Here is a 66,812-nt window from a genome sequence, read left to right as displayed (position 1 = left end):
CTTGTCTTTTACAAAACTTTTCAGTCATCCAGCAAACCAACTTAAAACCTGACTGAGAGGCTACCACATCCTTGGTTCCTAAAGCGAGTTTTTAGGATGACTTAGTGCTGTGTGAGCTATAGTCTGCCTCTTTAGAGTCCAGCCTTTGCTTACAATGAGGTGAATTCTTTCATTATCCAACAGGGAGAGAGAAGAAATTAACCAGTTGGGTGTCAATGGTCTCCATTTAACCAGGGGAGCCTCGGACTCCAGAGCATAGCTGTCCCACTAGAGTGATCTTGTTCCTGGCTAAATTTTTTACCTGCCCCCCTTCCAGCCTGGGCCGACCTACTCTGACTTTACCATCCTTTCTCAATTGCTTAGAGATGAGCAGGCAGCTGCTGCTCTCAAGATTCTCTGCTACAGGCTCTGACCCAGAGGCCTACTTCTGTGGTGACAGTATCCACTCAGAAATCATTTGTCACATGCGGACACAAAACTCACCGGACACTTGCTGCTCTTCAGTGCTTCGACTGTCCTTTTCACCCGATTGAAAAAAACAAAGAATTTTGTTTTCTGTGTGGCATTGGTCACCTGTGACAGTCCCTCCTGGAAGCATGGTGTGGTACAGTCATCCTGGTAAATAACAAGGACTTATGAAAAGAATTTATAAAAACTGCCTAGGACTGCTTTCAGAAAGAATAGCCAAGAAGATTTTAAAGAGCAACGTAATTTAACCAATGTCGCCTAAACTCATGCTATTATTTTTGGATTGTTTCCTTGGCACCCTAGGAAAAGATCTTAAGTCATTTGAGGCAAGGTCAATTTCCCAGTGACGTTCCTGGAGGAGATTCCACACAGGAAATGTAGACCTGATGGGCCAGCAAAGGTGGTACTACATCTGCCTTGCACCTGGTGGCCCTGTCCAGGTCCAATGGCTGTGAGTTTGAAAGTCCAGAGAAAGGAAAAGCATTTTCTCACGCCAGCTGATGCGACAAGCCATTATGTTAGGGCTTATGTTTCCCTGCAAGCTACAATCCTGCATCGAGAAGGGAGGGGACAGACTGGACCTTTCCCTAGCCACATAACCCCCAACAAATGGGGCTTCTGACTTCCACAGGTTTCTAAGCTCAGCTTTTCCATGGTCCAACTTGAAGGGTGAGCCCTGCAGTGGCTACAGGTCCCTCATCATAACCAGGAGTTAGAACAGTACCAGAGCCTCCCTGCCCTCCCCTCAGTGCCAGGGTGAGAGTTGCTCTCTTAGGGATCCCTTAGGCATCAAACTTAGATATTGTCTTCCCAGAGGACAGTTGGAACCATTTGGCAGCCACTAAAGACCAGCAGGGAGATGGAGAAGGGGAGGGGAAAGAGTAGGAAGATGCCAGAGAAAGGAGGTGTGTGTGTGTGAGTATGTGAGTATGTGTGTGTGTGAGTGAGTGTGTATGAGTATATGAGTGAGTGCATGTGTGAGTGAGTGAGTGAGTGTGTGTGTGTGTGTGTGTGTGTGTGTGAGAGAGAGAGAGAGAGAGAGAGAGAGAGAGAGAGAGAGAGAGAGAGACTGTGCCCCTCTAATATTCATTTTGTACATGGCCATTTATCTCAGAAGATAGTAAGTTTTAGACCATGAAAAATACTCAGATTGCTCAAGGGCATGACACTAACTTAAACACATAGATGTGTGTAGAATGTGTGTGTGTATATATATATATATATATATATATATATATATATATATATACACACACACACACACATATATATATATATAAATTTTAAAGGTAGGGTTTATACTATAACAGTCCCATTTAAACAATAATTTAGAATTTAGAATATCAAGTAAATTGTGTTATTTTTCTTCAAAATGTAAACAGTGTCCTGTGACCTTTTTTGACTATACTTACAGATGGGATGGAGAGACACAAGCAGCTGGTCACCTGCAAAAGAGAAATCTCAGCATGAACATTCTAGCTATGAGCACTGAGAGAAGTCTGGAAAGTTCTTAAGGTTATTCACTCACGTTGCCACTGCAGCTACATTGTGACGGTGGGTCATCCTACAGTAGGCAAAGAGATAACCCCCAGTGAGTTGAGTTCCCTTTGTCATCCCCCAACGGATGGCTCTCCCCAGCCCCCAAAATCTACCTTCAGCTTTCCAATAAGATAACTGGTTTCTTGGATGCCCCACTTGGTTCTGCATATCTGGCCCAGCACAGAACTGAAGAGCAAAGCAGAGGCAAGGATGTATGTCACAGACATGTTGATGGGAGTCTGGAGCTCAGTCTACCGGCATCTTCCAGTCTAGCTGTATTTAAAGCTCTTCAAACTGGGAAAAACCCTGACATCAAACTGATACCCAGTGCCCACTTTTTCTCTGTAAGTTGGGGCCAATTTATATTGAAATAAAAATTCAGTCTGAGTCACTTGACAAAGGCTGTCTTATGCCAGGAAATACCATTCCTCAGAAAAGATGCTTTTCAAATAGTCGGGTTCTGAAATACTAAAGGAAAAGTTAAAGATCTAGCCCCAACCTCCTTTACAGGCAGGAATTCTGGTTGTGAGATTCAAAACACTTTCCATGAAAGCTCAGGTCTGTGTTTCCCCCTTCACATTAGCAGAAATGCTGATAGACAGTGAGTTCTAGTGGTGGTAATGAAGGGGTCACACTGGGGATACCAGGGGAAAGCAAGGCTTGCCTTCCACTCATTGGGGTTTTCCTCTGGCTATTGGAGCCTCAGTTTACTTGATTGCTAGATACTCACAGGATGTCAGGCCTAGCAACAGAAGTTCTACCTCATACATACGCCTCTGAGAAGTCACTCTATGTGAGTATGTAAGCACATGGATGCTGGACCGGTTCTCACTAGCATTAGCCTTGAGGAGCCCTGGACTCTTTAGAGACCATGTAGAGTACTAGGCAACTTTAGGTTAAAAGCACAAAACAAAGCTCAGTACTAAAACAGGACACCACCTAGTACCTAGAACACTTAGAGCATGTATCAGCCCATCCCAGGTACTTTATGTAAATAGCCACCAAGGGAGGTGGATACTAAGTTGCCATTCTCATTTTCTACCCCTTAAGTCACCATATACATCGTAGCTACCCGGTCCTCTAGTGTGGCTAAATTCACCAGTATGACTAGAAAGCAGACTTCTGTAATGTACTGATGTAAATGCTATAAGTATCCTCAGGATTTTATACATAGGGAAACTGAGGCACAGAGAAGCAAGTAATTGGCCCCAAGTCATACAACTAGTAATCTGTATGTAGATTCTTAATTGAAAGTTCCAAATGCAGGTTTTGGGGGAGTGCAGAAATAGAACTCAACCAGGCAAGTATGCTGTGCTACCAAGCAACATTTGGCCAGGCAAGTGGTATGTGTATGTGGAGGTCAAGAGACAGTTTCGGGGAGCCACTTTTCTCCCTCTGCCTTGTCTCCGAGGCAGGGTCTCTGTTGTTTTGGCTGTGTTGTATACTCTAGGGTAGCTGGCCTTCAAGTTTCTGGACGATTCTCCTGTGTCTTGTGTTGTAGCAGGAGCTCTGGGGTGGCAGATAAGTAACATAGCATCCTGCTTTTTCACGTGGGATTTGGGAATTGAGCCTGGGTTGCCCAGCTTATGGACTGTTGCTTCTCTCAGCTGTGCCATCTTGACAACCCTCAAGTGTAACTCTTAACTGTTCCCCAGCTTCCCTGAGGGCTGCCCTGCCCTGCCCTGCCCTTCCCTGGCCTGCCTGCCCCCAACCATATTTCAGGGTCTTTATGGTCTGGTCCTATAGCCCAATATCCACACTGAAATACCTGGGCACTCAAACTCTGACTAAATGTTTGTCGACTGACCTTAAACATTAATTTGAAACACTTTTTTTTTTAAATGGAAAGGTGTATTTAAACTGGGTTTCTGTGAAATTTCAAGGCGAGTCACACTCAGAGGTAAATTCAGGTAACAAAGTTTGCCTCCTGTACCATCAGATCAGCAGGTGAGAGGTTCTTTAGCTGGGCACATTGACTCTAGTTGTCAGCAGGAATAAGGTCCTAAGCTTTTTTGTGGTGTGAGAGAGGGTGGCGGTGTTGGTTTGTATTGAATTTCTTTTCTCCGGAGAGAGGGCCACGGTCAGTCAGAATTCGGCTCCACAGTGGGAAGCAGTCTTCTTAAAGGGAAACCTGGAGCTGCTGCTTCCTAAATCTCCCGCATCTCCTCCAAGCTTAGTCCTACAGACTTGCCTTTTGCTGAAGGCCTCCTTATCTGTGGAAAACACTTTTGTTTCTAAGTCCAGTGTGACTTTAATTTTTTTCAAAGCTTTCTTTTTATGATGGTTCTCAAATGCTTCTAGCCCACCACCCACCAGAGATGTGGGGGAAGTGGACCTGTTTAGAAATGGGAGCAAATCCCATCTGTGTCTTCAGGAATTCAGAAATTCAGTTCCCAGGTCAGCAAGAGCAGCTCCATCCACTTGTATCCTCGTGGATACACCAGCGGTCCAGTTTTGTAGAGTCGTAGAGTCGGGATAGCAGCAGTGGTAGCAGGACCTTGCAGAGACAGCCAGACCTCAGCCTCAGCACGATTCCTGTTGGATTTCTGGCCAACAGGAATACCAGAAAAAGATCTCAGCTGTGCCTTTCTCAGGGAAGTAAAATTCACCAAAGATGTGAAACTAAGAAGTGTTTAGCTACGTAAGCAAGCCCAGCCCCATCAGTGTCTGTTACGTTCTTTTTATACTCTCTCCAATCATTACGTGTCCTCCACATGTATTGCCTCAGCCAAATCTGTGGAAGCAGCTAGAAGCTGAGGCACACCCCCAGAAGATTTTTGGTGTGTTTTTCTCTATGGAGTCCCAACAAATGGAGCTCAACAATGCAATGTAAGGCAGACCAATACATGTGTGTCCTCAGCAAAGAACCCTTCATCATGTGTCCTTTCATGCGCTTGCTTCAGCAGAACATCCTTTCATCGGTGTCTGCTTCAGAGAAACATTCCTTCACATGCCTGCCTTAGCAAAACATCCTTTCACTTGTGTCCACTTCAGGAAAACACTCCTTCACATGTTTGCCAGAGAGAAACACCATCTGACACAACTGACTCTCCAAAGAACCCTTATGTTTCCACTTCAGTCCGGATCTACACCTCTCTCTGACAGGACTCTAGAGAGTTCAGTGTGGCAATACAGCTAGCTAAAGTCCTACTTTCTCCTCACAATTTTGCTGCAACGGAATCTCATTTTAATCCCAGTTACTTACATCACCTAGAAAGTTCTACCCTGACCCATTGGGTAGGTAATGTCAGTGAGTCATTTTTGAAGTTGGGCATATTTCCTATTGGTCATTTGCACACTTGCATTCTGATGCTGAGAACTTGGGTCACCACCTGGCTACTACCCAGAGGAAATGGTGCAAAGATGGTGTCCATATCCATGTTTGTTTCTCAGGATGATCACCTAACTTTTCCAGTTCCAAGGAATCAGAGTGGAGGCATCAACCATTCGGGGCTTCCTCCCAGAAAGATAACACTGTTCAATTTGTAATATGTAGTCTATCAGTTAACCACAGTTTGGAAGTTTAATCTGATTTGGTCCAGTCTCCAGGTACTGACCTCCTTCAGGACATGTTACTATCTCTTTCTGCCTCTTTGCCCTTCACCTTGCTAAGCTTTTCCTGGACTGCCCCTCCTCAGCTCTCTCCTACAGGGCCTGCTCTCATTCTCCAGGTTTTCCTGGACCACAGGAAGTATTGCAACTGTATATATCCAGATCTTAAAATCGATACATAATGATTGTATGTATTTGTGAGACACTGTGTGCTGATACTTCAGTGCATGGATACAATGTGTCCTTATCACCCAAGACAACTCTTTCCACTTCCTACCACTTCTGTACAGGTAAAGCCTTTTTATAAACAGATTTATTTTACTTTTATTTTATATCTTTGACTTTTGTCTGAATGTGTGTAAATTTACCACATATATGCAGCACCCATGAAAGCCAAAAAGGGTATCCAATGCCCTGGAATTGGAATTATAGATGGTTGTAAGATGCTGTGTGGGTCTTGGGAATCAAACCCAGATCCTCTGCAAGAGAAGCCAGTGCTCTCAACCTCGGAGTCATCTCTCCATCCCTATATTTGGAACCTCTGAGTTCTTGTGCTTTGGTGAACTACTATCTCCTCCTGATAGGCTATAGTGCACTGGAACTCCCTCCTTCTTCCATCCAACTGTTTCTTGGTACCTTTTATCCAACATCCCTTAATCCCTCTTCTCCATGCCTTTCCCTGCCTTCCAGGATTATTATTCCACTCCTGTCTGCTGTGAGACCAACATTTTTGGTTTCCATGTATGGGAGCTCCTTGCTTTTCTGTGTGGCCTATTTCACCATATTGTCGTCCAGCTGTGTCCATCCTGCCACAGGTGGCAGAACTTCAGTGTTATGGCAGAACAAATTGCTTTGCGCATGCATACATGTGCACACATACACACACGTACACGCACACACACAAGCACAGACTTTTTTTTTTCTCTTTTTCTGTCTGTCATAGACATGGACATTGATCCGACATCTGAGTTGTATTAGCACCACGATCTGCTTGTTGCATGCTTCTAGTCCTTTCCTTTCAATAGAACCAGGAATAGGATTGTAGATTCTTCAGCCAGTCTAATCTTCACCTTTTTAAAATGGTGACACTAAGCTGTCTGTACTGATCTATCTTCCCACCACCAGTGCCCAAGTTCTACCCCTCCTCTCACCAGTCAACATTTACTACTTGTTTTGTATAATGGCAATTTTGAATGGGATGAGATTATGAAGTAAAAGAAATTAGAGGCATATAAATAGGAAGAGAAGGAATCAAATCACCTGTTACAAAACGACATGATATACAGATTAAAAGAATTCAAAACCCTACAAACTCCACCAAAAGACACAGATAAAGGAATTCAGTGAAACTGAAGGATATAAAAATTCTCCATAATCTAACATAAAAGCCAGTCATATTTTATACACCAATAATGAACTTCCTCAGAAGATATGAGAGGAATTCTATTTATTCACAACTGCAGCAAAATCAAAGTTAGAGAAGACAAGATAACTGCCTTGGGATGAGCCAGGTCTGGGAGAGCAAGCCCATAGTCCAAGCTACTTAGGATGCTGAGAGGGCAAGATGGTGCGAACCATTCAGGGCCAGCAACAAACAAACCACCAAAGTCTAGAAATAAATTCAACCCAAGAAGTAACAAGTCCTAAAGTGAAAATTACAAACCACTGAAAACAGAAACTGAAGAAGGTCTGTGTACAGACAAGGGAAACCCGCACCTGCCTGTGCACTTAGAGAATGAATATATGTAAAATGTCTATATTACTCAAAGTAGTTTCTAGTTTTAATACTATTTCCATCCAAATACCAAGGGCATTCTTAGAGAAATAGGCAAAAACAGATTCTAAGTTAATTAAGTGCTTAGCAACCACTGACTAAATGACTGATAAATTTGCTCTTGTGAAAACTCATGTGTATATATTTCTTTTACTTGATATCTCACTCAGAATTGCTATTATAAAAAATAATAATATAAATTATTATAAAATTTAGACATAACTAACACATCATTCCCAGCAGTTGATTAATGTCTTAAGAAGTTGAGCACGGAAACATTTGAGAAGTGAGAAGGTGACTGTGTTCTGAGCCCTTGGTGCAGGGCTTGCTCTCATCGAGGCTGCAAAAGGAAGGGTTGTGGGGTGGGGACACCCATCCTGTCTCCCCACACACTCGCTTATGCAAATGGAGCAGAGTAAGGACCATGAGGAGAGCACTGGAGCTGAACACACCATTGAGACAGCAGACGTTCTCCAAGCCCTATGTAACTTTCGAAGCTTGGCTTCTAGGATTTTTCTCAGCATCAGAATGCAAGTATGCAAATGACCAGCAGGAAATACGCCCAACTTCAAAAATGACTCACCGACATTACAGGGGAGGCTGGGGAGCTGAACGCAGGATCGAGTGCAGATAATATCTTTCGCAATAAATGACAGGAGACAGTAATCAACCATTTATTTTGTTCCAAAGATAAAGCTCAACACACTTATTTTGTGATTAAAAGGCTAGTGTGTCATGGATTATTTCTACAACAAAATGGCTATTTGTTCTAGGAAGTCACAACACAAAATGACATCCCCCCCCCCCAATTTTTCTTAAATAGCTAAATTTCCAAGTGAAAAACCATTCCACATTTTACTCTAAACAGTAGAGAGATAACTACTAGTTATCTAGTTCCAAGAATCTTTCAGCACTAATTTCCTTGTCAAATAGTTATTCTTAGATCAATATTTCTCATCAGCCATCTGGGGGTAAACCCCTCTGGATACACCTTTCTCCAAAGGAGGCTGCTTTTTAACTGGACACCATGAGCTACTCCCTAGACTCTCTCCTAAGCCAATTCTTCTTTGCCTGACACGGGAATGCTGTTCCCCATTGACTAGCCACAAAGCTCTCCCTAGTCTGAGACCCTTTTCTCCTTTCTCAGTCCCACCCCTGCCTAACAACTGCCCAGCCTATCTTTGTACGTGGAGTTCTCACACTCCACTGCCAGCATAGTCTATCACTGCTTGAAACTTGTGTCTCTCAGACACTGCAGGACCTCTTTGCTCTGGTTGATTTATTGATGTCCACATGGTTGATTTATTGATGTCTCAGACAAGCTGATGATTCTTGTGGCCGTGTTGGAGATCTTAGACTCAGTTAAATGTTCACGTTACACATCCCTCTGTATTTGCTCACACTGGGCTCTCTAATCTTTTTTTTGTTTTTTAACTTTTTATATGGAAAAACAGATGTATTCATGTGGAAATAGATGCCAAGGAACAGAAAGGCATGTTTTAGTTACAGAATTCACAGCTTGAATAGAATGTAGCAAATCCCAAAGCTTATGTGCTTGTGGATGATGTCGGGAGGGAGGCTCCTTTTGTATTGCCTACCCCACGCATCCATATCCAAAGATTACTTAATATAATCAGAAAGTCGGTATAACCCAAAGTGTATGGTGTCTTGGGTATGGTGTATAAAGAGGATGGTGGATGGTGGATGGTGGTTGGGGGATGGGGGATGAGGTATGGAGGATGGTATACAAGGGGTGGTGGTAAATACTGTCAATTTGACAGAACCTAGAATCCCTGGAGACATAAGCCTCTGGGCATGTCTTTGAGGAATTATCCATCTTAACTGAGCGAGATAAGAGGACACCTGCCCCCCATTCCATGAGTTGGAGATTCTGGACTGAATAGAGAAAAGAAAATGGGGCTGGAGAAGTGGTATGAATATTAAAGGCATTGGCTGCTCTTCCAGAGGTTCAGGGTTTAGTTCCCAGCACTTACATGGTGTCTCACAACTATCTGTAACTTCAGTCCCAGGGGATCTGAGGTCTTCTTCTGGCCTCTGTGGGCACCCATCATGAGTATAGTACACAGACACACATACAGGCTAAATACCCATACACATAAAATAAGTTTAAAAATGCTTTTAAAACTGAGAAAGGGAACTAGGCATAAGGAGCCATTGCTTGCAGCTTCCTGACTGTGGCTTTAGTGTGACTAGCTGGCTTCTTTTTCCTGCGGCTATACCACCATCAGGATCAACTGTATCCCCCTCTGCTATAAGCAAATTAAACCTTTCTTCTCTAAGTTCCTTTTTTCAGGTGTTTGGTCACAGTAAGGCCAGTAACTAATACATGGAGGTAGATACTAGAGAGATTATTAATTGTGTTACTGTCCCAAACTGCCATCACAACATTGTAGCAACTTGAAGGAAGAAAGATTGATTTCACCCCCCAGTTTGCAGTTAAGGTCCATCATGGTCGGTTACATTGTATCCACAGTCAGAAAGTAGAGAGCAGTGTCTGCTAATGACCAGACCGCTCTCTTTTTATTCAGTCCAGGATCTGAGCCTAGGGAATGGAGTCACCGACATTTAGTGTGGGCATTCCCATGTTAGTTAATGCAACCTAGAAATTCCCTCACAGATATCTCTAGAGGTTTGTCTAGGTGAATCTAAATCTTATCAAGTTGAAAATTAGTATGGATGGTCCTGGATTTCTGGACTATAGTCTGCTCCAGTGAAATGTTTGTTCACACTGTTGTTGCCATAACCTCATTTCTGTAGTTTTCTAAATGTCTTAACAGATGGTAAAGAACACATGGCTACCTTTTTATTTTCAGTGCTAAGGGCCTAGCACAGGTTCTTGTACTTGGTGAGCAAACATATATCTCTAGCACTTACTGTTCATTCTTACAGAGCAATTTAGATAGTTGCAAACATTAACATTTCTAAATTGTCCTTTAAAGTCTATTTGATGTGGGGGGAGAAAGGAACAGGAGATAACAGAGAAAGGTAAATACGTAAAATATCCGATAAAAAAAATAACAGATAATGGGTCTGGCAAAAAAAAAAAAAAAAAAAAAAAAAAAAAAGATCGTTTACTTACTTCAATTTTTCAAAAGTTTCCATGAGATGCTTATTGGCTAAGATCTTATTTTAAGCTCTTCACAAAAGAATTTATGTCTCTGTTTAACATTCTTAGGAGAGATGCAAATCTTAATTTCCTTCAACAATTAATTGACAAAAGAGGAGTAATTTTACAAAAAGTAGAAGAAGCTATCACTAATTGATATATTATATAGATTGATTAATTGTTGGCTGTTTTATAATAGTCCTTTGATAAAAGAGATTATTTAAAAAGAACTATTTTTTTTTTTTTTTTTTTTTTTTGGTTTTTCGAGACAGGGTTTCTCTGTGTAGTCTTGGCTGTCCTAGAACTCACTCTGTAGACCAGGCTGGCCTCGAACTCAGAAATCCGCCTGTCTCTGCCTCCCAAGTGCTGGGATTAAAGGCGTGCGCCACCACCGCCCGGCACTATATTTCTTTAAATAGTGTCTTTATGACTCTCTGAGGGTGGAAGGAGCATGCATTGTTTACTCTTAACTTTCTAAAACTGAAAGCTCACTGCAAATCTGCTGTTGATTGCCTCAGGCATTGCTGAGACCAATAAAAACTATGCCACAACCATGTGGAAGGACCCTCATACCCTTAAATGGAATGGCCAGGATATATGGGGCCGAGGATTGATATGACTGTTTGATACCACAGAATGCACAACTAAATGGCCGCCAAAAAGATAAATAAATTAAATAGATACCTCCACAAACCAAGCCCAATTATAAATAAGATGAATAACAATTGACATCCAGGGAAGAGAAATTTCCCTGAGAATTCCCTTCTTTTTCCTTTCCAGGTAAAAATGAATCACCTACCGTGTCTGCTGTTGGAAGATCTAATCCTGATGCTGCCCTCTGGACTTATACTACTCAGACCTTCGATGGGCCAATGACTAGGACATCAAATAGCTAGAGATTGCCATTACTAATCTGAAGAAATCCCTCGTTTCGTTGTCTGAAGTGATCTCCAAAAATTGTGAAGGACTTTATTGGACTTGATTTACTCTTTTACAATTGAAAAGACTGTGTACAGCTCTAGACTGTGTACAGCCCTTAAAGAAGAATGTTGCTTTTACATAGACAAGACAGGGGGATGGTTAAAGAGAGCATGAAAAAGGCCAGAGAAGGTCTTGAGAGAAGACAGAGAGAGAAAGATGAGAGCTGGTACAAGAATTGGTTTTCAACCTCTCCATGATTGTCAACCCTACTCCCTTCCATCTTGGGGCCATTAATTGGGTTATTTTTGCTTATTTCTTTTGGTCCCTGGGCCTTAAATAGGCTGACTAACTTTGTGAAACAAAAGATAGGTAATCTGATAGCAAAATCTATTCAGATACATTAAGTTAGCTATGGAGGACCATGAGACTCAAGATGAGGATGTTATTCTATCCAGAGTATTCCCAAATCCCATCTCCACCCAACCTAAAAGAGGGGACTTCCACCCCTAGACCAAGCAGAGAGGGGCCACCCAGAACCCCCTCTGTCTGGCGATCTGAATTCTTGCGTAGGCTGTGAGGCTAAGCACTGCAAGGGAATATTAAAAAAAAAAAAAAAAAAAGTTAAAAATATATTTCTGAGTTCCCTGAGGGACAAGCCTGACTGCATAGGGGTTGATGTCAAAAGTATCCCCTCTCCAGGAAAAAGACATTGGGACGGGTATGGCCCTCATGCCTCACTGAACAATGACAGGAGGACTGGAGCCATTACAAGGTCCCCTTTAATTAGTGGAGGTCAGGCCTCTATCCCCGCCTTGGCAAGATTAGAATCGCCATAGCCCTTCTATACTTGGAGAAGGGAGGAGATGTCAGGGGCAGCCCTGCTTATACACTGAAGGCCTAAAATCAGCCATAAGCCTAAAATCAGCAATAGGCCTGACTTACATGCCTGCTAACACAAAGTCTTGGGTCTCTATGGAAAAAAACACTGAAACAGAGGGCTATAAACTATTGTAAACAGGCAGCTTTTGTTGAAATCTACCAGCCTGAGTAGTCATAGACCTGGTAAATAGGCAGCCTTTGGCAGATAGTACCAAATTAGATAAGGACAAGTGAATCATAGGCAGAGTCATAGTGACCTGACCCCTGAACCTTCACCCAGCTAATACCCTGTTCTGAAAGATATCTGTACTCCCCCTGAACACCTATGCTCCTGTATCATTCCCTTCCCCACATCTTGTATTTCTGTGTTTATAACCCCCATGTTAAAAAGTAAAAATTATGATTTGATAAAAACACACACACATACACTCACACACAGTGTTCCCCTGGCTCTGTTGACTTAACTCCTGACAATCTATTTTCTTGTTCTCAGAAATACTTTGAATTATAAAATGTTATTGTGGTTTTTTATAATATTCCGGGTAAAATAATCTTCATTGATCTCATTTTAAACATCAAAGTTTGTAGTGAGTTAAAATGTCCTTTAACATAATCATAGGTCATATTTATTTTCATATTGTAAAATGTTAGTTAATCTGTTGAACATTTTAAAAAACTGGATTCCTTTTTGAGAATTTCATATATGAACACTGTATTTACATAACTTTTCCCTTTTTCTCCTTCCTCCCACTTTTCCCAACACCCCATACTTTTTGAATACATCTTATTGTTTAATTATTGTTTATATATGTATATGTGTATAAGTATATATGTTTATACAAATATTAATAAAGCATTTTGGAAAAAAAATCTATTTGATGATCCCTCCACTAAATACTATATGGAATGTATCTAATTAAAAAGAATTTGAGAAGAAATTATCTCTTTTAGGTATTGGACTTCTTTTCCTAAAGCTTAGTTATAACTATATATTTGAGTGTGTTTTTCTGTCTCCTCAATTAAATTTTTATAGGTTTATTGTTATTTTTAATTCATATTAGTTCCATGCATTTTTACAAAGTTTCTTCCTACGTTCACCCATCTACTCAATAGTATTTATTGAGGACTTATATCCTGAGCATTGTTCTGGCCTCTTAGGATTCAGAAGGAAACAAAAACCAAATTCCTGGTCCACACAGCCTACATTGTAGAAAGCACAGAAAGACAATGAGAAACAAATGGAAATAAATACACTGGTACTATGTCGAGTGATGAGACGTGCCCAGGAAGACAAAAGCCAATAAGAGGCAGGGACTACAGGAGAAGAGCCAAGCTAGGGCCTATTGTGTACCAGTGAAAGGCTCTCTGATGATGGTGATTTGGGCAGAGGCTCAAAAGAAGCAAGTGAGTGAGTCACGCACATAGCTTGAGAAAGAGTGTTTCTGGCAGAGGGTGAAAAGGATGGGTAATACAAAGGCCTCATAGCTCCAGTGTGCCTACCATGCAAGAGGGACAGACAGCAAGGTAGCTTGTGTTTCTGTAGGCTGATGCAAAGGCTTGGCGATACTTATGGTCAGAGGCAAAAGGGCAAACCTTAGCCCTATAGGCAGGGAAGGTGGATTCCAGACTACCCTGAGGAAGGTGGGAACCCCTGGTGGGCAATAGGCCTGGGGAATGACACGATAATGGTCCATGCTTAGGAAGGCTCCTCGGGATGTTACATGGAGAATAGCTGGGGTAAGAGACACAAGGATAGAAGATGAGACCCTTTTACAGGTATCCTTTTTAGGATGTTGTTGCAATTACCCGTGTGAGACACAATGGAATCCTGTCCCAGTGTGGAGAGCACATGACAACCAGCATCAATGGAGTTGGATAAATGAGGTGTGTGTGTGTGTGTGTGTGTGTGTGTGTGTGTGTGTGTGTGTGTGTGAGAGAGAGAGAGAGAGAGAGAGAGAGAGAGAGAGAGAGAGAGAGAGAGAGAGAGCACGCAAATGGACTCCAAAGCCTTTGCCAGGGAAGCTGATGGGGGTGGTTATCAGCTGGTTATTGCAGGATATTGTGTAGGGCTTGTGGAAAAGCATATTTTATTTTGAATGCTTTAGTGTGATGTGCCTTATTGAGCTTTCATGGGTCTTGTGGAATATCTACTTAGGTCTTAACATATAAGCAATGATGAAGTGGTTTCTACTTTAAAACATATAGTGTGTGTGTGTGTGTGTGTGTATGTATGTATGTTTAAACTACTGATGTTTAAATTCAGCAGTTAGCTTTTGTGGTATAACACACAACCACAATACTTCACCAGATTCTAACGATATTCATTAATTTTACACACATCTATGGGACTCAGTTGAGTTTTCCTAGAAGGATCTGTTGGGCTTGTGTGGATCGAATGAAGTGCTTGCTGCTCACATGCCTGGGACTAGTTGGGCATTCTGCCCATGGTAGCCGGGGAGCTATATCAAGCACAAAGCTCAGCTTCACACCAACCTCTATTCTAATCACATCTGCCAAGTCTGCAGAGGCAGAGCGAGTCACACGGCTGATTAATGACTCAAGAGGACCCCTGGGCCACTGCTCAGAACTCTGGAAGATGACACAGCAGAAAGCATGGGTATGGGGAAGAGTGTAGTGAGCCCACCACAACAGAAAAGTGTTAGCATGTTATCTTTACCCACCAGCCCTCCTACCTCTTAATTTTCTAAATGTTCATTTTCCTAGAACATGACTTCCGTAGAGAGTCTTTACTCTCAATCAGGGGCCTTCTACCCTGCCTTTGAGCACTTATTTCCTGGATAAAACACACACATACAACCTTTATATTTATAATAAGCCTTAATTAGCACTAAAGCTGGACAGATACCTTTATGCTATTAGAATCTATTTCCTATGGATAACCCTGAGTTATTACTTACTATGTTTCATCTGGGTTGCTCTTAACTCCAATTGGCCGGCCCTCGAGGCCATGCTTTCTTGACTCCTAACCCATGGTGTCTTCCTCCTTCCTTACCTTCTCTCTTCCCTCCTGATCTCCTCTGACTCCAAATCTGGGAACCACAAGCCCCGCCTTTCTCAATTCTGCCCAGCTGTTGCCTGTAGGCATCTTTATCCACCAATCAGAAATAACTTGGGAGCAAGGTCACATAGTGTTACTTGGGTCTGCATGTGGACTCTCCTGTCTCTGGGACAACCAGACCTCGGGCGCCCAAACTTAGCATTACAATATATAGCAATATACCAAACTTCAACACATGACTTGGGATTTGTTGAAAATAAAAATTAACAAATTATATACTACACCAAATTTTCTCTTTAATAAAACTTTATAAAACATATATTGTACTTTACAGAGATTTAAGAGGTTTTTGTTGTTGTTGTTTTTCAAGACAGCTCAAGGCTGTATAGCTTTGACTGTCCTGGAGCTTGCTCTGTAGATCAGGCTGGCCTTGAACTCACAGAAATCCACCTGCCTCTGCCTCCCAAGTGCTGGGATTAAAGTCATGCTGGGATTAAAGCCACTACTACCCAGTTCCTTTCTTTCTTTTCTTTATTTTTAACCTTCTTAATTTTCACTGTATACCTGCATAAGAGTGATTACTAATAACAACAAGGCAGAGTTAATGTTAGGCCATTTTGAGTTTTCTCCTGCTAAGGAAATTAACCCAATACTTTCAATTTAGCCTCTGTCAAATTTTTAGGACAAGAGCAGAAAGCAGCCACAAGATTCTTTGCCAAAATATCACAAGTATGGTCTCTAGCCCAGTTGCTAATATTCTTTCCCTCTGAAACATCTTGAGCTGCATCTCTCTGGTCCACATTGCTCTCTTCTAACTGCTGTCTTCGAAGATCCTACTAGAATGGCCCGTTAAGACCATCTCATAGCCTACAACTGCTGTCCTAGTCCAAAATCCCAAAGGTTTCTACAATAAAAAACTAAGCATAGTCAGGCCTGTCACAGCAAAAGCCTACTCCCTGGTATCAACTTCTGTCTTAGTTTTCTTAGTTGCTTTTCTATTGATATGATAAAACACCATGACCAAGGCAACTTACAGAAGAAAGAGGTTATTTGGGGAATAAGTGTTTCAGAGGGTCATGACCGTCATAACAGGTAGCATAGCAAGCAGTAAGCAGGCACACAGCCATAGTGCTGGAGCAGAAGCTTAGTGCTCACATCTCCATAAGCATGAGGCAGAGGGGCACTGGGTATGTGAGAGGCTTCTGAAACCTCAAAGCCCACCCCCAGTGACACCTCCTCCTCCAACAAGGCCACACCTCCTAGTCCTTCTTAAACAGTTCCAAGAACTGGGCACCACGTATTCAAGCAAATGAGTCCGTTGAGGATTATTCTTGTTCAAACTACCAGGCTAGTTTGACACTATATATATTTCCCTTATTATCTAACTGATTTAAGTTTATTTTTACCATTTTTTCTAGCTCCGTGGGTTGCACATTTGTTTTATTTTCTACACAAACATTATTTACAATTGATCTTTCAGCAGATACAAGCCACACATTTAAAACATGTTGTTCTGCCCCGAGTCCTCATAGCTTCCTGTGAGGCATCGCAAGGGGCCTTTAAAGCATGGTGGCTATGAGTATAAAGCAGAGCCAGAGAGCCTCTGCTGCTTTTGTACAAATGTGACTTTATGCATAGCAATTCTGCCTTGATTTCCTCATCTGGAGAAGGGGATGATGTTAGAATTTGTATCATTGGGTGCCCATTGAGCCTTATCATAGGGAGAGGATCAATGATTTGTGTATATGAAGTCACCACAACAGTGAGGGACCCACTTACCACCATAGAAATGGTTGATACCATTGTCAAGGTGAGAAAAAATGAGAACTTGAAAAGCCTTGGGGTCTCATGGCTGTTCTAGGGAAGCAGCCACCTTCAGAGTACAGCCTACATCATTTCCTAGATTGCAGTGCAGAGTTCACTCAACCACACTTTTTTTATTTTAGTGTGTGTGTGTGTGTGTGTGCGTGTAGGTAGGTAGGTAGTGTATGACATGTGCCCAGTATTAACAGCTGTAAGCTGCCAGACAAAGATGCTGGTAACCAAACTCCAGTCCCCTGGGAGAGCAGCAGGTACTTTTAATCACTGAGCCAGCTCTGGCCCCTCAGTGTAATGCTTAAAGTCTCTATCTTCAGTTTCATCTCTGCTTTGGGGAAGTTACTGCTGTTTCTTCTCTTCAGGAAACACCTTGAATTCTTCCTATCTACATGACCTCCCTTAGAGAAATTCAGAAGTATGCATGACGTATCTAGTTACGGCTGCCCTTGGCTTGTCATCTGTGTACCCTTTCAGTTTATCAGTATGGCTTTTTAATTTTAGTATTTGGAGGGAAATGTTCTCCCTCTTACCCTCTCTTCCCTTTTCTCCTCCCCCTCCTTTTCTTTCCCTTCACCCTCTCTTTCTCTTGCCATGAGATACTCCAGGCTCATATTGTCTACTCTTCCCCAGTCCTAGAAGCTTCCATTTCTCTAAAGAAAAAATGGCATTGGGCTTGAGGATGGTGCCAGGGGTGCTCCTTAGCATCCCACTGAGACTTGTTTTCAGTGATTTTTTTTTGAACATAGTTTCTGTTCTCTAACTACTTGCTCTCACCTATTGATACAATGTAACAGTAAGAATTATAATTAGCATAGGAAATATAGGCTGCTCTTCAGGAAGAGCCTTTACCAGGTGGTCATTGTGATTAGTGTCCCACTGAGAGGATTTTCTTTCAATGATTTTTTTAAACATGGTTTCTGTTCTCTAACAACCTACTCTCACTGTATTGTTACAATGTAACAGTAAGAATTCTAATTAGCATAGGAAATAGATGGCGGCTGCTCTTCAGAAAGAGCCTTTACTGCAGGTTTGCACTGAGTGATCCATCTAAACTGCTGAGGATTTTATGCATCTGGTAATGGTTTTGTTCCATTAATGCAAATAGGTTTTTGTTCAGAAAGATAATAAAATCCGGTATTAGTAGCTGAGATAATTTCCAGCTGGGATTATGTAAGTCAATATAATTTCTCTTCATTTTTCCAATATAATTTCTCCTCATCCTTAAGAAAAACAGAGAATAATTTACGTGTGTACTTTAAATTTTCCACCATTTATTTGTGAATGGTTGTTCGTGCACTGAAGCATGGAACTCAGAGACAAAACTTTTGAAAGTCACTTCTCTGCTTCCGTCCCATGGGCTCTGGGACTGAGCCAGGTCTTCGAATCTTAGGAGCCCCAGGTGGACCTTAGCAGCTTAGAGACTCAGGAGGGCGTTGTACTGTCTGAGAGCTCCTTGTGTGATTTGTCACTTGCTTCTGTAGAAGTTGGGGGCCGGTTGATTCATCAATTCTCACTACTGCATCCCGTCATTACTGATTTCATGAAATCCTCCTTTTCCCAGAGGACTGGCTCTGCCCTTTGACCCAGCTCATGAGCAAGGTTGATGGTTCTAATCAGCCTCCAGGGCCTTTGGGTACTTGAGGTGGAAGATTCAAAAACACTGAACTTTGTTACTGCTCCTCACTTCCCCACGGCCTGATGGTATTACCTGGAAGCTGGTGAGAAGGTGACAATGGCTCAGGGTTTAACTCTAACCTGACCCTTACACCAGTGAGACCCGGACAAGTCCACTCTTTTACTTATCTATGGCTGTGTAATAAACAACACTAGAAGTTTAAAGCAATATTTGTTTACTGACACATAGTTTCTCCAAGAGCAGGCATGGCTCGGCCTGTGTTTTGAGGCCCCTCACAAGGCTGAATCAGGTGTCAACAAAGAGAGCGTGGTCCCATCCAAAGGTTTGGTTGGAGGCAGAGTCTGCCTCTGCTTGCTAACGTAGGTGGATTTGGTTCCTCATAAGTGGTTAGACAGAGCACACTGAATTCTCTCTGGCTGTTGGCTGCAGAGTCATCTCAGCCCCTATCACAGCTTCTCTTGTGTTTTAGTCAAGCACACCTTGCTGTTGCCAGGTAACTGTGGGCGGAGCCTAGAGGAAATGCCAACATCTCTAATATGGCAACTGGCTTTATCACAATGTCCAAGTTGAGGTGCCTTAGTGAGGATCAGCTAGCAGAAGTCATTGTCACCTATGACCCATGGCAGAGAGTGAGGGCATCTTGTCTCCTGTCACTGAGTCTATCTCAGACTCCTGGAGGGAGGGCTCCACAACATGTGACAAGCAGAAGACAGAACCTGACTCAGTTCTTAGGAGTCTGACCACTTGAGGTGAGATTCCACCCCACGCTCTAGTGGGCTCGTGTTTTCTTCTGGAACAGTCTGGGCTGCAAGGGAAGAACGTGCGCAAACAGGTGGCTTGGTACCCTTGCTTAGTCTCGCACTGTGAGCCCGATTTTGAATACAATGAACTTGAAATTATGGGTTTTTCATAAGTTGGAAATACACAGGGAACTTCAAGTGGAAAATGCCTGGGCTGGCGAGATGGCTTAGTAAAGGCACATGCCTACAAGCCTGACGACCTGAGTTGGATTCCTGGGAGTCACATGGTAGACTCCATGTGACAGGGAACTGACCTTTCTTCCCCAAACCTACCATGGCCTGTGCTCCCAGCTGCCCCTGCTGTGAGTAAATAAAAAAAAAATTTAATTTAATTTAAATTCTTTTTACATTCTAAGCTTTACTTTATCAATTCATTTATCTTTGAGACAAGATCTTACTATGTAGCTCTGGCTGGCCCGAACTCATTATGTTGACCAAGACCAAGCTCGCCTCAAATTCACAGAGATCCACCTGCCTCTGCCTCGTGAGCTCTAGCATCTAAGGTGTGCGCCGGAGCTTGTGTTACTTGGGCGTTGAGAACTGAGCTGATGTCCTTTGGAGGAGCAGCGAGTGCTCTGAATTGTGAAGTCATCCCATCAGTCCCTAAAAATTAAAATAAGAAAAAAAAAATCAGTCTGTTCTTCAATACTAGTTCTCTTAACCTTTCCTACAAACCAGCCCTTGACTTAAATATTATACATATACTGTCTTCTTATAAACCCCACATCAGGTCTACAGGGAAGGCATTGTCGCCAGATAATATTCCAAAGGGACACCAGGGAGGGTGCACAGCTTTGCAGCATCTGGCCATCTGATGCCCTAAGAAACTTGCACGTGCTCCCATGAGTCACCTGACTCAGTCGCTCCCTCCCTCCCCAAGGCTCTGTGTCAGGACAGCATGTTGAAGAGATGACTTTCTCATCTCCTCTCAGATCTGCTGACTTTCTGGGGTTGGCCCCAAAGACACCCTTGGCCTCTTTTTTTGTATTTTTGCTTCTCACCATACTCCCCTGAGTGGACCACAGTCCAGTGACAAACTCCTTGACTCTATCCCAGTTGGATTGAACGGGTCAGATGGAATGGGAGACAGGAATAAAAACATCCACAATGGCCACAGTCACAAGGTCAAGAGAGGAAGGGTGGGTACCGGGAGCTCAGAGCGGAAGTGGAGCAAGGCAGAAGGATGTGGGCATCTTTTACACCCCAGGATTTTGCTTGATTGTTGGAAACTGGGGTGTCTATCTCTAGTGATACTCCTACCACATCCAGGGTACCTGAGGTGTAAAGTATACTGAGTAACAAAGGTCGGCCTCACCCACTGCGCACCTCAGTGTGTGCCTGAAAGGATGACAGTGTTTTCCAGGTTGATTTCAGAAAATGATAGGCAAAGCAGAGAGAGCAAGAGAGAGAGAGAGAGAGTCACCCTGTCTGTATGATGTTCAGTAAGAGGTAGACAGCGGATCCCCTGGAGAGCTTGTACACAGTTCTCAGTAACCACGGGGACTCTCCAGTGGCCAGGACTTACTATTACAGTCAGATATTGGAGTTTCATTTTGGCTCAAAGAGCACAGTATTTGCTGTCTTCCTTGAAAATGGTGGCATGTGTTTGTGAATTTTCTTTGCCAGGGGTCCTCTTTGGTCAACTGAGTTTATTTATGATCTGGAAAAAGTAGTCCCTAGTGTCTTTCTAGGAAAATTTGACACTCTGGGTGAGTGTCTGTCTGGGTTAGGATCCAAGTATATGCTGGGCTCTCGTTCCAGTCAGACCTTCCAGAAACACTTGAATCAGCTGAGCATCCTTTGTCTGAAAACCTGCTGTCTCCCGGACTCCAGTTCACTGTACGTTATTAAATTTTCTTCCGGTCTCAAATGCAACCTCATTTCTGTGAACTCTGAGGTCCTTCATGTTTTAATGATACTTATAATGGGTTGTCCTAGGCCAGGTAGTAATATGTGAGGTAGTCCTAATGTTTCTGGTGTGACTTAAAGTCATTGTCTGGTCCCCAATGTTACGCAGCCACATGCCAAAGACTCAGATGCTGTCTCCAGCCTTAGTGGCTTCATGGACCACAAACTTATGTTGCAAGTATGAGATGCTTCTGTATGAAAATAGCTTATTTTCTTTTTTAAAAAAAAGTCAGATTGCTCCTCAACCACCCAGGTGTAGCAGGTAGATGCCTGCACTGTATGTAGATTCAGTACATAAATGGAAGGCTGCCCTCCACACTGATGGCTGGGTTGTGAAGCTAGCTGTCCTGGGCCAGAAATATGTGGTAGGAGGAATTCAAGTTGGAAGCCAGTCTCATCTAGTGCCAAGACATAGTGAGAAGGAGGACAGAATGGGAGCAGAGGGAGGCATGGGGTGACAGTCTTCGATCTCCTAGCCCTGGTCAGTCAGAGGAGATATGCTACAGGTCTTGAGAGGATGATGAGTGTGGGTTTTCTTGTTTTGCTTTGAGGGCCCCTGTGTGAGTCAGGGTTCTCTACAGTCACAGAACATATGGACTGTCTCTCTATATTGAGGGAATTCATTGTGATGACTTACAGTCTGGAGTCCAACTAACCCAACAATGGTGAGCTGTGAATGGGAAGTCCAAGAATCTAGTAGTTGCTCAGTCCCATGAGGCTGGCTGTTTCAGCTAGTCTTCTGTAGAAACAGAATCCAACAGATGTGCTGGCAAGTAAATGCAAGCAGGTAAAGAGCAAATCTTCCTTCTTCCAATGTCCTTATGTGGGTCTCCAGCAGAAGGTGTGGCCCAGGTTAAAGGTGTGTACCACCACGCCTGGGTCTGGGACTTGTTTTGTCCCAGGTTGACCTTGAACTCAGAGATCTCCTTGCTTTAGTCTCCTGGGATTAAAGGCATGTACTATTGCCTGGGCCTAAGCTTTTCATAGCCACTATGCTTCAAGATGTCTATGCCAAGATCCAGGTCAGAAACTTGTGTCTTCCAGCCTCAAGATCTGGATCACAGGTGAGCCCTCCAATTCTGGATTGTAGTTCATTCCAGATATAGTCAAGTTGACAACCGGGAATAGCCATTACAGCCCCCAAGAGGCAATTATCCCCCCCCATTTAATCATTATGCCACCCCCTGGGTATTGGGAAAGAGGTGATGACAGCATGCCTGAGTACATTCGATGTATAGTCAGACAGAGTCAGAAGGGGGCTGGAGATAGGGAAAGCTCCATTCATTTTCCTGCACAGGGGCGAGAGTCAGAGACCCGTGTTACCAAAAGGTTTCTGTACTTCATCTGGGTGGAAATTTAGCAGATATCATATATACAAGGGACAAGGTACACAGAGCTAGGAGCTGGGTTGAGGTATGGCAGACACCAGCAAGTATACTGGTCCAGCTTGTATGTCAGTCAGGGAGTCCCAGGGACTTCAGCAGGACTCATGCAGTCACAGTTGGCTCCTGGGTCCAGCAGGGAAGGTCAGTGGGCTGGACAGCAAAGATCCGGAGTATGTGGTGGGAAAGGACCCCAGTACACATGACTACCCCCTCCACAAAGGAGGCTCCTACCATCACTGGGAAGAGAAGAGGGGAAGGCTGGACAATGGAGAGGCTGTGCCTTCCTTGACTGAAACATCCTAGACTGGACTAACTCTAGTCCCCTGCCTGCCATCTTTTCCTTACCTCAATCTCCAAGTGGGTCAGGAATCCTAGGAGGACACAGTGCAGGTACAGCGATGCGCTTTGGTATTACCTTTACTGAAGCTGTAGAGTTTTTTCAGCAGACACAGGCGCTAGCTTGGCTTCTGACGTGATGCAGGTTTTATTTACTGCAGCCTGAGTTAAATATTTCACCTTTTCTTCAAAAGAAAAATCCCAGTTTCCCTAGCTCAGTCATGGACCACACTGCTCCCCTCAAGCCTAAGGCTCACTTTGATGAGAGGCCATCACTTCTCATATTTCACCTACCAGCTGTCTCTACCCCTGGATGTGGCCAGAATCTTCTGCTCTATCTTCTACGACAACTAATCCTTGTAAACATTGCTGGAACACACACTCCTGCGTTCGCTCTGGAGGTTGCTTCCACATGGCATGGTGTGTGCCACGAAAACAAGATCTCTTTTTAGAGCTGGGGACACAGGACTCAGTTGGCAAGAGTTCAAACTCCAGTACCTCATGCTTATGACCTCAGCTCTCAGGAGCTGGAAGCAGGGGGATGGGAGTTCAAGGTCATCCTCAGCTGTATAGCGAGTCCAAAGCCATTTTGTTTTAACAAACAACAGAACCCCTTCTTTCTATAGATAATCATCCCTGTAGTGGATACAGAAGTTGCAGTGTAGGCAAGTCGTAGATCTTGGCCCCTGCTGACCCTCTATGCCTGATACCCTTGTGTAGCGTTCAACCTAGGCCCAGCAGTCCACCCCACCCTCACTGTGACACTTGTGTAAATCAGGTTTTCTCATTCTGGTGAAGATTCTTGACTCAGAAGCCAGACTTGCAGCTTCCCACCATGGCCTGTGATGCCATTCCTGGTCTGGCCCCTGCTTCCTTTCCTATCCGCAACACTTCCCATCATAACTGCCCCCCCTCCTCTAACATGAGGGCAGTCCCTTCTGTTTTGCTCTTGCTGCTCTGTGGGACTGGAATAAACAGCCTGGCTCCTTCTTGTCACTCAGGTCTGTCTGGGATGCCATGTTCTCCAGTAAGGACTGACCTAAATGGTGCTGTTACTATGACCCTCCTCCTGCAGCCTCTATTGTATTACCTGCTCTTTCCCTAGTAACACTTACCGGCCTCTAAATTGGTTTCCCACTCATTTGTCTGTTTGTATTTCACTTTGTACTCTTTCTCTTCCACAGAAGTAAAAGCTCCAGAGTCAGAAAGCAGTCTGGCCCACTCTTGTTTTCAGAGTCTTGATGAGCGAATGGCACTGGTTGCTGACTGGACACTCTGGTTAATGAGTCTGTGGTTAAAGTTGTGTATGGTGCTATTGTGCACATCTTGTGACGAGATGGCAGGTTGCTAACCAGCAAAGACAAGTCTTTAGAGTTTCTAGGAGTTGCTGTGACTCGCAGTGAGAGACCCATGAACAGAAGAATGAACGACAGGAAATGAAAAGCCATTTGCTAGGCAGTGGGCCTTGAATTTGAGTCCCCAAATGTAAACAACATGGCAGGTTGATGCTAACACTATTGGTGGCTCTTACTAAATGTCATAACTCGGTTTTCCAGAATTTCAGAAAGCTAAAAAAATAGTTATACCATTACGTGCTTGGGATACGGAACTGTTGAAGAATTTTTGTTTGTGTGTCTGTATACACACACACACAGCACAGCATGCATACAAAGGTCAGAAGACAGCTTGTAGGCGTCAGTTCTGTTTGTCTGCCATGGAGGTTACCAGAATCAAACTCAGGTCATTAGCTTTGGTGGCAACACTTACCTGCTGAGCCATCTCATCAGCCTTAGGAGAAAGTATCTTTAATACTCATTTATGACTGAAATTAGATTTCTTTTTAGTACATCCCCTTGAAGATTTTTACATAAATAAAACCTTATTTTTATTTAATATTTACAAGTTTACTGAGGCTTGTTGATTGAACAGTACATGAAATATCATGGAGAATGTTGAGTATAGTTCTAAAAGTGAGTATTTTTCTAGTTTGGGGTTCTCTCTAGAGATTTACTATATCTATTTGTCTTGATAAAACATCATTTTAATTTATCATCAATGTAATTTATATAATATATAGAGAAATGGTTTCTCCTTTCCTCGCTTATAATACCTGCATATAAACGGATGGGTAAGCTAACTTTCAGCCTGTGTTTATACCAGTAAAGAATCACTGGAAGGTTGATTGCCATGACTGAATTTAAAACTAGAAAATGGCAAGTTTTAAAGTGGTTACCTTCTTTGACAAAGCTATGCAAAACACACTCTTTTTGTGATCATCTTTGTTTCTGACACCCAAACATTTTTGTCTCAGCACAAGTCTTCTGCATCCTGTTTGTGGTTTGAAAGAAAAAAAAAGTCTGATCAGAGAGACTGATACAACTCATACTGAACTATTGTCAGAGCAACCTTCCCACCTCATCCTCCTCCTCAACAATCGAGTTTGTAAAAACTCTATTCACTGTGTTGCTAAACCCACCAAGTGCCCACACTTTCACATGATTTGCCCCGACACGGAGCCTCTGAAAAGCCACTGACTTCACCCTGCAGCCGTCATAAGCAGTTCATGGAACAGGCATGATGAGGACTTGTATCAAGAGTCACTATCTTTTGTTACCTCATTCACTCCTAATCTTCAAGCCTCGGTGGTCTGAGGTTTCTCTTGCAGTTTCTTTTGTTCAGTTTAGGAAAAAGCTGCTTGGCAGACCAGTCTCATGATATCCTTTGAAGTCTGTAAGATACTAGTTAGCAAATTATAAGGTCGATTAAACAAAGGAAAAGCTGTTTACTGGAAACTTGCTGGATCTCTCTTCCTTCAGTCCTCTCCCTTGCTTCTCTCTTCCTCCCGCTCCCTTCCAATATTATGGTGTAGTGATTTCCTTCCAGATAAAACTTTCCGTCTTGGAGGAAAGCTCCTTTAGACACAGGAAGGGGTGAAGACAATCCAAGCAGTAGGAAAGCTTGATTGCTAAGCTAAGCTCAGGAAGAAAACAACTCAATAGCTTCAGTAAGTCCCTGAAACTGACCGGATTTACTAGGTCCCTCCTTCCCCAAGTGGTATGTGAATAGTACGGCCTCCAAAAAGTCACCCAGTCCAAGTATGCTACCCAAAAGAGACAGAAACTAGCCCGCTGCCCAAAAGACTCTCAGATAAGCTGTACTGCTTAAAAGAAGTTCAGAACAACCCTCCTGCCTAGAAGTGGTACCCAGCAGAGGTTTCCATCAACTGAAAAAAGACTCTCCAACCTCCTAAGCTGCCTCTGTTAGAACAGGAGCTCCAGTGATATACCTTTTCATGAACTGTTGCTCAGGCTGGGTGGGCTTCTCAGGGATGCATCTGCCTCTGAGTTAGCTAGGTGATTGTAGGTAACCCTGAGAAGTTCACTGTATACTGTTACACTTGGGTGGAATTACTACATTCTACTATTTATGGGGAGAATAGATATTGGTGCACATCTCCCTAGGTAACCATCCAATGGTTTCTGTCTCCAAAGGGGATGAAATTCTTGTCTGAAGTGAAATGGTTAGATGCTGACCAAACCTGAGCTAAAACTCAGCATCTCCTACTTAGGCTTCTCTACTATTCCCCATGGTCCCCATTATTTCTCTTTAACTCATGTGGATGGTACTGGCTGACCATTTTGGAGTTGTAGGACTACTCCAGTGTGATAGGAAGTGTCTCAGTCAGTGTCCTGTTGGCAACTTATACAATGAAAGCATTTAATTGGGGCTTGTTTACAGTTCAGAGGTTTAATCTATCATATGCATGGGTGGTGAGGGGCATGGTGACACACAGACAGACATGGTATCTGAGAGTTCTACATCTGAATCTGAAGGCAGCAGGAAGAGAAAAACCCTGGGTCTGGCTTGGACTTTTGAAACCTCAATCATCCCCTCCCCCCGCCCCCAATGGCACACTTCCCCAAACAAGGTTATACCTATTCAAACAAGGACACATGTCCTAATCCCTCTCAAGTAGTGTTTTTCCACAATGACTAAGCATTTAAATATATCTTTTTTTTTTTTTTTATTCAAACTACCATAGCAAGTAGCTGGGCAGTGGTGGCGTACGCCTTTAATCCCAGCACTTGGGAGGCAAAGGCAGGCGGATTTCTGAGTTCAAGGCCAGCCTGGTCTACAGAGTGAGTTCCAGGACAGCCAGGGCTACACAGAGAAACCCTGTCTCGAAAAACAAAAACAAACTACCACAGCAAGTAACAAGCTAATTTCAGATTTAAAGCATCATTGTTTTGTGTGGTTTGCATTATGCAATCCTTGGCGTGGCCTAGCTGATCATCTGAGCCACCCTTCAGATGATGAAGACGACAGAATGACCTTGCTGAAGCACAGGAGCATTTGGAAGAACTGCACTCTACTCTCATGGGAGCAGTCGTCCAACTTAAGACGTGAAACCGGTGCTGGGGCCTCACAGATCAGCAGTGCACTCTTTGGGACTTCCATTTCACGTAACAAGATGAGGTACAGCTATCTGTGACTGCTGTTGAGGAGGTCCTGCCAGCCTATCTCTCATATCTCATACCAGTGAGACAGTTCACTGTGATAGAGAAGATGCATGCTAGGTATGCCTGGGGCTTCATACGCTTCTCCATGGTTTTGGGAATCAAATTCTCCTATCCAGACATAGAGGCTGGACCTGAGATCTCACTGTAGGCTTGTCAGTAGTTTTGCTCTTGGTCACAATATATTCAAATAGTCATGTAGGAATCTCAGATGAGCTGAGCATTTAAGGTGTTATCAGAGGCTTTTCCTTGAGATATTTTTTGAGGGGAAGGAGGCATCTAAAGAGGTCATTGTGCCAAGCAGCATGCCATTGGGTTACTAAACACCAAAGCCATGCTCATAAAACACTTGGGAAGTTTGGCAGGGCTTGGTATCATGAAGAGAACTTTTCTTGACCCAGTGTGACCAACACAGAGCACGCATGCCACACTTTGACCTCAGAGGTGTTCTTTTGGTTAACCAGCAAGCATGAGCCTCATTTCTACCTCTCAGCCCTCCTTCAGTGAAACACCCAGGGGACAGAACAGATGAGGTCAGCTGAGGTGACTGGCTGGTTCAAAGATGCCATGAGGCAGTAGACAGTCTACAAGTCATTTCATTTTTTCTTATGCTAATAAGCCACGCCATAATAGATTTCCTGAGGCTCAGATGACACCGTGTAAATGTCAGGCTGCCACACTGGCTCATCTCATATTTTCTTTTATAATATAGATGTGTCAAGAACAAGTGAACTCCTGAATCCATTAAGCCTCCCAATGCGCCTGACGTGCAAGGGTGATGTAGAACTACATGTAATTACAGTCTCTTTTTGTAACATGCTTTAAGATCATCAAATGAAAGGCGTTGGTGCTTAATGTATGAGAAATACAGAATGCATAATGATTATAGGCTTCCTTTAACCTTCCATGGGCGTGTTCTATCTTGGGTTGTCTACGGATACTTGGGGCTGCTTTTCTCAGGGAAGAGACATTGGACAGGACAGATGACTCCAGTCTACCCACAGCTTCCGTCTATCATCAAGCCACCTTCTATCTCTCCACCCTGTCTTTATATCTGTCTAATTATCTTCCTACCTGTCTTCTCACAATTGGAATGGTTTTGTAAGGTGTTGGGACACTAATTTACCCACCTCTGTCTGTGTGCACTCTGGATTCTGGATTCCAAGCATGACTTAGAGTCGTGAGGATGGTGTGGTGAAGGGCCATCTGAGGGATACAGCAGGTAGTGCTAGGAAGAAAGAAGAGGCTGGTGCAGCCTGTCTAAAGTCCTGTGGGTAGAAGGGAAGATGGGTGCAGAAAGTCTGAGGTGTGAGTGTGCTCAAAGGGCACAGCAAGGAGGACTCCGTGAATGGAGAGGAGGGAGGGAGGAGAATGGGATGGTAAAAGGGGACCAGAGGCATGGGGCTGAGGGCAGATGTAGGAGATGTCACAGGTCCTGCTAAAGACTTGGCTTTTTCTCTGAGTAAGAGAAGGCCACTGGATGAGCTAGAGCAGATAGTGTCATATCTAGTTCCTGCTCTGAGGCTTCGTGGGTAAGTAGAGTGGAGGCAGATAGCCCATGAGGTAGCGTGATGACTCAGGCCAGTCTCACCGGTGATGAGACTCAGATTACGGTCACGTTTGGTAGACAGGGGATTTGCTGACATGGGGACAAAGGAAAAGAAATTGAAAGAGTCAGATAATTTCAAAGTTTAGCCCCAAGCAACTGAAAACTGGAACTTTTATTTGCTGAGACACGAAGACAGTAATGGAGACCATCTAAAATCCACTATGTACAAAAGTGAAAGATAAGTATTACAATCTATTTGAAATGAAGTAGAGAGTCTACAGTTCAATCAAAAGACCATCTAGAGCCCTCTTGAGCCAAACCATCATACAATGGCCAGACTCCATAGGGACTACACAAGGCACCCCTCTATTTCCACTGCCTGTGACCTCTTTCTGGCCCCAAAGCCGGCTCCTGCTGACTAGCAACAAGTGACCCAGTCTGAAGGAGACTTATTAAAAACAGTCCCCCCTTTCCTACCTGTACACCACCCTCTACCCTCCCTAAGAGGTGTCCTGCTGCTCACCTCTAAGTCAAGGCAATATACCTTCTCCCAAAATGATCCATCTCTTAATCCGAAGGAAAATGATTGAAATGAAATAGAAGACTTGGAATTCAAAAAACCAATTAGAAACATGTTCAGAAAAGTACAAATAATGTCCAGGACATGCAAACAAACAATTGAAATGAGCCAAAAGAGGACAGGGATGAACTGAAGTTCAAGAAAATATAAACTGCAGAGGGATATCAGTTTTGGAGAAGCTCAACAGAGGCAAATAATAAAGAAGACCCAGACTGAAGGAACACCAGAAAGCGCCAGTCAAGTAGAAAGCCCAGTGGAAATATTTGCCAACAGGACTGATCATTTGAAAGACAGAACATCAGGGTGTCCAGACAACACAGAGGAATTGGATCATGTGCATACATCGAGGAGAATCTTAGAAGAGCACACGGATGGAAAATGCCAGATTCAGGAGAAACAATCCTGTAGTGGGAAATTTTCCCCGAAAGTTGGGAGGGGCTAAGGTGGGATGGGTAAGGAGAGGAAGAAAAGAAGGACGAGGAGCAGAGGGAGGCGAGTTATAGGCACCAAGGATGACCACATGTACCGAGAGCAGTTCTGGGTAACAACTTATACCTAGGTTAGTTAATTGGGAAACACCTCCAATTGTGTGGGCATCTGGTTAATTGAGCATTACCAAACATGTAAAACCTTTGATTAACCTTTAAACATTTGATAACCTTTAAACATTCATACTGGGTATGAATGAGACTCTGGCATCTTGTGGGTGGCAGGGCCGGTGTCTCTGGTCACCTGAGCGGATGGTCTGAGCTGAGCAGCAGCAGTACGCTGCCACTCGTGGCCACAGGCCTAGGCTAGTCGGGAACATGGCGGCTGATTAAGAAAAGCCAGATTGAATGCCGGTTTTAAATCTCTCTCTCAACACAACCTAAAGACCAAATCTGTGAGCAGATAGGCACAGAGGTGAGGAAAGCCAAGTCAAAAGCATGGAAAATATATTCAATGAAACCATAAAGGGAAATTTCTCAAATCTGCAGGCACACAGAGGTCTACAAAACGCCAAGCAGACAGGACCAGAAAACACAGGACCAGTTAAAACACTAAAAACACAATATAGAGAAAAACTATGGAAAGCTGAGAGAGAGAGAGAGAGAGAGAGAGAGAGAGAGAGAGAGAGAGACAGAGAGACAGAAAGACAGACAGAGAGCGACAGAGAGAGAGAGACAGAGAGAGACAGAGAGAGAGAAGGGCCAAGTCACATATGGCCCTGCCTCTCTAACAGCTGATCATACAGTGGAAACTTCTATTTTTTCCTAGAATTTATTTATTTTTATTCAATTTACATCCCAGTTGCAACCCTTCTCTCTTCCTAGTCCCATCCTTACAAGTCCCTCCTGTCCAGGCCAGCTGGACAATCAAGTGGGACCCTTAGACCCTGTGGAGAGGACTGAGATGCGGGAGAAAATAAGGAGGCACAGCAAGTCAAGAAGTCTGATCAAGCTGGCAAAGATTTTATTGTTCACACAGGTTATATATTCTGAAAACAGGATATGGGGGGGGGCAGGAAAGGAAAGAGGGCTTTGTAGGTGGAGGAAGCTAGCTGCAGCTGTGGGGTCTAACTAAGTTATTCTCACAAAGCCTTTCTGTTACCAGGGGTTCTAAAAACATCTATCCACCAGGATGTTGGCTAAATCTAGAGATCAGGAGGAAGGGTTACTAAGGTGAGTTGCTATGAGGCCTTGTTTGAAGTTTTGAGGACTGACAAGTGAATCATGGAAGGTAAGCAGAAAGAAGAATAGTAGATAGGAGAGCCAAGGGTGAGTGTTTGCCAAGAGTAAGGCCTTGCCATGGCTTCCCACAACCTCCCTCCATGGCTCACCTTCTACTCAGAGAAGGGGACCTCCCCTTGGGTACCACCCCACTCTAGGACATCTAGTCCTAGCAGGGCTAAGGACATACTGTCCCACTGAGGCCCAACCAGGCAGTACAGGTAGCGGAAGGGGACCCAATGGCAGGCAACAGAGTCTCCAATTGTTAGGAGATCCACATGAAGACCAAGCTACAATCTCCTACAATATGTAGGAAGCCTAGATCCAGTCCCTGCATGCTCTTTTGTGGTGGTTCTGCCTCTGTGAGCCCCAATGGGCCCAGGTTAGTTAACTCTGTAGGTCTTCTGTGGTGTCAAGGCTTTGTGCCATCCCAAAGGATTGGACTTTTCCTGAGCTGGCCTCAGAGCCACACCACCCCACAAGCCAGATGTGCATGCAGTGCTGCAAGTAATTTCACTTAAATAGGGGAAAGTTTGGCACAAAGCCCCACCCCTCACTGAAGATCGACTGGCTTTTGACAGCTGCTGAGAGAAGGGGAGTCACTTGTCCTTGACGATCTGATCTCCCTCTGGTATACTGACCACAGTCTGGGGCAGTCCCCAAACCACCACAAACTGGTGCATTTAAAGGGGGGAAGAAAAGGAAGAGAGAACAGGAAGTTATGTGGGGAGGGAAGTGGGGGTAGATCCAGGATTGTGAGAAGGGGTAAATATGTATGAAAATCTCAAAGAATTAATAAAAGTTATTTGGAAAAAAGAAAAGAAGAAGAAAAATTATTGGTACATGAATGGCTCGCCTTGTTCTGTAGGGTTCAGGGTAAAAGTGTCACTGACTACAGGTGTTACTCTTCCCACATAGGTGCTCCATCTAAGGGTCTGTGAACGGTAGATGCTCTGTGTGGCACTAATTGGGAGACTTGGTCAGTTGATGAGGAATCAACCATGATTCGAACAGTAGAGAGATCACTGTTGCCAGCACCCAGCTGTACTGCACAGGAAGCATGTGGCTCACTGTCTTCTCTGACTAGTTGACTACATCGTCCTTGATTGGCAAACTGTTTGACACCTGTGGCTCTTTTTACCCAAAGTCGTCTTAGTGACTTGGTTATCACGGTGGCCCTATTTTTTATTTTTATTTATTTATTTTTTCTAACAAGGTACCATTATGTCGTTTTAAATACCATTTCTAGCAGCTGTGGAGATGGCTCAGCAGGTCAGAGCACCAGCTGCTCTTGCCGAGGACCTAGATTTGGTTAGCAGCACCCACATGATGGCATAAAACTGTCTGTAACTCCAGTTTCAGGGGACCTGAAGCCTTCTCTGGCCTTTATGAGCACCAGGTAAACAGGTGGCACACAGACTAACATGCAGGCTAAATACTCATACACATTAAAAAATAATAAAAATCCAAAAACATATTTTAAAATTCAATTCAATTTAATTAAACTAAATGTGTTAATTTATTAGTGGTACTATCTGGGGGACTTGGCGAATCGTAGGACTCAAACAGTTGAGACCGTCTCTGTTGCAAACCTCCCAGATAGGGCTTTTAGCTGTTAAATATCACAGTATATTTCTCTATTTTGTCTGAAATTTATTCCACTTTGTGAATCCAATGTAAGAATCCTATAATAGTCTATTCCTTCTACTGAATTAAAACTAATTCAAAAGTTAATTATTTCTATTTTATTTATTTAATTATTTAATTATTAATTTATTTACATTTTATGAGCATTTTGCTCTCCTGTATGTCTATGCACCAGGTCTGTGCAATACTGATCGGGGCCTGAAGAGAGACTAGTCATCGAGAGCTGGAGTTACAGAAGGTTGTGAGCTGCCATGTGGGTGCCGGAACAACAGTCGTGCTCCCAACTGCTGAGCCTGTTTCTAAACCACTTCAAAGCATTTTCTTTCTCCAGCTGGGAAATCTGACAAGTTCGTGTGTATTTGTGTATTTGTTACCCAAAGTTAAGATAAGCCCACTCACAGATCATGAATTAACAAGGGTGACCTTGCCATTAGCCTTGAAAGAGTGTGTAAGAAACTATCTCCATGTTGAATTTTTCTTATTGTTAATGAAAAAAAAATCTGAGAAAATGTCACTCTTGCTAATGATGACTCTTGGAAATGACTGTCACCAAGGCAACTCTAAAGCATGATCTGTTACCTAGCTGTCTTTTACTAAGCAGCTTTCGAGTGAATGCCCTCCTTTCTCTCAATGGTTCCAGGTTTGGGCCAACAAAGTAATAAAACAGAGATTGTCTTTCACAAATAAAGTACTCTGGAGGTTATCTCTAGACTAACAAAGTATTTCTGTGGTGTTTTTAGTTAAACATAGCGATAGAATCATTTGATTCTTTTTAAGCGGGTAGTATTACAGAGCTCTTTGCCAGGACTCCAGCTTTTCAAACCACATGATCTATAAAGACAGAAATCACGACCCAGGGCTACATTGTATTTGTAAAGACTGCTGTGCTGGAGCTTGACAAGAAAAGTGCCAGGCAGCAGGTTAAAAGTCATTTCTCTTCCTTGTTTTTAAAAATGTGTGCCAGGCAGCATTTTACACTCATTTCTCTTTCTTGTTTTTAAAAATGCGTGGTTCAGATCCACAAAGCAGAGTAAGACAAGGCTACCATGCGCCAGAATCAGGTGTTAATGGAATCGTGAGTTCCGTGCAATGCCCTGGCATTATTCATTCTCCGAAGCAGAGTGGCTGGCTTTGAGTTGTTGTTGTCAGTGGTGACTAAGCCTGACCCATTTAGAAATGCTTCCTTCCAAATTCCCCATTCATGGGGGCTTCGCACTGTGAGAACAGGCAAGTGCTACCGAGTTCTGAGTTCCGCATTTAGAGACGGATTGTTAGAAACATGATTTTTAAATGACTAGCCTTAATTTTTGAGTAAAATGTAAATGTTCCCTTTAGTGATTTCCCTCAGGGAAAAATCAATCTAAGGGATTATGAAATAAAAGTTGTATGGTTTCTTACATGGGCAAGATTACTTAGAAAATATTTATGTTGTAAGCTACTACTGTAGAAATTTATTTAGAAAGTAGAATATACATCCTTTTAAGTGAAAAAAATCATTTAATGACAAAGATATTCAAATAATAATTAATTTAAATAAAGGCTCAAATAGAGTAACAACAAAGGTAAAATTTTATATTAATTTTTTAGCATGCAAACAACGTGCTTCATTATGGACAGTGTCGTGTATATGTATCATTGTACTTTGTTCGTGTTTGCCCACTGGGAACCATGTCTTAATAATTGTATTAATTCTTTGAGAACTTCATATAATATATTTTGATCATATTCACCTTTTGCTCCCCGAATCATGCCCTCTCAGATCCACCCTCCCCTCCGGATCGGTAGTGAGTCTGACAGCACACGAGGGGCAAAGAGTACACGGCTCCTCTGGGACACTTGATATAGTAAGCTCAGTATTACACTCCCCAAATAACAACCCCTTCACCAGAAAATGTTACAGGCATATTTCAAATGCATTTTTCTTTACAAAAAGACATACGAACCCTCTCGCTATAGAGTTTGAAGTGGTTGTCAAATCAAGTACCATTTAATCCAGGTGTGGAAAACAATGACCTCCACTCAGAGAAGAGATCCAGGTTCAGCCTGGGTGTGTGACCTTTCAGCCCTTGGCATGTCTTGCCTGCTAAAGGTTTTTGTCAGAAGTTAGGCTTTAGTAGTGAGGAAGGAAGGAAACAGCCGGAAGCTGGATAGGATCCAATGTTTTGAGGATGCTTAGCATGTTCGAGTAGATGACCCAGCTGTAAGATGCAGCTTAGAGCATCCGAGGGCGATGTCTGAGATCATCTGTGTAGTAAACTTGTGGAGCTGGGCTAGAAGCACCAGAAAGAATGTGACTACCTGCCTGCATGTATCAAATGATTTGCTGTCCTTGTCTGTTTAGCCTACTGTAACAAAGTACTATAAACTGGGTAGCCTAGAAACAATGGGAATCTCTCACAATTTGGAAGCAGCAGGGGTTCAATATTAAATGCTTGTAGATTCATTGTGGACTTGTTTCCTGTTATCATGTCTACTGTCTACATCTTCACTGGGTAGAAGAGAGCTAGCGTTTTGTAATCTATTTTTTTTTAATGGAGACACTAATGTCAATCAAGACAGCCCCACCCTCAATATCTAATAGGCTCCTCAAAGCACCACATCCGGTAGTACCAGCTTCCGGTTTCGAATTCAGCAAAGGAACTGGGGAAGACACACGGATGTTCTTAGTATAGCACTCACTGTGTGCCCCCGATATCTAAGCCCTTGCTGTGAACAAATATCTTAACCAGTTCAACAACTCTATGAAGAAAACGAATATCCTCACCTAGCTTGTCCCTAGTATAACAGGAAGTGGTACTACAGAATCAGGTTGTGAGTCTCAATCGCCTTGCACTGTCTCTTAAACCCAGAAAGCAGAGGAACCGAGGCTCTTTCTACACATCTGTTCCATAAAGGTAGATGTATCATCTCAGAAAAGTCCTTACTACGGGTTAATACATTAGAAGACAGGTTCAAGCTTCCAAGACCAGGTTGGCCCTGCTTTGTTCTCGTCCTATGTTGTTGTGTTTCCTGCCCCTTTCTTCTTATTTTTTCTTGCCTAAAGACCATAATTGGCCTGGTTTTCAGGGTCCCTGTGCCTCATCCTCCTAAAAATGAGGGTGTTCCATGTTATCCGAATCTTTACCGCTCTTCAGTCTAAATCTTTCCTCATCTTCCTAACAGTTTTTGCCCCTGCAGCCCACCCCATGAGCATTCCTTTCTTCTGTTTGTTCTCTGTCATCCATTAACCACTAATCTTACTGTGCCCCACCCCTCCTTCTCCCTCACCATTTATACCATTTGGTTGGAGCTTGCCCCTGCACAAGCAGGGAAACCCCATCTGCTCTCCTTCCTCTAACCCCACCCGCACTGAGAAAACTCTGAACAAAGGAATGGCACCAAAAGCCCTGTTCCTCACTTCTGACAGCAGAAGACAACCCTACTTTCTGACATGGCTTGCTCATCCCAGTGTCCGCCCAGGGGCTTAGCTTTAGATCATACTTGGGCACAGTCTCAACTCCTAGGGGACACATTATCACTCCCTCACCTAAGGTCTATAAAACCTCCCCATCTTAACTCAGGCACCTGCGTGACTTCTCTGGCCCAGTTGAACACGCTCCGGAGTAATGCCAAATAAACTTGCATTTATATGCTTTTAATCTGGTCTGATCTGGCCTTTGCATCACCAACAATAGCTAACATACAAGTACTCATAGTATTATCAATGTCTCTTTACTCCCTAAAACGACTACAGCTTCAGGGTGTGCCGAGTCCTGACTGGGACAATGAAGGAATAAAAGACTTGGGTGCAGAAAAGCTGGGGTCAGGTGGGCTACAGGCACTCTGATGGAGTTGCACCAACAGCCTGGAAAGGCAGCATGGTGGAGAAGCCCCAGGGGACAGTCTAAGGCTGAAACAGCTGGACCAGGAAGCTGCAGTTATTAGTTTTGAAAATACTAGATAATTGTACACCAGCGCCCATACTCATCAATGTTTGCACTGGAACCAAAAGAAGATGTTACCATCCCACTGAACCTTACCCTAAGGGAAACCAAAAAAAGTTGCACCCCTCTGAACCTCACCCTTGGGGAAAGGCTTTGTCACTTCCCATGCGGCATCAGGTCCTTGACATGGCTGCATTCACAATACACATTCAGTTCAGGCTCTAATTTAATCTTCAAGTTCACTCAGGGCTTCTTCAGCTATACCTGTGGTGAGCTGTATGGCTGACTATGACTGTGTTCTTCATATTGAGTCTAACCCTGGATAGTAGTGACTTGCTGTCTTGGCCCATTTGCTATGCTACAACAAGGTACCATAAAGTGGGTAGGCTATTGTTTCATTAGGGTTTCTATTGTTGCAATGAAACACCATGATCACAAAGCAAGTTGGGCAGGGGGAGTTTATTTTGACTTACGCTTCCACATTGCTGTTCATCATCAACGGAAGTCAGGACAGGAACTCAAGCAGGGCTGGAACCTGGAGGAAGAAGCTAATACTGAGGCCGTGGAAGGGTGCTACTTACTGACTTACTCTTCATGGCTGGTTCAGCTTGCTTTCTTATAGAATCCAGGACCATCAGACAGGGATGACAACACCCACAATGGGCTGGGCCCTCCCCCACAATCGCTAATTCAGAAAATGCCTTACAGCTGGAGTCTATGGAGGCATTTTCTCAACTTAGGCTTCCCCTCTCTTCAAATAACTCTAATTTGTGTGTCAAGTGACCTAAGACAAGCCAGCACAGCATTAAACAATGGGAATTTATTTTTCAACAGCGAGAGAGGGCTAGGAATAGAGGCCTGGTTCCCTAACCCTGCTACAACCTAGTCTCTCCTAAGCATTGCAAATGCTTCCAACTAAAATAACAAACTTTATTTAAATAATAACAAAATTAAACTAACTTCCTAGCTCCTGGTACACAAGTTCCATTGTAAAAACACAAGTAACAGCAACAACAACAAACCAAGACATGTCTCCTCTAAATTCTACCCATCCAGAGTAACGCTCCTCAACAAGAGTGACCTAGATGAAATTCCAGACAAAGAATCCAAACAGCATGACGATAAATCCATTCACAGAGATGAAAGAAGGCGTAAACAAACAAAGCTGAATGAAGTCCCAGAGAACACAAACGGCTGAATGAAATACGGAAGTCAGTGTAGTATGTGAATGGAATTCAGTAAAGACAGAGATGTCCAGGGAACAACCTGAAAAGATGCTGGAAATGAAATGATGCAGTAAGTGAAGTAAAGCCCCATGGAGAACCCCCAGAGGACCATCACAAGGAGGACCAAGGATCAGGGTGTGAGGACTGGGAGGGAGAGCCCCCAGAGGACCATCACAAGGAGGACCAAGGATCAGGGTGTGAGGACAGGGAGGGAGAGCCCCCAGAGGACCATCATAAGGAGGACCAAGGATCAGGGTTGAGGACGGAGAGGAATTGGTGTATTCATTCAAGAACAACAATTAACATTTTTTTCTAAAATGTAAATGTAAGATGCATGATCTTTGGGACATCATGAAAAGATGAAATCTAAAACTATGGGCACAGAATAACGATGTTTCCTTGAAACTGAAACAGCCCCTCCAGGAAGGACTTAGGAGGGAAAGAGAAGATCACCTACCTGGGAAATGGAATCAGCATTCTCGAGGCTCCTCCCCAGCTGTGTAGAGGCAGTTCACAGCTGCCTGGAGCCACACTCCGACTGGCTGAGCTGCAGACATGTCTTCCTGATTGTTGAACCATCTGGGAGCTGAGCAGAGGACTCAGTGCAACTTTCCAGTGAGTTGTCATCCAACTTGGGGTGGGTTTTTCGGTGCTGCTTTCTGGGGCTGAGGCAGGAGTTCTAATTTTCTTGCTACCGGTAGTGAGATGTGTAGTTAGGACTGAGCCACAGTGGGTCAGAGTGGGAATCCCAAGTCTATGCTGGTTCGAGATAAATCTAAGCTGAAAAGCTTTCCCTGAAGAACAAGAGCGTGAAGGTGGCTTGTTGAGTTCACGGATGGAAGTGAATTTTACAAAGCGGAGGCTTTGGCAAACCTGATTGATCTAGACTGGCATATGCAAGTCCATGAGGTGACAAAACAATCTCAAAGAGATCAAATTAGGACAAAACAGGAAAAAAAAAAGTCTGTCCAGGTCACTTGGAGGCAAATGTGGCAAGATCTGTGTCAACTGAACTCTTGAGGGAAAAGAGCTGACAGCTAGACACCACAGAAATCAATGTCTAATACGATCTGCAAATTAATCTGAAATGTCAGGTGGGGGAGGACCATGATGGGGGAATTACAGAGGAATCTGGGGAGACAAACAGCTATGGTATGTTCATTATCTTGTCTGCTATGTTGGTTTCAAAGGCAACGAAACCTAGGGTATGTCCAGTTTTTGTTTGTCAGTTATACCGAGATGAAGCTGATCATTACAAAAAGAGTATGAGAGACGCGATATTTTAATGTAGAACTGTGTTCCAGAATGCTGTGCATGGCTTGATCTCATATTTTGGAACATTTTAAAAACAAGCTTTAACTAAATCTATAGCCCATTGTGTATTCTTTTCGCGCTGGCAGGCTGGCAGCTCACAGGTGACCTTCTGCAGTCCTGGCCTGCAGCTCAGGATCTGAGAGGCTAGCATTGCAGCTTCCCATCAAGGTCCCTCAAGCATCTGCATGGTGGTAGTAGGGTGTCCTTCTCAAGTTAAAACCTGGAAACTAGAACTGTTAGTTTGGGTCAATTATTTAACTGGATACTCCCTAAGGCATACCGCTTGTCACTTAAGGAGCACTCTCATAGTGGCCCTGGGACCACCAAAGGACTTCTAGAGGCCTGGGAACCTCCTTGCGCTAGGTGAGACCTTGGGCTCTAACAGAGAGGCTGGGGGCGGGGCGAGGCTACCTAGAGTCGAGCCTCTAGGGGTGGAGCTTCTATCGATGGGCGGGGCGCGGGTGGGAAGGCATCAGGGTCTGTCTCTCGAGGAACCCTGAACTGAAACTAAGCGGCTGGGGGCGGGGTGAGATTGACGGGGGCGGGGCATATCTGAGAGGCAGCCACTCCGGGGGGCGGGGTGTAGGTGGGAACAAGGTATGAAATAGCTGCTGAGGGCGGGGCGAGGCCACCCGGGGGCGGGGATTCGAGGGGCCGAACACTAGCACACTGGGGCAAGGCTTCCTGGAGGGGCGTGGCGTGGGCGGGGCCTGGCCTGTGATGCTCATTCAGTCTCTCAGTGTCCGCGGCTTTAGGCGGCGCTGGAGCCCGCCCACCTGAGAAGGTGGCTACTGGCGTTCGTCACGCAGGGTCCTGCGCTTGACTGGAGGGCCTGCCTGGGGCTGGCTGCCCTCCGAGCGCGTTCTGAGGTAACGTTTGTGGCTCAGCATTAGGGAGCCGGCGGGGCGGAGAGGGCCGAGCCGCAGGAGCCCCGGGAGCTGCCAGACCGTGGAGGCGGGGAGGGGGGGGGTGCGAAACGGAGCCCCGCTCGGAACCGAGCGTGCTGAGCCTAGCCGCCCCCCAGCCCCAGCCCCCGGGGGCTCTTGAGCTCTCCCGCCGCTGGCTCTGCGGAGCGTCTTTCCGCTAGGTTCTGGCTGTCCCCAATCCCTGTTTGTCAGGACAGTTAGAATGTAAGATAAGTTGCACCGAGCAGTTTTAGAGCGATGCATTTGCACTGCCATCTGTATTTATTTTTACACTTTAAACTCTGCCCCGGTTGGCTTTCTCCCTAGTCCAGTCTGGTGGTGGGGATATGGGTCAGGCTCATCGATGCCCATCTACCTTAGGTATTCCTAAGGGATGGTCCAGGTCAAGTTCTGTGCCACCTCTCTGACATCCTCGCCTCTCTAAAGGTGTTTTCAATCCAAGTACATTTTGCAAACTTGAGTCTTCAGATGATCCACTTTAAAATGAGTTTATCTATTCAAAAAAAATTGAAGTTTCCTTTGTAAGTAAATATATCTTAATACCACATAGAAATTCGAACTATACCGATTTATACAGCTAATAAACCAGTACATGTAATTATGAACTACTTAAATTTTCATCATATCTCTCCATAGATATTAAGTAAAATGTGAATTTTCAGAGTCCTTTACTGCCTGATGTGCATTCTTAGTACAGCTTCCGGTGTAACTTCTAGCAAGTGCTGTGATATTAATAAACTAGTTTTCATGTGGGCAAAAAAAATGTTTTATTATTAATAACTTACTAATAAAATCACTTAATGTATACAATGACTTATAGATAACCTAAACATAAAATTACTATTTGCCCTAATGGTGGTTTTGTGGGTTTTTTTCCAAGACTGAAAGTGAAGAAGTCAAATGGGCGTTGGTGAGTATCCCATGGCAGCAGCATCTCATTGGCTCAGCAGGAACTGTAACTTGGAAGTCACCTTTAGGTAAGAAAGTCTTGAAAAAGAAGTAATCCATTTCTTTAACATGAAAAGAAATGGTCAGGATTTTTAGATAAATGGCTCCATATATTTAAGACAGAATTTTTATATAAACATTTCCCAGAAAAAATTTAGACGGGAATGCAATATGATCAAGTGATAGTCCCTATTTATGTTATTTAATATTTAATGTTATTTATATTATCTAATTAAATAATGAACAAATGACCAAAAAGCATTTCTAAGTAATAAAAATCATTTATCTTACATTCTAAGTGTACTGACACATGTGCTATATGAAGTTTGTAATTGATTGAGAGGGCAGTTTAATGCTCTATTAATTTATGTGAGGAGAAAATTAGCATGCATTTTTACTAAATTGTTGGTATCAATATAATATCTTTAAGAGGTTTATTTGCTTGTATTGGTATTTTGCCTGCATTTATGTCAGTGTGCCATGTGTGTGCCTGGTGCATGTGTCAGTGCTGGGAATGAAACCTGGGTCTCTGTAAGAGCAGCAAGTGCTCTTAACCACTGAGCCATCTTTCCAGCTGCTAATAGCACTGATGATTAAGTAAACTGGCAATGTAATGAGTTGAATAAATTGAACAATTCTTGTTATAAACAACCAAACTTGATACATTACACAATCCCTCTGTGTAGAGAACTATAAGGCAGTTATACCAAACCTGGCATTTGGATAAACTCTTTGTCTTCACTGCTTTTCTAGTAAAGTTTTATACAAGGGATAGCTTCTCTAAATTTAGTAAAATTTTAACTATTTTGTAGGCTACTATTCTGTAGAAACAGTTACAGATATACTATATGAATGTCTTCTGTCTCTGAGTTTAGAATCCAGCCTCTGCTCCTTTACTACACACACATACATATACATACATACACATAAATATACACATATGTACATACATGTACACATACATATGCACACACATATACACATGCATATGCATATATATGTGTATATATGTATATGTATGTGCATATGCACACACACATATACACATGCATATGCACATACATATACATATATACACATATATATGCATATGCAAACACATATACACACATATATACACATACATATAAACACATATACATAGATATTCACAATCATACATACACACATATACATACACATATACACCATACATATTCACACATATACATAGATATTCACAATCATACATATACACACATACATACACATATACATACACATGTACACACATATATATGCACAGATATACACACATATACACATATACATATGCACACATATACACATACACACATACATATTATACACATATACATATATACACACACATATACATATACACACATACACACAGATATATATATACATATACACACATACACACAGCACAGATATATATATACATATACACACATACACACAGCACATACACAAATACATATATACACATGCACACACATATACACTCATACACACACATATATACTCATACATAAACACATACATACACATATATACATATATATACACGCATACATATAAACACATATACATAGATATTCACAATCATACATAGACACATATACATACACATATACACACATAGATACTCACAGTCATACATATATATACACACACATACACATATACATACATATACACACATGTACACACATACATATGCATACATATACACATATACATATATACACATATACACATACACACATACATATATACACATATACACATACACACATACATATACACATATACATATATACACACATACAGATATATAACACATATACACACATACACAGTACACACATACACACAGATACACACATACATACACACATGCACACATATACACATGAGCACACAGAGTTTTTAAGAGAAGTAACAGTAAAGAGTACATCTGTAGGCTGTGCTCTGAATCATTGCTTTACATTGCATGACAAGTTTTAAATTACCCTGTTAAGTTAAGTAACTGATCAGTCAGATGGAGATGCTTACAGTAACTCTTTCTTTGATGTTTGAGATACAGGTTGGCAGGGTTTTGTTTCCCATTGCAGTTTCCAAGCCCTAAGAATGACCTTTTATATTTTTCAGTGATTTTATAGGTCAGTCCTGCCTCTGGGATCCAACTTTATGTTGTGGTTAAGAAATGTTTCACGTCACTCAGACTGAACCACAAGACAGATGCACTTACGTTGTAAACAAATATTACAGTAGATTTGAAGGTATGTTCAATTCTGACACTGCATGTGTATATATGTTCTTTGATTGATGGGTGAAGTGAGGGTTAAGTCATTAATCAGAGTTAATTTCTGGACCATTTTCACCTTTATTAAGCCTCTCAGGTAATTGCATATTTAATATTTTGTATTCTTACATAAGTCAGTGAGAAGATCAAAAATAAATTGTTATATATATTTGCATGTGTGGTCTTCAGAGTGTTAGATACTTTGTAGTGTACCCAGTAGTTAAGACCTGGAGAGTCTTTCTGGGGGAGAGTAATGTCCATTCTTCCGTTCTTTATTAGTGACCACAGAGGCTCAGATATGTACATACAACAACTCTGTCTCTGCTATGTCCACATTTCCCAGAATTCTTATCTTCAAGCTGTCACCTGAAATTCATTGCAAACCATATGGTTTTCTGATGGAGTTGTGACCTGGCTTATTATTAACTCAGCAGCATTTCCTGAGTGTGCACTGCACACACAACATGATCTGATCCTCATGGCAGCTTTACGAGTGCTCCAATCCCTGCTTTACAGATGAGGAACCAGGGTTAGAGTCACATAGGGTTAGTCCATGCTTTGGATGGGACTTTTCCTGACTTTTAGTGCTTTTAGTTAGGTTGTACTGGCTTCCAGATTTCCCGGGAGTTTAACAGAATTTCAGTGTGGTGTTTCCTTTGGAGGATACAGTAAGGATCAGCCTTTGACCACGGGGAAAACACAAAGTTGGGTATTTGCTACTTTGGATGCTTCCTCTAAGAGGTTGCCCCAGCCACATCTCCCGCACACAGATGCAACCACATGCAATTCTCCTTTGTTCTTTCATGCAGCTTGCTCAGCTTCAGTCATATTGTTTACCATTCTTCCCGCCACTGATCCTGGTTTTGAGCACAGGTTCGTGCTTCCCTCTGTCCTTAGTAGCACAAAGTAGCACCAACCACTGCATGAAATGGAAGCTTATTGTTAGAATTATGTCTGTTGGATTATTTTCTTCTTCTAATATTATTTTATACAATTAGAGTCCAAATACTTTGTGGGGAAGTGAAAAAGAAACAAACAAACATTTTCTGGTACTTACAGAATGAAGAGGAATAATTTCTCTGCTGTGAATAAAGTTGTCCAGTCGTCACCAGTAGTGAAACAACCCAAACGTGGGCTCTGCACTTCCCTCCGCCAGACTCATATGCTCTCTGTCCTGGACTGGGGGACTTTACCTCACCATGTCATATTACAGATTTTTCAGTATCTCCCTTTGATAGATCGAGCCCGAGCATCTTCCGTGTGTAGGAGATGGAATGAAGTGTTTCACAATCCTGATCTTTGGAGGAAGTTTGAGTTTGAGCTGAACCAATCAGCAACTTCTTATTTTAAGTCCACTCATCCTGACCTCATTCAACAGATCATCAAAAGGCACGCCACACACCTTCAGTATGTCAGCTTTAAGGTACAGTGCAGCTTCTGTTGAAGTGTTTATGTTGCCATGTTTTCTATATCTGGATGCTGTCAAGCACTTGGTAAATCCCCAGGATTTTTATCCCACCTTGATTTCTTATTTTTCTTTCGTTATTGCACAGGCTGAAATAGAGAACTTAAGCTGTAAGTGAATGACATAAAATTCAGTTTTCTCATCTGGCTATTATTAATTCCCAGATAATTATAAAGGGCTAAAAGCATGAAGCGTTACCGAGTTACCTTGTTATCTCTGTTTCTCCCTTTGTGAGCTCAGACATTTTCTATCAAAATTATCTTTCATACTGATGAAAGGGATTAACAGAACTTGGTTACTGAATTCTATTAAATAATTGCATTTCCAGTAGTTCTGATAAAGTGCCTTCAGGAAATTTAGATTTAAAATTGTCTTTATAGGTTGATAGCAGTACTGAGTCGGCGGAAGCTGCCTGTGATATTCTTTCTCAGCTGGTAAATTGTTCTATCCAGACCTTGGGATTGATTTCAACAGCCAAACCAAGTTTCATGAATGTGCCAAAGGTAAGAATACTGCCCTTCTTATGAGATACTCTAAACTTCTTTTTAATGATGTTTGGGTCCATGCAAATGCAGGTGAACATATGTGTACATGTATATGACTGTCAGAGACAGCCTTATGTGTCACCCCCAGAAACACTGTCACCCTCCTCAAATACTGAGTTTCTCATTGGCTTGGAGTTAACTGATTAGGCTGCACTGTCTGGCCAGCTAGCCCCAGGCTCTGCCTGTCAGTTAACATTTGATACTGGATAAGCAAAGAGGAAAGTTGCTGGGGAGGGACCAGCATTGCCCATCACGGTCAGGAGTCAGGGCAGCAGGAGCTTAAAGCATCTGGTCACGAGGCACCCATTTTTAGGCAGCAGAGGCTGCTCCATGCTGCTCTTCAGTTCCCATCCCTCTCACAGTCCAGGAGTCCAGCCAGGGAACAGTGTTACCCATAGTTAGTGAGTCTCCTCGTCTCAGTTAACACAGTCAGGTAATCCTGGGACCGTGAGATGGCTCAGTGGGAAAGGGTGCTTCCCACCAAGTCTAAGAACCTGAGTTTGATCCCCAGAATCCAAATGATGGCAAGAGAACCAGCTCCTACAGTTGTGTCCTTTGACCTCAGTGAGTGGGCAAAAGCATAGGAACGTGTGTAAACATACACAAATAAATGAGTAAGTACATACATACATACATACATACATGCATACATACGATGATCCCCAAAGGCTCCAAGGTGATCCTAGGTTCTGTCAGGTTGGTAACACACACTAAACACCACATGGAGGACATTTTATCATCTTTACATCATTCATTAGTGCTCGGTGCCATCTTAATGATTAATTTAGCCTGTTTGTTGTCTTCTCACACTCTACCTTTGAACCATGAGGCCTTTTTTCTTTTTTTTTTCTTTTTTTTTTATCAGCTAATCACCATAAACTCAGGTTAAAATAGTATTTGGTTTTTTTTTTTTTTTTTAAGTACTTCATTACAGATGTAGATAAAAACCAACCCATGGAAACTTCCCACAATAGTCAGGGATAGCTCCGTCTTCTCTCCTATAAACTGGGTCATGGCTCACATGGCTAGGCTTTCTGCTAGCCTCTTATCTTTTTAAGAGATATGCTGAAAAAAAAATTGGGTCATCTAGGGATTTAGAATACTATAAGTAATCAGATGAAAACTTAGCAGTGCTAACTAGGTACTTCCTTGTTTATAAACCACAGCATCAGGTTGGCCTGATGCTTCTTGGGTTTTAAAAGATAAGGTTAGCATTTCCGAGCAACCTCCTGGGCCAGCACCTGGGTTCACTGGTGCAGTTCCCCCAGCAGATGGCAGGCAATGGGTAGTCTGCTCCGTCTCGGTGAACTCCTTGGCATCTGGACAGCTTGAGAGGCTCTCTGAGATCCAGTCTTGGTTTTTCTACTTACAAGTTAGTGGGAAATAGACAAAATTGCAGTATTCTGCTAAACATTAAGAGCATAGCAAATTGATTCTAATGAAACATGTGCTCTCAGTGTCCCTCAAAACAAAACAGCCAATTCAGAGCCGATTAAAGAGGGGGACGAGATCAGCTTTATGGTTCTGGAAAAGGAGTTACAGCTCTGTAATAATCTAGGAGGGCTTCAGCCTCTACTGTGTGGAAAACCATTTTTAATTAGTGTGAGTCAACATATTTATACATTTATAAACCAGCGTGTTCATCCTGACAGGGCTGGGAGAACCTTTAATTCAGCCAACATTGACTTTGTGGAAGGAAAAAGGACATTGCCTTGGATCTGGTTTCCACACGTTCTGACTTTGCCAAAAATAGTAAATCTGAAAATGGAATTCTGCCTGTCATAAGGGCAAATTATTAATATGCTTTATTTTGTGATCCTTCAAAACATGTAACTATTTTTATTTACATCATTTAAATCTGCTAGAAAAAAACCCATAAGATTATAAGCCTTTATTATTTCTTTGGACAAATATTTATTGACTACTATGTCAATAGTACACTGTCTTAGGTCTGAAAAGAAGGAAGTGAATGAAAGAGGGGAAATGTATCTCTCCTAGCAAGTAAGTGGTCAGAAAGCCCAGAGAATACGTAGTCTAGGCCCCGAGAGCTCTGCAGCTCTGCCTCAGCTCCTTAGCTCCATTGCTTCCATGGGAAGGCCGGACCAGACAACGCAGAAAGAGATGCACGTGGCTGCGTGCCATGCAGAATTGGTCTGCGAGCATTAACATCTGTGCCATGCAGTTCTTGTGGCATGCAGTATTATGCTTTAGATTATTAAAAAAAAAAAAAAACAACAACTTTATCCTTCACTCATGAAACATAGAGAAGCAGACTGCATTGGGTTTGTCTGGTGGTCTGTAATTAGCTGAACCCCATTCCAGAAAATGAGTAAAGCATCTCCTTTTAACATTGGACATCACATTTGTACAGTTGAAATAGCTGAGGCATCCTTTACAGGATATTTGGGACTCTTCCTCCCTCATCATTCCATTTCCTGTTTTGCTATGGAAGTTTTTGATATAGGAATGTGCACATTAAGATATCCACACCACAAACAAATTAGTTTCCCCCCAGGGATTCAAGGTTGATTTTTGCATCTGTAATGTACAAATAGGTTTTAAAATTGAAATCACATGATCATCTCTCCAGGCACTGAGAGGCCTTTGACAGAGTTCCACACCTTAACATTCCTCTAACGTTAGATAAATATGTTCACTTGAACCACTCTCATTCATTATTGTACATGAAGCCTTAGCTAGAGCAGTAAAATAAGAGAAATAAATAAAATATAGGAAAGGAAAAAGATAAATTATTCCTATTTGCAGACATGATTCTACACTTACAAGATACCAAAGAGTCCAGAGAACTCACAAACTTCAGCAAAGTAACAAGATATAACATTACCACATAAAAGCTGCAGCCTTTCTGTTTATTAATAATGAAACTGTTAAAAAAAGAAGAAATCAAGAAAAATAGTACCACCTATAATACCCCCCCCCCAAGGCCCTGAAAACTCATGAGTTAAACTTAACCAGGGAGCAAGGCAGTGAAAGACCACTGCAACAAAAACCTTAAGACAGTGAAGAAAGAAACTTAAGAAGATACTAGAAAGTGGAAAACCTTGTGACAGAATTAATAGTGTAAGAAGTAGCTACTGTAGCCGGAATGACTTACAGATTCAGCCTGCTCTCCATCAAAATTGCATTGACATTGTTCACAGAGATCGAAAAAAAAAAAAAAAAAACAATTCTGTGACTCATGAAAGCTCAAAGAAACCCTCATTACCAAAGCAATTATAGTCAGAAAGAGTGATGTGCTGAACAAACGCCAGCCTCGAGTTACAGGGCAGGAACTGCTTGGAACGCTTGCAAAGCAGACATAGAAACCAGTGTTAGGAGACGTAAGACTGAGCTCAAACAGCTACAGACACCTGGGTTTCTACAAAAGTCATTAACACACATTGGGAAAGATAGAGCAGAGCATCGTCCGCAAATGCTGGTTGGAAAAACCGGATATCCACATGCAGAAGAATTAAACTGGATTCCTGTCTCGTACCTATACAGAAATCATTAGAATAGATTGAAAGATCTAAAGCCGAGCTCAGATGTCTACATCCACCTACTCCCCCACAAAAGGCAAGAACATACATCAAAAGAACAACTCTAGGCTCCAGTTATGCTATGAGGTAAAGTACCTTAGGTAGTAGTCTAAGTCACCTACACCAGATGCATGCATAGCCGTGTTTACCGATCTGCTACTGTTCATGAGAGCTAAGAAGTAGAACCAGGCTAGTTGGACGGATGAATGGAGCAGTCCATGAAGTAGATACACAGTAAAAAAAATTTTTCACATGGAAGAGGTGTGAAATCCTGGTATTTGCAGGAAAATATATGGAGATGGAGATTATTATGTTAACTTCAATAGACCAGACAGGAAAACAAATATCACATGCTTTACCTCATATGCAGTCTGTCTGTCTGTCTGTCTGTCTGTCTCTCTCTCTCTCTCTCTCTCTCTCTCTCTCTCTCGTGTGTGTGTGTGTGTGTGTGTGTGTGTGTGTACACTTGAGATCATGAAAATTGAAGGGACCCATGAAAGAGGGAAGGTGAGGTGAAAGAGAGGCAAACCAGAATACCTATGACAAGAGCGGGAGTGGTACTTCAAGGGATCAAGACATGAGAGACAGGTAAGTTGGGAGGGTAGGGAAAGGCAGACAGAAGGGCATGACCAACAACAAAGTATAAAGACATATGTGCATGAAATTGCCATAACAAAACCCACTCTCCCTACACTCAACTTGAAATTTTATTTTAAAAGGAGATAGAAGCATCTTCTACTGGCTAGGGATACCATTCATTGTTTTACCGTATTTTTTTTTTATTTTTTATTTTTTATTTTTTATTTTTTATTTTTTATTTTTTTTTTTAGCATTTAGCAAATCACTTTTTAAAGCCACTGGATCGAAACTGTGAGTTTTAAATAACGTTTTCATAACTTTTTTCCTTATCGTCATGCAAGTCTCACTTTGTGTCGGCGCTGACAGTCGTGTTTGTCAACTCAAAATCGTTATCATCCATTAAAATTGAGGACACACCAGTGGACGACCCATCCCTGAAGATTCTTGTGGCTAACAACAGTGACACGCTGCGACTCCTCAAAATGAGTAGCTGTCCTCACGTTTCATCTGATGGTAGGTTATATATTTTTATATAAATTGATCGAGAGCTTTTATTATAGTAACAGTAGATTGCTCATTGAAAAGTACATGCCCTTGGAACATAATTTATTGATTTTATTCAAAAGCAATCTTACTCTTCAAATTAAGTTGCATCTTCAGAAAATATTTTTCCCTTCGATGTGTGTTAGTCTTTTCTAAATTAGTGACGTATATTTTACAGTTTCTTGCATGTATGTCATATATTATCTCCTCTTGCTCCTCCCCTGCCTGAGTCCCTCTTTCCAGACAGCTCCCCTTCTAATAAATTCCCTCTCCTTTTTTTCTGACCCACTAAGTTTAATGGGATTACTTTCACGAGCGTGGATTGAGTTTATTTATTGATGGATGGGTGATTTACCCATGGCAATGCCACTGAAGAAATTCTCCTCCCCTCAGCAACAGTCAACAGAAAATAGCTCCTCAGGGAGGGGTGGGACCCGTGATGGTATGCTCGTGACTAACCTTAGCTGCCGTGACCTTGGGACTGCAAACAAAATGTCATGTCCAGAAGACAGCATTGCGGAGCATTTGCCCATGATGCCCTGTCTCTTGTGTTCTTTCCACCTGCCTCTTCTGCAGTCTTTCCTGAGTCTTGGGGGAGTTTCATAGATATTGAAGGGTTGAACACCCAAAAGTCACTTATATTCTCAACTCCTGTATCAGCTAAAGTCTCTGCAGTAACTGCTGTCCACTACAAAATGGGGTTTGTCTGGTCAAGGCTACACAGCACTCACGCATGAGCATAAGATAAAAATTCAGATGTCAGTTTGATGGGCATAGCAAGCCTGTTCAGCAGAATGTCAGTAGACGCTTCCGTGCCAGATGCCTCCCAACCATGGGCTTTTAAACAGGGTATAGCAAGCACCAAGCATCAATTCTTTTCTGTGGAGTGGGCCTCAGATTTGATTAGAAAGTGGTTGGTTATTCCTATAACAATCATGCCACTAATCTGTCAGCGGGCACACAGGATTCCTAGCTGGGTAAGCTGTTGCTCCCACCAACAGCCCAAGCCTTCAGAGCATGTTGATGCATTGTGAAAGTTAGCCTGCAGAACATTTCAGCTCCGGTTCATTCCAAGGTGTACATGGGGCAGGGCAACTGTGAACCTGTTGTTCTCCTGATTTCTTCCTCAGCACCTTTGTTACTGGTACATAGAAAAGGGGAGTGACATTTTGTGTTCTGCCACTTTTTGTGGGTATTCACCAGCTCTGGAGGTTTCTGGTAGAGCCGTTTGGAGAAGTATGTCATCTTGCAAGGACTTTCCCTCCATCCCTGTCATCTTCATTTATGGCCGTGAGAAAACACTGTGACCAGAAACTTGGGGAAGAAAGAGTTTATTTCATCTTGTGGCTTGTATTCCATATCCAGAGACGTCAGGGCAGGAATTCATGACAGCAACCTGGAGACAGGAAATGATACAGAGGCCATAGAGGAACAAGGATTTCTGGTTACTGGCTGGCTTCCCCATGGCTTGCTCAATCTGCTTTTTTCATACATCCCAGGACCACCTACCCAGCATGGCACCACAATCACAATTGATTCCAACATCAATCACTAAAAAAATTTACCTCAGGCTACTCACAGGTCTATCTGATAGGGGCATGTTTTCAGTTGAGATTACCTCTTCCCAAGTGACTTGTTTGTGTCAAATTGACATGAAACCACTAGCACGTTTACTTATATTCCTTTTATTTGCTTCTCTCAAATCTTCTATGGTTTCTGTTATGACAGCAAGAGAGGAGAAAGTGAGCAGCCTTGCTCTGTTCCTCATGTTAGTCAGAGTGACTTGGGGTTTTCCCATCTATATAATGTCAGCTATAGGTTCATCATATGTAGCCTTCACTGTGTTGAAATACATTTCTTTGGTTCCCAGTTTCTTCAAGGCTTTTTATCATGAACTGTACCTGGTGTTTGCTACTTTGTACGGTCTTCTTTGTCCCACCCTTTATCCCCCAATTTTGCCTCCCAATAGTAAATAAAAGAAAGAGAGAGAGATCCCCCAATCTATTTTTGTCTTCTTTTGTTTCTTATTTGAGCACCACAACTAACAAACCACAATCAATGCCCCTCCTCCCCCTGAATGGCCAAAACCCCAGGTTCTGCCTCTCAGAGTCTTCGCATTTATACACCCTCTGAAAAGTTCCCACAATTCCAAACATCATACAATTGCAGAAACTATCTACAAACAGCTATTTGCAACAGCTGGCAAAATCACACTTCTGCTAGAGCACGAGGCAAATCATATTCAGCTGCTGTGGACAGTCTGAAGCAGCCCGATATCCCTATATCCCACGCCTGGGATTAAAATGAAAACATGTTCTTGTCACTACAGTGGAGGAATGAGGTATTTTGTCAAAACCCTTTTCCAACTTGAGACGGGGTATCTTGTTTGCCACTGTGTACACTGGGTCAGATGGCCCAGGGGCTTCTTGTAGGAGTCCTAGGACTGCAGACATATTGCCACATCCAGCTTCACACGGGTCTGGGGGTCCTCATAGCAGCACAGCAAGCTCATTAACTACTGAGGTTGCAAGTACTTGGTTTGAAAATTTTGGCATGTATGTTCATCAGGAAGATTGGTCTGTAATTTCTTTTTTCTTTTCTAGTTAATTTTAAATTAACACTTCAAAGGAGTGGGTTTTATCAAGGCATTTTCCTGTGTACACATGCTTTAGTTTTCTTTATGCCTGTTTGTCTCACCTCCTCCCTTGGCCCCCTCCCTCCACTTCTGCCCCTCTGCTTTCAGGTCACATGTACCCCACTTCTCTCTCCTGTTTCCCCCACATCCTCCTTCCCTTTCCTAGCCCCCTCTCATGCTCCATAGGTTTTTTTTTTTTTTCCCAGCTGACCCAAGCTAAGGTCATTTGGGAAATGGGAACATCAGTTGAGAAAACACCTCCATCATATTGGCCCAAAGACAAGTCTGTGGGGCATTTCTTGATTAATAATTGAGGTGGTCCCACTGCAGACGGTATCACCTCGGCAGATACCCCTGGGTGAAAAAGCAGGCTGAGTGAGCCACGGAAGCACACCAATAAGCAGCATCCTCTGTGGTCTTGGCCTCAGTGTCTGCCTCTGGGTTCCTGCTGCATCTTCCTTCAAGGTGGACCAATATCTAGAAGGAAATTGGGACACCTTTAGGACATTGTGTGTGTGTGTGTGTGTATGTGTGTGTGTGTGTGTGTGTGTGTGTACATGTATACCTGTTTCTTTACCCATTCATCTGTCAACCAATACCTAGACTGTTTCTCTGTCTTGGCTGATATGAAGAGTGTATCAGTCAACATGGATGCCCAAGTCTCCGGTAGGCTGAGTTAGCCTTTGGGGGAGTGGGTAGAATGAGACTGTGGTAGCCTCCCTGCTTTCAGTTCCTCAGTACTTCCACACCGATTTCCATGTTGGGGACTCCACTTTGCATCCTCCCCTCTCCCCCAGTGTGCAAGGGTTTGGGGAAATTTTAATTAACCTGCACACATATAATGATGTATTTTCTCAAACATCATTAATTATTATTTGTGTAGTAAAATAACTAATAGAAAATTTAAATTTACAAAGTTTGTTTTAGAATCAGCGTGATTCTTTGTGCGTAAGGACTTCCCCCAACTTCCCACAGGAATCCTCTGTGTGGCGGACCACTGTCAGGGCCTTCGAGAGCTGGCGCTGAATTACTACATTCTGAGTGATGAACTTCTCCTTGCACTCTCAAGGGAGACTCACGTGAACCTCGAGCATCTCCGAATAGATGTTGTGAGTGAAAACCCCGGACAGGTCAAGTTCCACTCTATTAAGAAACACAGCTGGGATGCACTGCTCAAACACTCCCCGGGAGTGAGCGTTGTCATGTACTTCTTTTTGTACGAAGAAGAGTTTGAGACATTCTTCAAAGAGGAAACCCCTGTCACTCACCTCTATTTCGGGCGTGCAGTGAGCAGAACCATCCTGGGCCGGATCGGTCTTAACTGCCCACGGCTGATTGAGTTAGTGGTGTGTGCGAACAGCCTTCAGCCCCTCGACAGCGAACTCATCCGCATCGCTGAGCGTTGTACAAACCTAACTTCCCTGGGCCTGAGCGAGTGTGAAGTCAGCTGCAGTGCGCTCGTTGAGTTTGTAAGGCTCTGTGGCAGAAGGCTCACCCAGCTGTCTGTCATGGAGGAAGTTCTGGTCCCTGATGACAGATACACCCCAGATGAAGTCCACACTGAAGTCTCTAAGCACCTGGGAAGAGTGTGGTTCCCGGATGTGATGCCTATTTGGTGACCAGCTACCAAAGAGTCCGAATTTTCTGTTAGTAGGGTTAGCTGTTGTCTGTGAACACAAGTGTAAATTTTGAGATGAGCCGCTAAAGTAATTTAGGTTAAATATTTACTCTTTGCAAGTTATCTTAATTGGTTGCTGCAGAATCATTTGAAAACAATATAACAAATTTGAATAATAGAAATCTTTGTCAGTAAGACACAGACACTGTTGTATACTAGATGTTTAATAGGGTAGACAACAGATACCGAATATTTACATAGATAGACTTCTCAGTCTTTGCAGGCACATTTTAGCCTCCTAAGTAAATTTATATTAAACTTATAACTAATATATGATTATAATGTACAGTATTAGATCCCTTTAAATGACATACTTTTATGTTACAACCTTATTTTAATTTCATCTGGTTCATCTTGGTACTGATACATATTTTACAGAATATATACTGTTGAAAATCAAGGTACCATTATAGAGGTGTACTTCATTGTACTTACAAAATATTTAGCATCTTGTGATTCAGTAAGCAACTTTGAATTCTAGAGTACTTAAATTTCATTTTTAGGTTAACTTGGGGGGCAGTTGGCATTATGTTAAAATTCAGTAATATTCATTTCCTAAAGATAGAGCAAGACACTGTAGTTATTATTAAAATACACAGTCTAGGTAAAGAGGTAAGTTTTGTGGGGTGTTCTTGGGAATCAGTGTTGACTGGCCTGCTGCTGTCGATCTGGGACTGCACCATGTCCCTTCCACATGCAGCCTGTCTTTTAATTAGTAACACTGGTAATGTCTCTCACCAACCTGTCCTCAGAATGAAGATTAGTCTTAACAGTTGCCTGGGTACTGGGTTTCATTGTCAGTCACTGTGCCTACCCTTTGTCCACCTCCCACCTTCTCTGTTCCTCAACTGCCCTCCCTCTGAGCTCCCTCAGATCTTTCCCCTGAGGCACATGCTAAAGGAGGCCATCCTTGAGATCTTCCCAGCTCGTGGGTCAGACTCTTCACTCATGTCCCAAGTTTTTGCTCTTCTTTGTAGCACGCACTACGGTGCTGTGTATGATCTGCTTGTCTCCTTATGGCCTATTTATTTCATTGTACTGTAAACTCCGCCAGGCCAGTACAAGATCACTGTTATTTTTTGTGTGTACAGTTACTATTATTAGAAGTCAGCTTTCACCAAAATGAAATGTTTATTATTTTCCAGCTTTGAGTATTTACCATTATCAAAATGTGAGTATCCTTGTTTACTAAGCACTCAGGATGCATTGTAGGTTGTAAATAGTTTGGAAAGTGAACTATCTTCAGTCATGCATACTCACCTGAGCTTTGAGCAGGCATCTCACATGCATGTGAGCATCCTTGTTTTTAGAACTGTGTGTAGCAGTGGTGAGTACTGGGTTAGAATAACAATCAAATTTTCTCAAGGACAGAGTTTTCACCACTGCACATCAGAGTTCCCACCACAGCACATCAGAGTTCCCACCACTGCACATCAGAGTTCTCACCACTGCATGTCAGAGTTCCCACCACTGCACATCAGAGTTCCCATCACTGCACATCAGAGTTCCCACCACAGCACATCAGAGTTCCCGCCACAGCACATCAGAGTTCCCATCATTGCACATCAGAGTTCCCACCACAGCACGTCAGAGTTCCCATCATTGCACATCAGAGTTCCCACCACAGCACATCAGAGTTCCCACCACAGCACATCAGAGTTCCCACCACTGCACATCAGAGTTCCCATCATTGCACATCAGAGTTCCCACCACAGCATGTCAGAGTTCTCACCACTGCACATTATTCCTTAAGATCCCAGAAAGGCATGCCATAGTTTAAAACTTGAAACAGCACCACAAGCTTAAGAGAGATGGCTTAACTGCCAGGGAGCTGTGGTCAGGGTAAAGTGAATACTGAATGGATAGACCTGTGGTCTTACTTGAGGATGCTGTGCACACCTGCTCAGAAAGGTGACACAGTGCCATTGGTGTTTGCCCTAGAAGCTAAGGCAGTATAACAGGGATTAGAGAAGAGCAACCAAGAGCCTGGTAGCACCAGAAAAGGAAGACACTGGCCTCTCTGAGGAGCATGAGGTGTTCTGCTCTAAGTAGTTTTCAGTGGCCTCCTGTGGGAACCTCATGAACTAAACTCTGCAATGAGTCACAGAAAACACAGAGTGATCTAAGTTCATTAATTCATGTCCGTTCCCCTAGTTGGTTACTTCCTGGGTCTGTGAAAAGAAGGACAGACTATTTTAAAGGCAGCTGAAAACAACACAGGGAAATGCCGTGTTTACCACCTCCCCTGTGGAAGCACCGCCATGTTCTTTGGAATCCTGAGTACTGCTATCCCCAGGAGCAGAGACCCTCACTAAATGAACAATCATAAGCTTTAGTCTTGAGAGCATTGTAGACCTGTTCTCATGCCTGCTCATCTTAAAGATATGTTTGTTTTTGTTGAAGAATTCTGGGAATTTCCAGGTAAGTTTTTAGGCAAAAGTAAGTGGAGAGAGTGGAGAGAGTGGAGAGAAGTATCCTTCTGTACATCAGACTAGAGAAAAACAAACATGGGATCCCCTTCATCCCTTTCTTCCTGTGACCCTTGCACAGTATGGGGAGATGATTCAGGAGGACAGGCATGTTTTCAGGGCATCTGCATTGTTGTTGTGCCCCTGAGTGTGATAAACTTCCTCCTGACAGACATCGTTCTGTGGACCTAACCTCTTAAATTAGTGACTGACCTTGCTGTTCCATTAAATTAGTTTCTTACAGCTAACAAGGCATTTTCAAAATAAAATCCCTTTATTCATATTAACTTACAGATGTCAAACCCAGAAATGTCTAGCACCACATTTTTTGAGGTGTGTATTATAGTAAATTTTATGAAGAAAAGCAAGTTACAGTGTACTCTTTCATCTTTTGAACTTAGTATCTGAACCCAGGAACTGCTTTGACATGGTGCACTAGAGGGCGCTATACCACTTTGACATGGTGCACTAGAGGGCGCTGTGTTCTAGGTCCTTCCTAGGACAGATGATCTTTGTCCAGACTTAGCGTTTCTGTCAAAAGGGTGTGGATGGCAGGCGAAGGCAGCTCTCCTGCTCCGCTCTGTGGACATTCTCCTTCCCTCTTCTGGGATATCAGCTTGGTTTTGAAAATGCCATCCATATATAACTGTGCTTCACCTCCTACGCACCAGTCTGGAATGTTGACTGGCTGGAAAGCTGAGCCCAACTTCACTGTTCAGATAATTCACAGCCCTTCCATGTGCCTTCAGAGCCTACACTTCCTTCTGTGTCTTCAGCAGGCACGTGATGCTTATCTACTGAAAGCAAATGTAATCTCTTGAAACAATCCTGGGTTGTTGGACACCAGTGAGCAATACAGGAAGTCATCAAATCGGAGAGTGATGGATACATACTTTTTAAATCAAAGCTGAAATTCTTGATGTACTAGTCTTGCATAGATATTTTGACTTGGTGGACAATGATACAGACCTGTGTATGTATGTGTGTGTGTTTGTGTGTGTATGTGTATATGTGTGTATATATATATGTATGTATATGTGTGTATATATACACGTGTGTGTGTGTACGCATGCGCACTGACTGTGCAGTGGGTCCTTCCATGCCTAGGAACCATCACTAACTCTTGTAGCCACATGCAGCTTGTATGTGCAGTTGCCTCTGTGACACACTGTTCAGTCACAAGAAGTGCACATGCACTACCTTACCCACACGTCTGCAGCCGCAGTGACTGAATGCCATGTGTGGCTCTGCTCTCCCCTGCCCTGAGGTAATTCAGGCCACCATTTCCTTACTTTCTTCCTTAATTTGATCTCCTCTGTGTGTTCAAACTGTGTCGTTTCATCTGGTTTGACCTTATAAAAAGAGCATCCTGCTTTATGTGACTTTTTAAATTTTTTCTTCAATTGCTGTATATTTCTGTGGTTTGCATATGTTATTATACTTAACAGCTCTCCATTTATTCTGACTGCTGTGTAATTTTTGGCTATGTAATTACGACCTGGTCTTTAAAATCTGTCTCTGTTAAAGGGCACTTGGAGTACCCTGGTTTTACCTTGACGAGTAGTGTTTTCATGAACATTATTGTGCATAGGGAAAAAATGGAGTCATTTCTCCGGTAATAAAGGTCCATTGATTGTCTTTCCTTTAACAAATCTACAAGTTAGGATGGAGTCGTTGTACATTTGAAAAGGACTTAAGCAAAGTTTCATGAGGGAGATTTCCAGATGATTACTTCAGTTTAGTCATTTCTTATTGACCAACTTGAAGCCAGAACTTATCTCTTCCTTTGCACGTTTGTATGGTTGTGTTTTCTCTTAGGTGCTTCCTGTCAGCAACGTTAAGAAAGAATGATACAGAATATACCATTGGGTAGTTGTATACATAGCAGTATATGGAAGTAAGTTTTGGTGTGCGTATGGTATTGCTGGATGAGACCGCCTGACTCAGCTCATGTGACACGTCAGTTACGGGTAGCTTCTTTCCCGTCCTGACACTCCTGCATGTATGCAGCCTCACTGAGATCCCGAATATGCCTTTTTAGGGACAGTGCCACCATTCACTTCCTAGGAAGCCTTTTACTCTTGCAGAGCACAAAAGAGTGTGGACAGAAGGCCAGCAGACCTTATCCGTGTGAATGGATGGTCCTCCAGCTAGCCTGACAAGGTAAGAGCACTGCTGAGAATATATCACCTTAGCTAAGAACAGCCTCCGGTGTTGTCAGCTCTCGTTTATTACGTGGGTCGTTCGAGACCTTGTGAGCAAATATTCATTCTTGTGTCATAGAAAGCCCATCGGGAGCCTCACTTTCAGGCAGAGAAGTGACTGGTTTAGAAATCTCAGAAACACAGTCCAGACATGTGGGAGTTCATTGTTTATTTCAGTCACCAGAACTTAGAAACCGAAAACATAATGGCCCTCTAGGTGGCAGGCAGATCAGAGCCCACCACTCAGAGCGGCGATGAGTTGGAATCAGAATTGTGAGCATTTACATGGATTGTGTTTCTGTTAGAATGCACATTTCTTCAGGAACAGGGCATGTTCCAGTTTCTGAGATGGCTTTGAATTTAGGAGATTTGGTCTTTGTCTCTGCTTACAGGTATGCTGTGGGGTCGCTGGAGTCACAGTTTTCAATGTGTATGTGCGACTGTATGCCAGGGTAAACTTTCTGCAGGGGCAGCAAGGTGCCCAGCTTCTCCCCCTTTTTGATAGAACCTTTATACTTGATTGGCTTAATGTAGAAAATTTTGACACAGAAACCTAAAAGAAAATGAAGATATTATTTAGGCTTCTGTAGCCTTAAGTCACAGATATAAAACATGGGGCCGGGGATAAGTTTGTTGGTTACAGCATTTGCCTTGTAGGCCTGGTGATCTGATTTTATCCCTATAACCAGTAAAGACATTGAGAGTTGTGGTATGTGCTTGTAATCTCTGTCCTGGGGAGGTAGAGGCAGATGTCCTGCCTAGCTTACTGGCCAAGCGTTGGGCCAATAAGATACCTTGTTCCAAACAGCCACTTTGGAAAACTGCATTGCAGTATCTCCTGCAGCTGAAAATACATACAAGGTATGGCAGCACACTGCTGAGTTCTGAGTGTGTTGGCCACAGTGGAGTCTGGAACCAGAGAAGTAGCCACAGGCAGGTGGGATGCCCTGGGACCACTTGAAGATGAATCTTAGTACATGGACTCATTGAACAACTGACTCAGTTGTTCAATGACTGGCATCTGACTGGAGGAAGGAGTTCTTCTGGCTCATGGGTAACTTGACTGAGAACAGCTCCTGTAGACTCATATTTTTGGTTGGTCCTGAGTTGGAACTGTTTTGGAAGAGTTAGGAGGTGTGGCCTTGTTAAAAAGAGATGTGTCATGAGGAGTGGGCTTTTGGAAGTTTCATAAGTCCACTCCATTTTCAGTTAGCTCTTTCTCTCTCTGCCTTGTGGTAGTTCTCTCTCTCTCTCTCTCTCTCTCTCTCTCTCTCTCTCTCTCTCTCTCTCTCTCTCTCTCTCTTTGTGTGTGATTGGCTTGGAGCTCACCCATTATGCTAGGCTGGTTGGTCAGCAAGTCCCAGGATCCTCTGCCTGGACTTCCCCAGTGCTGGGGTTAAAGGGCATACCATCATGTTGGGTTTTTGACATGGATTCTGGAGGTGCCACTCAGTCCTAGTGCTTGAGAGGCATGAATTTTACAGAACAGGCTCTCCCCAGCCTCAGCCTGTAATAACACATATGTCCACTTCCGTGGTGGTGTGGTGGTGCATCTTTGCTGTCTGCCTGACTGAAGTTAGAACCATTAGAAGACAGTCAACGGATTTCCACTGAGCTTTAACTAAGGAGGAAACGCTCTTCCCAACATCAGTGGCACCATGGGCTCAGGGCTCAGACTGAATAAAGAAGGGAGGAGGGGCCTGGTGAGCACCAGCACGCATCCCTGATTCCCAGCTGCAGAGCCAGTGTGAGCAGCTGCACGTGCTCCCACTGCCGTGCCTTTTCTGCCTGACAGACTGTCATTTTTTTTTTTTTTTGTCACAGTAAAGGGGAGACATTCCAGGGGACAACTCATCACCAAGTCTTTGAGGGACCCCGAGCCTTTGAAGAGCTGTTTCCTGGCTGTTTTCTATTGCCTAAATGGCAGCAGGAATTGGTGTCATTAAACTGTGTCTCTGCGGTGATACTCCCTAGCCAAAGCCAAGGTCAAGGTGGCCAAGAGATAACAAAGTAATCAGATTCATCCAAACCTTACAGATCCCGTGACCCTAGAAAGGAATAGATGGGTGGCCCTCCTAAAGCCTTACTAGATATATACACATGAACAAAAGTAAGTAAATAAATGTCAAAAATTGGAGGAAAAGGAAACCAAGGTAGATGGCACCTGAGGAAAAACACAGAAGGTTGTCGGTTGTCCTGTGGCCTCCATAAGCTCTGATGTGCATGCGCATACATGCATGTGCTCTTGCACATAGGAACTTGCACACACACACACACAGTGCAAGAAGGACTGGGCATATATATCCTAGTGATAGAGCCAGTGTGCACACTACTCTGGCTTCCGTCCTCAGCACCACAACAGGCACCAGAAAATTCCTAGCAACATTTTCCCACTGAGTTAAAACTGCAAGTTACTACAGTATCCATCTAAAGATGGAAGCAGAATATGTATAATACAAGAGTGAACGTGGGCTTTGGGGGATTTTACGCTCAGCTCACTACGATCGCCATGATCAGGGATGTTCTCTCTCCTTTTTAAATAAGCTACATTTATTCATTTCTAGCCAAAAAGCATGAACACAGACATAAAAACATGGGGGTGAATTTCCCAACCACGATACCTAATTCAAAGAACTACATAACGAATAGTGCAGACTGCTTAATTCCACACATCTTGTGGCCAGAGGAGCTTGTGCTGGTGGTCAGTGACTGTCCTTGCTGGGAGCAGTGGTGTAGTGCCAGCACAGGGGGCGTCTGGGAGGCTGGCCTTGTTCAGTCATGTTGCCCAAATGTTAACAGCCCATGGAATTCCACTCTTCTACAGTGTACCGTTGTGTTCACATATTGGATCTCAATGGAATTCAAATGATCAAAGAGCCAATGCAGAGCCTGGGGATCAGCCTTACCAAACAGAGGCGTTCAGAAACAGTTCACATTCAACTGCTGCAGAAGTTAGTGACCTGTGGGATTCTGGTAAATGGAAGTGTGTCTGTGTGATCACTACTGTGGATATAAGTTCTGCCCAGTCTTCTAAGCAAAGCTACCTGGGCTACAGAAGGAGACAGCCATGTCAGCTATGGAGTTTGGTGATCCTTTTATATAGTCAGGCTTCAGGGAAACATGAGGCACCTTCTGTTTTGTGCTTCGGTTGTCCTGTATGTTCTAGATCTTGGAAGAAACATGAAACTGCTGTGTATGGAGCCCGTATGAAATAACTAAGACTCGGCACCCGGACGGTGTCCCAGATCGATACTCTTACCTCTTCCAGACAGCCGAACACCATCATTGATGGCATTTTTATTTCTATAGGGTTTCTCCTGGCCCACTATCTTCCCAGTGAATGGTGCATATACCACAGATCCATCTGAGCACAGGATGTCCACACCTGGGTGATGCCTTTGGGTTCTAGAATATAAATTAGCGCCATCAGAGGGGGTGTCCCAGGGAAATGTATTGCTAGAATTATGTTCTTAGTGCACAGCTCGCAGCCTTGGGCATCAAAACTTGAAGCAGCCAGAAGATACTGCAGTGTCCAGAATATCTTACTCCATCTAGCCCAGTTTTCTCCTCTCTGTCCACATGTACCAATGATTATACTGTAAAGTGTAAATAATTTAAAATCATATTTGATTTACAATAAATCTTAGATATGATAATGATGATGATAATGTTTAAGGCATATAATCATATTGTCATTATTATGTGATATTTTGAAAATAAAGTGTACAAAATACATTTTCTGAATCTTGACCCCTTCAAGGCCTTTCATTTTTCAGTTTTGGGAATCAAACCCAGAGCCTGGTAGGTACTAGGCCAGTGCTATGCCACTCAACTACACAGTTCTTCTCAAAACCAGTTTTAAAATGTTACTGTTTTAGGGAACCCATTGTATAACAAATACCATGTGTTCCCCAAGTCTTTTTTTTTTTTCTCATAGCAAAAGTACTTATAAACTTAATCTGGTATAAATACTTTTCTAACACAGTGAGAGATTCATCTCAGGCTTGTCAAATCCCATGGCACATAAAATCATTCCATGAACTGAGGCTTCTTGAATTTGTCTCTCTGATGCAGCAATTCTGGCTTCCTATGGCTCTCACTGCCTGTCTTCCCAGGATCCTTCTCCCTCCTAGTGGACACCACTGAACCATCAGGGTCACAAGGATGGGACATTCAGACTTGTGTATAAGGCCACATTGATCAGCATCCATGGGGAAAGCCCAGAAGTCACTTTTGAGTGTGCATTCAGGCAAATTTGAGGCCCTTCTGTCTGTTTGCCATCTCTCAGTCCTGTCCTGCATGTTGGTACATCTGTGTAAGTAGTACCATGTGAGATCCCTACTCTGATTAGGGTGGAAATCAATGATGTCATTTGACAGGTGGCTACTTTGTGCATGGTGCACATGTTATTGGAACTTAGGAGTGTGACCCTCATCTGAAAGGGCTCAACACATTCTTGCCTGATTAGGGTCAGCCTCTAATGTTCAAATTCTAGGACCTTGGTCAGTAACAGCATGCTGAATGTAAAAAGAATCTAAAAGGCTGCATTCAAATGTAGGCTTTACCATCTCCAACTCTGCTGGATAATCAACCAGTTCAAATTTCTTATCTATAAAATGCAATAAGTTAGTTTTGGTTTTCATATTGGAGAGCCAGGTGGGATGTGTGGAAAATTTGAGAAGGAACAACAGCAGCAGCAACAACAACAACAACAATAGCATCAACAACAATAACAGCAATAACAATAACAGCAATAACGACAACAATAACAGCAATAACAACAATAACATCAACAACATCAATAATAACAGCAATAACAACAAAAATAACAGCAATAACAAAAACAACATCAACAATAGTAACAACAATAACATCAACAACAATAACAACATCAACAATAACAGCAATAACAATAACATCAACCACAATAACAACATCAACAACTATAACAAACAACAATAACAACTATAACAACAGCAATAACAATAACAATGATAACAGCAATAATAACAAAAACACCAACAATAACATTAACAACAATAACATTAACAACAATGACAACATCAACAACAATAACAATAGCAGCAATAATAACAGCAATATCAACAACAACAGCAGCAGCAGCAGCAACAACAACACTGCTTTGATTCCTTTCCCTTCTCTCTGGCTCTGTCTCCAGTGCAGACCCAATCCTTGAAGCAGAATTTGGAAGCTGCTCCATATCCAGTCATTGCTGGACATGGCACTGGCTTCCAGTCTGTCGGAGGTCATTGTGGGTCCTCTAGGAAACATAGGACCCAGACAATGCAAAAAGAGAGGAACCAACAAGGTGGCAGCCATTTGTGATCACTCGTACCTTTGAGCAGAGTACTGTCCACAGCCATAGCCGTCACATGTCCGGATCTCGTTGGAAGATTTGCTGGCACATATGTTAGCCCATGGTCCTGCCAGGGCTGCAGAGGAGAAATGTGAGAGTCACAGGCAGCCTGTGTCTCTCCTGTTTGTCTCCCCAGGACACTGGGGTCTAATCCCACCTCACTTGGTTCGTTTCTCCTCTGGATAGCTGATTCGGATATAAAACACAGTCCCCTGGCTATGTAATTCTGTGCCATATAAAATATTTATAAGCAAGAACCTCCATTATATCACTGCTTGAAATTATTCATGAATACAAGGTATATACTGTGCTTTTCAATTTCCCTTTGCTTCTTACCAGACCTGGGGACCACTATGGTTAAACAAAAGAAAGAAGCAGAGCTTAAAAACAGACAAACCTTAGGACGCTGTGCAGGAACTTTGAAATGTTGTTTTATAATCAGGTCTAAGAATAGCATCCAAGCAAATGTTTGATTTACAAACAAGGCATATTCCAAACTCACCAACTTTATGCACCATGAACTAAATCTCATATTTGCAAACATAGAAGTGGATATTTGAGATGTAATCAAAAGTGACAAACCACAGTTAGCCTAAAGTGAGACCCAGAGGATGCTGGGAAGGGAGCAGAGATGATTGTGTGAAGGTTCTGAAGAGTAAACACAGTCAGAGGTGCTGTCTCTCTCACCATACTTTGTGCAAACTTTAAGTGCATCTTACCCCTTTAATATCATAAGTAATAACAGTTGTATTGAATTCCCTGATTATCAGTATTAATATTCACAGGGGTACAGTTAACAATTTGAGCCTCCCACTTTGAAGCTAATTTAATGGTTGGTTTTCTTTAAAGTCATTTTACTCTCTATTAATATATATGCTGTGAAGGAAAGCTACAGAATATGGCCGTTAGGTATATTACTGTAACTTCAGATGTGAGTCTCAAAGCCTTCTAATGTGGAACTAAGCTTCTAATTAATGCTATGATCAGGGTATAACAGCGTGGAACCAGCACTGTCCTGGGCAACTAAGCAGTCTAGTGGGCAGCTTATTCATCCGTTTGTCTTGCCTGCTGTGAGCACCAAGGGGACTTTCCCTTCATCCCAAGCAGCCTGCATCAGGAGCTTCCCACATCCCTATCTTACTTGACAATTTCATCTTCTAGGGCTTGGGGGTGGGGGTGGGGGTAGGGGGTGGTGGTGGGGGGGGTGGTGTTACTGATTAAGTTCCAGGCCAAGATTGAAGGCTTGTCTGGAAGTCTTGCCGACACCATGTTTACATTCCCTGACTGAAGAATCAGAGCATGAGGAAGAGATGTCCTGCTCCATCCACTACACCATTCCCACCTACTCCAACTTTAATAATACTGAATTTTATGTCGTATTCTGCTATGATTAACTTTAAGTCTATGCCTAAAATGGGGGGTAAATCGGGTATATAATTGGTAAATTGGGTATATAATTCTTAAGTTAGCCAGGATTCTAACGTTGTACTTTTTGGACTTACCAGTGGAAATCAAAGCAGCCGAAAAGAGGACTGTTGTGGGAAACATCTGGTTTGCTTCCTGCTCCTCCCTCTGGTTCGTTGCTCCCATGCACACGCGATCCACTACCCAGTCAGTCTTCTCTGGTAACTTAGCTTTACAATCCTGTGTTTCTCTGAGATTCAGTGCGAGACACGGAAAGCAAAATGAGTTGGGTTAAACTGTAACATTCGGTGGAGAACTGTCTGATCGCATGGAGACCTCTGCCAAAGCCTTTGATCTGGAGAAGCAGCCAATGCTATCAGAAATACTGACTAAATATTAACAGGAACGATAAAGCTGGATGCAGATTGATGTCTTTTGCTTGGGGCTGGGGGTGAATGGTGGCCTAGTTGTTACTGTCGGCTGGACCATGCATGTTTCAGGAAAGAATTGACTAGCAATATTAGACGATTATCACTAACAGCAGCATACATCTTAGGTGTGGT

The 66,812-nt window shown here is 42.9% G+C and overlaps 3 protein-coding genes across 4 annotated transcripts in view; 1 reads left to right on the top strand and 2 right to left on the bottom strand.

The window, feature by feature from the left end:
• Window positions 1–2,459, bottom strand: part of Il9 (interleukin 9) — a 3,330-nt gene extending 871 nt beyond the window's left edge. The window contains exons 1-4 of the mRNA XM_034511126.2: window positions 2,121–2,459; window positions 1,997–2,032; window positions 1,881–1,913; window positions 484–615 (exon numbers count right to left, since the gene is read on the bottom strand). Of these exons, the coding sequence (XP_034367017.1) occupies window positions 484–615; window positions 1,881–1,913; window positions 1,997–2,032; window positions 2,121–2,234 (315 nt within the window). The 5' untranslated portion in view covers window positions 2,235–2,459. The remainder of the gene's footprint in view (window positions 1–483; window positions 616–1,880; window positions 1,914–1,996; window positions 2,033–2,120) is intronic.
• A 37,888-nt stretch (window positions 2,460–40,347) lies between these two features.
• LOC117714199 (F-box/LRR-repeat protein 21) lies at window positions 40,348–59,992 on the top strand. 2 transcript variants are annotated; one of them, XM_034510883.2, is made up of 6 exons: window positions 40,348–40,496; window positions 41,434–41,530; window positions 44,872–45,235; window positions 45,658–45,780; window positions 50,282–50,453; window positions 54,094–59,992. In XM_034510883.2, the coding sequence occupies exons 2-6, from the start codon at window positions 41,454–41,456 to the stop codon at window positions 54,735–54,737; spliced, it is 1,380 nt and encodes a 459-aa protein (XP_034366774.1). In that variant the 5' UTR covers window positions 40,348–40,496; window positions 41,434–41,453; the 3' UTR covers window positions 54,738–59,992. The 2 variants fall into 2 exon arrangements, with proteins under 2 accessions (XP_034366774.1, XP_076795046.1); XM_076938931.1 differs by lacking the exon at window positions 40,348–40,496 and adding an exon at window positions 43,659–43,789 and having other exon boundaries at window positions 41,436–41,530.
• On the bottom strand, window positions 59,621–66,573 carry Lect2 (leukocyte cell derived chemotaxin 2). The gene is made up of 4 exons (XM_034510886.2): window positions 66,348–66,573; window positions 64,825–64,921; window positions 62,728–62,873; window positions 59,621–60,021 (listed from the first exon to the last, which is right to left on the bottom strand). The coding sequence occupies exons 1-4, from the start codon at window positions 66,433–66,435 to the stop codon at window positions 59,855–59,857; spliced, it is 498 nt and encodes a 165-aa protein (XP_034366777.1). The 5' UTR covers window positions 66,436–66,573; the 3' UTR covers window positions 59,621–59,854.
• Window positions 66,574–66,812: the final 239 nt, after the last annotated feature.

This window comes from Arvicanthis niloticus, chromosome 8, assembly GCF_011762505.2.
Source record: "Arvicanthis niloticus isolate mArvNil1 chromosome 8, mArvNil1.pat.X, whole genome shotgun sequence".
NCBI classification, from domain to species: Eukaryota; Metazoa; Chordata; class Mammalia; order Rodentia; family Muridae; genus Arvicanthis; species Arvicanthis niloticus.
This window is presented reverse-complemented; position numbering and strand designations above follow the sequence as displayed.

What these genes read in the sequence shown, in the direction of transcription:
- LOC117714199 (XM_034510883.2), top strand. Translation starts at nt 41,454, where the DNA reads ATGGGCGTTGGTGAGTATCCCATGGCAGCAGCATCTCATTGGCTCAGC. An exon ending in AACTTGGAAGTCACCTTTAG is followed by an intron (nt 41,531 to 44,871) that starts GTAAGAAAGTCT and finishes TGGTACTTACAG; the next exon opens with AATGAAGAGGAATAATTTCT. An exon ending in TTCAGTATGTCAGCTTTAAG is followed by an intron (nt 45,236 to 45,657) that starts GTACAGTGCAGC and finishes TTGTCTTTATAG; the next exon opens with GTTGATAGCAGTACTGAGTC.
- Lect2 (XM_034510886.2), bottom strand. Translation starts at nt 66,435, where the DNA reads ATGGGAGCAACGAACCAGAGGGAGGAGCAGGAAGCAAACCAGATGTTT. An exon ending in GGCTGCTTTGATTTCCACTG is followed by an intron (nt 64,922 to 66,347) that starts GTAAGTCCAAAA and finishes TCTCCTCTGCAG; the next exon opens with CCCTGGCAGGACCATGGGCT. An exon ending in TGTTCGGCTGTCTGGAAGAG is followed by an intron (nt 60,022 to 62,727) that starts GTAAGAGTATCG and finishes ATTTTCTTTTAG; the next exon opens with GTTTCTGTGTCAAAATTTTC.